At 42.8% G+C, this 62,943-nt stretch overlaps 2 protein-coding genes across 2 annotated transcripts; both read left to right on the top strand.

The window, feature by feature from the left end:
- The first annotated feature begins 15,600 nt into the window (after window positions 1-15,600).
- LOC117449956 (dysbindin-like) lies at window positions 15,601-28,268 on the top strand. Its single transcript, XM_034087896.2, has 4 exons — window positions 15,601-15,644; window positions 25,617-25,766; window positions 26,099-26,242; window positions 27,350-28,268. Exons 1-4 carry the CDS (start codon window positions 15,602-15,604, stop codon window positions 27,652-27,654), a joined length of 642 nt encoding a protein of 213 aa, XP_033943787.1. The 5' UTR covers window position 15,601; the 3' UTR covers window positions 27,655-28,268.
- A 4,463-nt stretch (window positions 28,269-32,731) lies between these two features.
- Window positions 32,732-44,657, top strand: cdh26.1 (cadherin 26, tandem duplicate 1). The gene is made up of 19 exons (XM_034088049.2): window positions 32,732-32,754; window positions 33,490-33,549; window positions 33,661-33,753; window positions 33,865-34,020; window positions 34,120-34,267; window positions 34,487-34,653; window positions 34,770-34,898; window positions 34,986-35,171; window positions 35,294-35,568; window positions 36,128-36,273; window positions 36,383-36,613; window positions 36,709-36,930; window positions 37,097-37,212; window positions 37,311-37,385; window positions 38,029-38,094; window positions 38,345-38,410; window positions 39,095-39,133; window positions 39,309-39,380; window positions 41,188-44,657. Exons 2-19 carry the CDS (start codon window positions 33,535-33,537, stop codon window positions 41,422-41,424), a joined length of 2,439 nt encoding a protein of 812 aa, XP_033943940.1. The 5' UTR covers window positions 32,732-32,754; window positions 33,490-33,534; the 3' UTR covers window positions 41,425-44,657.
- Window positions 44,658-62,943: the final 18,286 nt, after the last annotated feature.

Below are 62,943 nucleotides of genomic sequence, written 5' to 3'. Positions count from 1 at the left end.
ATATTTGCCGTATATATCTACATGTCATCCGAACCATTTAACTGTGCGGTTAAATTGTTGAAAATTATCTGACAATGACTAATATCCAGAAGAAAAATGAAGTTCACTGCTGTATATCGGTGGCACGGCTCAGCATGACGAGTTAAACCGATACTCTCAGTCACCAAGTCCAAGCAGCCTGTTTTCTCCACATGAGTCAGACACTGAAAACACTGCACACATGCAAAACTGACATCACAAACTATCATGGTAACTCAAAACTGATGTTTCCAAGTGCACACTTTCACAGCTCGTCCACAGAGACGCAGAACACACAATTACATATCAAAAGAGCTGTGCCTATTTCAAATGTCAGACCTTTTTCAAATAACTACATAATCAGAGAGAGTAGAGAGACGACAAACAACTGAGACACGACATTATTATATTGAGCTGGGTGCTATCAGAACATTTTAATAACATAACAGGTAGATACAACTGTAGTATTGACTGCAGTAGTTGTATTGATGATATGTCTGCTTTCAAAGAAGTTGTCACATTTGAAGTAGCCTTCTTTACAAAGTCTGCATGAAAAAGCTCTGTTTCACACAATAGGTTGTGCATCTTGCAGCAGAAGCAAGCACAATCCTAACAACTTTCTGTGTCACAATGGCTAATCAACACCTTGACAGAGCTGTGTGCTCCGTTCCCTGAGAACAAAGGCATTGCTCCTGCCGTCTCTCCGTCCTACCACATTTAGCACTTTGATAATGTCTAACAGAGAGGCTGAGAGGCACAAGTTGGAGCACTGGCAGGCAGGTGCGCATATTCCTGCATTTGGCACTCGGATGTCTGTTGCCATGGTGACCCCCAGAATATCCCCGTGCAGCACAATGAGATATTTTTAATAAAGTTTGAGCGCTTTGATTTCACTGTCTGGTTCGTCTGTGAAGATGTGAAGCGGATAACTTTTTTTGTCTGTCTGTCACTGAGGCTTTGTTTCGATCACCAGAGAAAATCCTACATCTTATCAGTTTATGTTTCCAACTAAAGTGTAACATGGAGGAAAAGGGAATACTTACTAGTGACAGTGTGTGCGTGTGGATGTTAATACATGTGTCAGTGAGTCTGTCCTCATGTGTGTGTGCATGCGCAAATGTGTATATTTACCACAGTATGACTCACAAGCCACATCAGAGGCTGTGCTGCAGAAAATTGAGACAACACAGTTTCAAAGAGGAAGCCAGCACTGATAGAGCTGAAAGAGCAACAGGCACCACACACACACACACACACACACACACACACACACACACACACACACACACACACACACACACACACACACACACACACACACACACACACACACACACACACACACACACACACACACACACACACACACACACACACACACACACACACACACACACACACACACACACACACACACACACACACACATGCAAACACACGCAAACACACGCGTGCATTCACACTTATGTACAAGCACACAATAACACTGTGTAACTGTCGCTGGAAATCCCCTTTTTGTTTAGCTGAATGAATTAAACTTGGGAGTGTCAGAAACCTGAAATCCAAAAGTTTCATTTATCCAAGAAACATTTAATCAACTAGCATACTTCATCTGTAACATTTCTGAAAAATACTTGATCTTACAGATATTGACACCAAGTATTAACATAATACTCAATAATGGAGGTGTAAAGTCCTTTTTGTTTTGCTGAGTGTTTTGTCGATGGACTCATGTCCTCATTGCACACAGTAAGTGTGAGCTAAAGTGTAATTCACAATCTTCCCCAGCAGATGTCACTGTTGAGTCACCAATGAGTTTAGGATAAGAAACCTTGCTGGAATGCACGTAACAAAGACCAATGAGTTCGTAGATTACCCACAGAATGGAAACGGAACAAGGCATTAATCATTTAATTTTATATTTCACTGTCTCCTTGTAGACCCATAGAGTCTGCAATGAGTTTTCAACAATATTAGTGGCCAGACGTGTGATGTAACTTATAGTTAGAAACATTTTATTAGGTAAGGGGGAGTCAGGACCTGCAAGAATCCAAGCTGCTAAGTGCCAATTAACCCCCAATGTGTGACAGTTACAGTATGAGTCTGCGTTTTTGTCGGAACATGTGCATGCTTAATGGTGTGTTTGTTTATAAATGTCTTCAGGCTTGTGCTTGGGTGTGAGGTTGATTACATGTTACATGTAGTAATAGTCAGATCGCTACTCCAGCTGATTTTAAAGCTAGGTCTGGGTTGGGTTTCATCCACTTGAATGTGCACAGTCTGTTAGGTAAACTAGATTTTGTCCGTATCTGGGCAAAATCGACTGACGCTGACGTCATTGTCTGATCAGAAACATGGCTAAATAAGTCTATTTTGGCCTCTGACATTGCCTTAAATGGTTTTAATGTGTATCGTACCGACCGGCCTAATAAAGGTGGTGGCGTTGCAATTTATGTTAAGAATAAGTTCAGTGTAACCACATTAGTTTCCAAATCGATCAGTAAGCAATTTGAATTTTTAGCCTTAAATATAGAAGTGGCAAAGGGTCAACAGGTCATGGTAGTGAGTTGTTACAGACCCCCCTCAGCTGTCAAAGACTCCTTGTCTTCACTAGCAAATCTTTTATCACAACTAGACTACAAGGAAATAGTGCTACTTGGATATTTTAACTGGGACTGGTTAACTGCAGTGTCAGAGGATTTTAAAAACCTTTGTATCTCATTGAATGTCACTCAGATTGTGGACAGTCCTACTCGCCCAAATATTAAGTCCCCTAATAAATCCTCCCTAATTGATCTCATTTTAACTAATGTTCCCCATAAATATTCATCTGTGGGAGTATTTGCAAATGATCTGAGCGATCACTGTGTTGTAGCCACAATTAGGGACACTAAGGTCCAAAAGGTTAAACCTCGCATTATCATCAAGAGAGACATATAACATTTTGTGGAGCAGGGTTTTGTGCATGATCTGTTTGATTTTGATTGGGGTAAAATCGATCTGTGTGCTGATGTGGAAACCGCATGGTCTTATTTTTATCTTGGTTTTATGGAGATCATTGATAGACATGCACCCCTGCGTACATTTAGAGTAAAGGGACGAGACAATCCTTGGTTTTCTGCTGAGCTGTCCAGTCTCCTTCATGAGAGAAACAAGGCCTGGGCAAAGGCTAGGAAATCAGGCTCAGAGATAGAGTGGCTGCGTTTTAGGCAGCTAAGGAATAGCTTCACTTCAAATGTCAAAAGTGCAAAGTCGAAGTACTATTTGTCAGTTACCACAGAAAACCTAAATAATCCTAGGAAACTTTGGAAAGCAATAAAATCGATATCAACCGGTGAGATCCGTAATGAGCTACCTCCGTGCCTTACCACAGCATCTGGCACTATATCGGACAGGGCTACTATGCTAAATTGCTTTAATGAGCATTTTGTGTCCTGCGGTTCTATGTTTAATTCTGTGACTAACCCTTTCAGTTTTACCCCTTTTACTGTTGATGTTGTTCATGAAGCCTTATCTAAGCTAGATAGGAATCCGGCTGGCCCGGACAACTTAGAACCTTTCTTTTTAAAGATAGCTGCAGACTTTATTGCTCCACCTCTTACTTCTCTTTTTAACCTCTCCCTCAGCACAAATACAATTCCAAAAGTATGGAAGTCTGCTTATGTCTTGCCTTTACTGAAAGGAGGGGATGCAACTATTTTAAATAACTATAGGCCAATCTCTAAATTGTCAGTTCTGGCTAAGGTTCTTGAACGCCTAGTGAGTGAACAGGTAAAGGAGTTTTTATGTACAAATGACATCCTGTCTAAACATCAGTCAGGATTCAGAAAGAAACACAGCACCATCACTGCCACAATGAAAGTGGTGAATGACATTACTAGTATTTTAGATAATAAGCAGAGTTGTGCAGCTCTGTTTATTGACCTTTCCAAAGCGTTTGACACCGTTGATCATCGCATTTTAAAGCAGAGGCTACTCAGTATTGGCCTATCCAGCAATGCAGTGGGGTGGTTTGTGAACTACCTCTCTGAAAGGTCCCAATGTGTTCATTTTGATGGACTGTCTTCTGAGTGGTTAAACATTTCTAATGGTGTACCACAAGGTTCTGTTTTAGGACCACTTTTATTCTCCATATATATTAACAGCGTAGGTGATAATGTGGATGAAGCTACTTTACATTTTTATGCGGATGATACTGTGATGTATTGTCCCACCATTAAGGAGGCTGTTGTTAAATTACAGGCTGTTTTTAACACTATTCAGACTCAGCTCTCTGAATTAAAGCTTCTTTTAAATGTGGATAAAACCAAGGTAATGCTCTTTTCAAAAGCAAAAAAGACACCAGAGCCTGTTTTAGATATTGTAACTACGCAAGGAACAAAACTTGAAGTTGTTGCCTGTTACAAATACCTTGGTATCTGGCTTGATGATTGTCTCTCTTTTAAACTTCATGTCAATAACCTGCTAAAAAAACTGAGGGTTAGGCTAGGGTTCTTTTTCAGAAACAAGTCCTGTTTCTCGCTTGAGGCCAGGAAAAGGCTAGTCACTGTGACCTTTTTACCTGTGCTGGACTATGGGGATCTGGTCTATATGAATGCACCTGCCAATTGCCTGGTCAAGTTAGATGCTGCGTATCACAGTGCTCTGAGATTTGTGACAAACTGTAAAGCATTAACCCATCACTGTACCCTGTATGCAAGGGCTGGTTTGCTTTCACTAACTGTACGGAGGCTCAGTCACTGGTACATTTTTATATACAAAGCCATGCTAGGGAAACTTCCATCCTACATCTGCTCCCTGATCTCACGGAGAATTGTAAGTGGCTACTGCCTGAGATCGAATGCTGTGGTTTTATTAAATGTGCCAACTGCTAGGACTGTCTTAGGGAAGACAGCTTTTAGATGCGCAGCTCCTCTGTCTTGGAAGAGTCTGCAAATTAAATGGAAACTGAACAATCTGGTGCCACTAAATGTTTTTAAAGCTCGGTTGGATGCTAGTCAATCGGAAGCTATTGGTACCTGTTTATGTGGATAATTTTGTAAATGATGCTGTATGATGTCCTTTTGTTGTTCTATTTATGTTTTTATGTTTCATGTGGAACTACTTGAGCAGGTCTCCTCATGCTTAAGTGTGCTGTTGCAGAAACATCTTAACAAAACAAAGAGGAGATTGATTTCAAAGGAAAGGAACATCATTTTGGGAGACATTCTGCTGTTTTAATACTATTTTGAATACACCATTAAGGACATACAGTACTTTCTAAATGTAATTGTTTACAAGTTGAAGGGAGGCTGCGCTGCTATTTTCCAGAAGATTAGTGAACACACTGTCCATAAGGCTGCTAGATTAAAAAGACACATAAATGCCAGAGAATTTACACAAGAAAATGGATTTCCAACAACCTGATCTCACCAGAATGCGTGACTCCACCACGACTCCTTAACACCACAATGTGTGGTCACGCACTTTGTTACATTTACGTGTCTGCACCACGCAAACAACCCCAATGTAAAGTGAATGAGGCTCCTTTGTCGTGGTGCACACACGCATTTCTACAACGTCCCGCAGTGAGATTTTATTCTATAACACGTTTTTAAAATTTACTTTATAGCTTGTAGTAACTCACAGGAGGCTTCTTTTATTTTATTTGTATTCATAATAATTTTTATTTTTCGTCAGAATGTAAAAATGACATTAGTTACGAATTTGTATTCTCAAAAAACAGTGCATTGTGTGTAATGCAACTGTGATTTTTATTAAATTAGTTAGTTTTTAAGGAAGGCCAGAGCTTCAGCTGTGTCAAATAGATTGTTCCCTTTAGTTAACGTTATTTAAAAGATAATGATCATGTCCCCTGTAATGTATTACGAGCGTCCATTCCCATTGGATAACGGAGAATTGTACACCCGGAAGTAAGTATTCTCCTTACTGTCGATTGATTTTACAGTGATATCTGCACTACTCATCGACTAAATAACACCAGATTATCCTTGTTAATGACACAACATCGATTGGTTTGAATTGTGTGCAATGCTTTTGTATTTTCCCCCTTCGATTCGGAGAAACAAATGTTTTTTCGGAGTTTTAGTATGGCCGAAGACACTACACTACCCAGAATCCTCAGCTATCGTTTGGGACTACACCATGTGCTTAGCTTGACAAACCCATGATCAAAGTTTACACAGAGCATCAAAAAGGACTTTGAAATGGAATGAAACCCATCGATGGCACACTATTCAAAACAGGAATCGAACGTGTCCTACCCCCCCCCCCTTAGGTCACAGGCTCCTCCAACAGTGCTACGCAATAAAACAGATAGGCCTACACAGAAAAAATAGTGAAATAGTGCAATAAGAGTCTACAAGTGATTGGAATATGATATATTAGATAAATAATTTCTAAGTAGCAGCCAGATGAATGTTATGGATGTTGTTTCTAAGTTCAGGTGTTTAATAATCGTATAGCCTGTGGGATGAAGCTGTCTCTGTGTCTGGTAGTTTTAGTCCGGATGCTGCGGTACCGCCTGCCAGATGGCAGCAGACAGAACAGTTTGTGGCTGGGGTGATGGGGATCTTTTATAATCCTGAGGGCTTTCTTTAAGGTTAACCTGGTATTTTTACTCCACTACATTTATTTGAGTTACTTTACAGATTTGGATTAATAATGTGAAATATAAACAACCCTTAAATCAGACTTTAGTTACACCTGAGTGAAATTCAGTGAAGGTGATTGTCAAGTGCCAACAATCAGGCGAGATATTTGATAGTTGGTGCTTGAGAAGACCAAATATTTATCTGCAGATCCGTTTAAAGCATATTCATTACTCGTTATTCTCTAACAGTTAATTAAAGACTGTATATAATTGCTATTTTGCACATCCCTTTCAAGATTTTCTAAGGTTTATTGACATATCATATACACAATAGTGTAGTTATGCAATGAATGAAAAACTTGGGTCACATGTTCCTCAACAGTGCATTACAAGACATCTATCAATATGTGTACTTCCACCATTACACTGTCGTATTCTGCACATTTCTTATACTATCTACATACATAAGATTATAATTAATGTGTATAATATAAGTTAAAATAAGTGCTTCAACATAGTTAACATTGCAGGAAAGTTGATTGTCAAGTTCCAAAACAAACCATGCAATTTAGACTTTGTCAGGCTTAATATTTATCTGTAGATAGATACCCCCAAAGCTTTTTTCCTATTTAAAAGAAGACCTTAACCTAAAGTATTCTTTAATGTTTAAATAAAGCCTTATTAGTTTGTCTGTTTTGCACATCCTCCTATCAGGCACTAAACTGTTTTATTCTAGATATCATTTGAGTATCTTCTTGATATTTTCTATTCTATATTTATATCATTGACCTTCTACTTTCCCACTATTTTGTATGTACTCTTAATATTTAAATGTTTTCATAAAATATAACACATTCAAAAGTGCTTTACAAAAATGAAAGACATTAAGAAAAAGGCATTTTAAACAGTCGTTAAAAGCAACACAATCTTCCTGCATTGCAATTACTCTAAACGTGCAATAACGTGCTTTAACCAGTAGGAGGTGCGGGTTAAAAAGCTGTCAAGTTTACAGTGTTAACAAAATAAAATATACTGCTGTTTCTGGTTTAGTTTACGACGGATATATTTTGTTATTGTTTAGATATTTGTAACACAAAAGCGATGGAAAAACCCCACAGCAACACAGAAAAGATGGTCTTAATATGACCCAGTGGTCTAGTAGTTAATAAAAAACAATAATATCAAAACAAAATATGACTACTAACTTTATTGTGAAATTAAAACAGAACGGTAAAAGAATAGTTTCCGGTCTATTCTGAGGCCGATCTCTGTAGATAAATAAAGAACTACGACAGATGTGTAATATTTAATGCAGCCAAACCATTTATTACAATGCATTCATGTGATGACTTTCAAAGAGTAAAGCAAGCACTGCTGAATAAAGTATGAGTTTCTCTTTTACGAAACCTTTTTTAATATGGAATGCAGTTGGAGGTCAACCAATCAAAGAACTTGAGGACTGATCACGGGGTTTGTCAAGCTAAGCACATGGTGTAGTCCAAAACGATAGCTGAGGATTCTGGGTAGTGTAGTGTCTTCTGCCATCCAAAAACTCCGAAAAAATCTTTGTTTCTCCGTATTGAAGGGGGAAAATACAAAAGCATTGTACTCAATTCAAACCAATCAATGTTGTGTAATTAACAAGGATAATCTGGTGTTTTTTAGTCGATGAGTAGTGCAGATATCACTGTAAAATCAATCGACAGTAAGGAGAATACTTACTTCCGGGTGTAAAATTCTCCGTTATCCAATGGGAATGAACGCTCGTAATACAATAGAGAGGCGAAGTCCCTCCCTTTCCGGGAGCCTCCATGGGACCCCGGAAGCGTAAAATTATACATTGAAGTCAATGGAGAGAGAACGGTTATCTTTTGATCCCGTTTGAATTGTGCCACGAATGACACATATGATGTTTGTCAATTTAAAAGAATATTTTGCAAGTAAAAAAAATGTGTCGTAAAACTGTGAAGTTACACATTTTTTTTGTGTGAAACCGCTGAGTGAACTACAGGTCTCTGGTCTCGCACAATACGCGTCACCATCACAAAGACGGCCGTCACGTTAGCACATTTCACCCATTTCTTTCAGAATGAGAATAAAAGTATAAAATGAGGTGAACATCACTACAAGTCTGGACACGTTGAGAGCTGTACATACACGAAAGGGGAGTTAGTCGGTTCTGTAAGAGCAGCGGGACCGCCTTTACAAGATGTTGGTGAGTAATATGAGTGCAATGTGTAACGTTAATGTCAGCTAGCTAATATTAGCTAACAAGGTACACTAACGTGTTTTGTTTCAGGAACTAGTTTTCTCCTTAAGAACTTCGTGGTCTCTGTGTATGCTGTGGATAACATTAGTGTTCACAAGAACAAGGTACACTCCCGTGTTTTGTTTTAGTTGCTCTTCAGATTGAAGCGGCCAGTTTTATATCGACTATACAGTATAGTCTATACTGTATGTGTGATCTCCTTTTACATCTCGTTGTGTCATTTGAGTTTATTTGCTGTGTGTAGATTCAAGGATTGTGGTGACATGAACATGACCATCGCGGAGGCAGTCCAGTTACCATCCTTCTGTCTCCGTGAGGAGGGTGGGTCATATTCTCAAGGAGAATCACCCATACTGGCACCAGTCCAAGGGCAGCTGCACATCACAGACCGGAGTCTCTGCTACTTTGTTGTATGGACCAGAAGGAGGCAATCATCATCCTCATCCCCAAAGACCCTGCATGGCATGGAAATCTCCTCCTCCTGGAGAACTTCTACAGCCAGCATATGCTCCCTGTGTTGGTCAGTAGAGAGGAGGACATTTAAATAAACATACTCTTAACACCCTGGGACTCTGCGTTGTGTTCCGTATGTGTGATGGGTGTTATGCAGAGGCAGTGGCGACTGGTCATTAGGGGCAGGTGGGGCACAGCCCCACCTAGTGTCAGCAGAAAGTATTAAAATAATGATTACAACAAAATGCAAAAAATAAATTAAAAAATATATAAAATATATTTTAAGATCATGTTTAATCATCTGATTCGTCTGTACATTGCTGTTTTAGTATGTGTTCTTCTAATTAGTGTCTACAGTGTGTGCCTATTGAGCTGTTTAGAGCCATGTGGGACAATACCTGATCCTGCCCCTCCCTCTGACTGTCTAAGTGAACGGTGACTGCAAAAACTACACTGCGCATGCAGTATTTTCCTATTTAATGTGTGTGGCAAAAAATAATGACCATAGGGGCATAGTGCTGCCATCCCCACCATAGTCATCTCACATAATTCAGAGCTGATTGGCTGTAAGTACGTGTGCCGCGAAAAGTGTGGTGTGTGAAGAGGAGGAGAGAGAGCTGCAGTGAGGCGTCCTAAAACCAGGAAGTAAGCTGCGCATGGCTTCCCTCCACAAAAAAGCAATGAGATTTCTCCATAGGATTTTAGAAAATAGCTCAAAATAAGATCTGTAACGTAGCTGTTAGATAAATGTACGTTTTGTTCAGCCGGATAATATCCACATGTCTACCCTACTTTTATCATTTTCGAATCAAAAATCTATTGATTAGATTAGATTTATGATAGACTTTTGAAACTACAAGAACACAAGGAGGACTTTTACAAAAAAGTAATAGAGATTTTTGTCCAGAAGGATAGGCAAATGGACTTCATCTTCAAGTCAAGGTAAGACTGCAATTTGATTGAAAATGGGATCTTACTAAGAGAGAACAATTCAATATTTAAATGATACAATTACATTTTTTTGGGTATCCTTCTGTTGAACTGTCTGTTTAACAGTAATTGAAGCATCAGACAAAAAAAGCTTTTGAAAATAATATTATATTTTGATTTAATATATTTGTAAATCTGAAGAGTCAGTGCCAGTGCCTCACCAGCCATGAACCTCTCTGCAGAAGCTTATATATAGACATCCGAGTTTTTTGTGCCCCACCACTTTTGTACATATAGAAACGCCACTGCGCAGAGGGGAGGAAAACAGGAGACAGCAGATTGGGATTGTGGTGGAGATGCTGAGCAGTTATTTCATTGTTGCATGTAATTATTATTATACTGCGTGCTTCTTAGTTATTCCATCTTTTGCTGTAACATGGATCTGTATGTAACTCTATATTTACTTGTTATACCACACCATATCTGTAAATTGTATAATTTAATTTTTTCGTATTTGGGATTGTTGGAAACGTCTTTTTGATCTCTGTCTATAAACACAAACTGAGTAAGATTGACAATAAAGTTGACTTTGAAAAATATATATATTCTTTATGAAAATAGTTGACTGTTGGCGAAATGAATCCAAATTAAATGTTGGACTGAACTACAACTACGCCTTTAAATCTCTACGGACTGTTTTTCAGTGGGATGGCAAGTTCCTATCTTTAAACATTTATTAGTTTTTTCTCAGAACAGATTTGATTTTCTGAAGTTAATTTAACTTTGGCGACCATGTAAGGTCATTATTAAAAGGTACAATCAATTTGTTTAGGGTTGACTAAAATAATGAAAAACATTTCATTTGGATAATTTACTGACAGAATAAGAAACTCAATAATGCTCTACTCACCTGTTCCCTTTTTATAAAGTGAAACAGTTGAAACGATAGATTTTAGTAAACTTAAAAACAACCTTCTCCAAAAGCTATCAAGGAATATACCGAATACTTATTTTAGAACTTTATTACATATTATTTGTATATAGTTTGAATGATCCATAATTGACAGAAGCTTGTGTTTACACTGACCTGTTACTCATATATTAATGTCTTTGTAACTTCAGTAAACCACTACCTCACTAATTTCTTTCATTCATCACGGTTCAGTGAACTAAGTGATACATGAACCAGTTTAATAATTATGATAACGTAGGATTGCAACTCTTTGAAACTGTAGGTGGCTCTTAAAAGAGCCGTTGTGTTTGGGTGTGCTGGTCTCAGGTCAGTCTAAGCCCTCTCTCCGCGGATGCGGCGGGCCAGCTGGATGTCCTTAGGCATGATGGTGACCCTCTTTGCTTGGTTCATCTTACTGGGGGGCAGCTACATGGATGTCGGTGCAGTCCACAATCATTGTGCAGTTGAAGGCAGAATGAATTCATTATTGACTCCGAATGAAGCACAACTTCATGTCATACAATACATTGACTTTATTTGTAATTGTGTAAAAAAATAAAGCATTGATTAGCAAGCAGGACCTGCAGGAACAGAGCACGGTGATGGATGGAGCTGGGAAGAGAGAAGAATAAAGAAAACAGTTCAACTTTATTATCGGACATTAAAAATTCAATTTCAAAACAAGTTGCCGCTCCTACAGTTTTCTAGTGTGTAAAGATGATTTCACTTGACCTATGCAAAATATCACACTCAATACATGTGTGTATCTGGGGGGTGTATTGTGCCTTTGATGTATATAAATAATATACCATAACCAAATACTATTACGTACAGTGGAAATAAGGTTGCCAGAGCAGGTCAGTGTGCATGTTCCTCAGGGTCTCAGCAGTTACAGGTGAGGGAAAGAAAATAAAAGAGAAAAAGGTCAGTAACAACACTTTAAAGTAACACAACAGTAACACTTTGAATAATTATCCCTTCTAATAATTTTCTCTCAGTAATCACTCAACTACTGTCTTTCCAACAAACAGATTGACTCACCCTTACTGTCATCACAATGAAACACGTCCAGAAGAATCTGTCATGCAAAGCTCCCTGCCTGCCTTCGACTCTCCCTGACTGCTTCCATAGCACCCGGTGGATGGCGCAGTAGGCTACTCTTCAAATGTTTCACGAAATACTTACCATCTACTCTTACTCTTACTTCATGTAATAAAATAATAACTTCATGGTAAGGCTACTAAAAATGACAAGGCTAAGTAATGTAATGCTAACTAACGTGCTCGCTACTCATCGCTACTAGCTAGGTAGCTAACTTGACTATATATGTTCCATGCACAACATGTGTATTACCTGATATGTCTGATCCAGCGACTCCTGGTCCTTTCATCAGACGGGAATCGATAGAACGAGCAAGTGGTATGATCACTTATGTGATTACAACCTGGTACAAAGCACACAGGCATCTTGTAAAAGTGAATTTATTTTTAGCAATCTCTTATTTATTGGAGGGAAAACATCAGTTATGAGATCTTCTTCTTCTTCTTCGCTTTAATTACGAGTCGCAACCACTTGGAGCATTATCGCCTGTGACATCACTTACGCGACCCAGAATGGGATTTGGGATTTGTAGTCTTTGTAGTCGCGTATTTTTTATAGTCTTATATTTCAACAGTTTTACGACAAAATGTGACTTTTTTGACATGGAACTTATTGTTTAAGATTGACAAACATCATATATGTAGTTCGTGGCACAATTCAAACGGGATCAAAAGATACGTTTTCTCTCTCCATTGAATTCAATGTACATTTTTCGCTTCCGGGGTCCCATGGGCCGGAAGTAGATGGGCGTGACTTCGCATCTCTATACAGGGGACATGATCATTATCTTTTAAATAACGTTAAAGGTGGGGTAGGTAAGTTTGAGAAACCGGCTCGAGATTGCTAGAATTTGAAAATACACAACCGGAGAAAATCTGCCACTTCCTTATAGAGCCCCTCCTCCAACACACACAAACCCGCACATGACCAATGAGGGCACGAGATAAGTTTGTGCCCCGATGGAAGGCTGACAGGCAGGTAGGCCAACCAATCCGATTGGTTGTACTTTTTACAGTATTACGGCTTCTACAGATGACATTTTTGTATGGATTTTTTGTCAAAGCACTTAAGATATTCATTGCTATCGGGATGTTAAGAGCATTCCATGGAATATAACAAAAAGTGTATCTCGAGCCGGTTTCTGAAACTTACCTGCCCCACCTTTAACTAAAGGGAACAATCTATTTGACACAGCTGAAGCTCTGGCCTTCCTTAAAAACTAACTAATTTAATAAAAATCACAGTTGTATTACACACAATGCACTGTTTTTTGAGAACACAAATTCGTAACTAATGTAATTTTTACATTCTGACGAAAAATAAAAATAATTATGAATACAAATAAAATAAAAGAAGCCTCCCGTGAGTTACTACAAGCTATAAAGTAGATTTTAAAAAACGTGTTATAGAATAAAAGCTCACTGCGGGACGTTGTAGAAATGCGTGTGTGCACCACGACAAAGGAGCCTCATTCACTTTACATTGGGGTTGTTTGCGTGGTGCCGACACGTAAATGTAACAAAGTTCGTGACTCCACCACGCATTGTGGTGTTAAGAAGTCGTGGTGGAGTCACGCATTCTGGTGAGATCAGGTTGACCTGATGATATCTCAGAGTTTATTGATGGTTTTCTAATAATCCATTAATTAACAATAAGTGACTTTAAACAGTTAAAGGGAACCCCATCATTGAGAGCACTAGTCAGCCTTTGAAAATAGTTTATCATATATGTTGTGGCTTTGGAGAAGTTTAATTGTTGTATAATTAAGCATTTAAGCGATAGTTTGTCTCTGGTTGGCAATGTTGGTCAGTCTGTCCACCACTTCTTTCTCAACTGAAATGTCTTTATAACTATTTGATTGTATTGATTAAAAGCTATTGAGCCAATTTCTGTTTTTATCTAAGGTCCATTGAGCATTCAATCTTAAAACTTCCACCACTTTCAGTTTGTTGCCATCACCAGGCCACAATTGTTACATTTCCCAATACTTTAATTCATGACCAAATATGTGCATAACAAATCAAATCTCATCAGCCTCAACTGCACTTTTTGTTAAGTCATACATAAGAAAATGTAGAATGCTAATGGTCTGAACTAAGATGGTAAAAAAAAGCTACATTCTGTACCTGAATTTGCATGTTATCTTTGCCACTGTAAGCCTGGTGGTGTTAGCATTTAACTCAAGTCACCGCTGTGCCAATAACTGCAGTTACTACAGAGCCATATTGCTTTCAAATCTTTCAGGAGTTCCCCAACTGAATGTGCAATAATACATTCCTGCAATACTTTTTTTTACAGTAAAAATGCCATTATTTAAATCGTACTATTATAAAATGTCATTGTTAAAGAGAACATTTGAAGAATTAAGAGAATGAACGCCTTCAAAAATAAAGCCTAAATTATATTACATTTCATATAATGTATAGTGTAGCATGGTGAAAATAAGTCAAATCAATTTATGGTTTTCCTTTACATCTATGCTTAGACAGACTGTGATGATTTATTTATATGCTGCAACTCTTCTCCTATCAAACTAAAGCTTTCATCCCACAACAAAGTGAATAAATAAATACATACAAATGTATAAAGCAAAGATGATGGTTGAGACGTGAGGGTTAAATCCTGATATATTCCTTCACATTATGTAAAAAGCCTATACACTTCCTGATCCTGTTGACCCCCTTGTTGTAACCACTTGGTACAGGCCACAATGCCTAGCCCACTTTCACTCTCCCCCCGTCCCTAAGTTGCACAGCTCTCTACAACCCTCTCAGCCTGTCTGACAGAGAGAGCAAGAAAGCGTGTGTATGTGTGTGTGTGTATTTGTGTGTGTGAGAGACACAGAGAGGCAGCCGAGATGAGAGTGTGAAGCAGTGAGAGGGAAAACCTAGAAAGAAACAGTGAAGGCGATCAGAAAGAGGGGAGGGAGACAGTGAAGACAGCCAAAAGGCAGACCAGAGAAGAAGAAAGAGAGAAAAGGGGAGGGAGAAGAAAGTGTAATGTGGATGTACTATGTCTGGTAGTCCTGGGACCAAAGTCAAGAGATGCAATGACTAGATGACCAGCCACTTCACACATCAGCATCCTGTCCTGGGCACGCACACGCACACGCACACACGCACACACACGCACGCACGCACGCACGCACGCACGCACGCACGCACGCACGCACGCACGCACACACACACACACACACACACACACACACACACACACACACACACACACACACACGCACACGCACACACAAGTAAATCTCTGCAAGCACTCCCAGATCCACTGGACCATGTCTTCTACCGGGTCAACCATCCACAACAAGCGTCTGGCATGTAAGTAACCACCAGTGTTAATAGACATGTAACTGAAGAGAAAGTGATACCAAGCAGACTTACAGTACTGTTGAGGAATTGACTCTGCATTGTTGCTCTAATCAACACGTAATGTGTTTTTCTATGGGGCAGGTATTTAGTTCATTCAATTCCCACAGTTCTGACCCTTTAAACATTTTTGCATTTGGTAAGGCAAGGCAAGTTTATTTATGTGGCACCTTTCAACACAAGGCAATTCAAAGTGCTTTACAAAAATGAAAGACATTAAGAGCATTACGAAATAGTGCAGCAGAAACATATTATAAAATGGCATTTTAAAACACTCAAGCAATGAAAAGTTAATATATAATTATTATGCAAAGGGTATTCATTCGCTACTTATGTGTTTAGCAATACATAAATCACCACCATTCACAACAAAACAGTTAAAGTTAACTGTTTATGATAGTTCAGCATAAGTAAGCTCCCTAATAGGATATCAGCTCATTATTAGCTGTACATTGTTATACACACTGTAGGTAATGCATGGCTGTTACATCTTTTAATTATAATTTTCTATGGGTCCTGATTTTGAAAACTTCCCCCCGATGTTCCATTATATTATTACTCACTCAAAAAACACATGTTCAATGAATCCATGAACTTCTCGTTCAGCTTTTAACCAAGCCTTACTAGCAAATGAAATAGTCCGTAATAATAATCACAGCTATTGGACTTTTCTTTTTAACATCATTTGACAGCCTTGATGTTGATGTTACAGTGTTGATGCAGATGCGGTGTAATCACAGTGAAGGGATAACAACTCCTTGATCTTAGAGTCTGACTAAGCTAAAGGTCTTTTTATAGAGACAGGAAAGACAGGCTAACTGCTACCTGCTTGCCAGAGAAACACTGTCTTGCTTTCTAATTGAGCACATTATTTCACAAGACTTTCTCTGTGTGAAGAATCCTTTGATATGTTGCCATACTACTTGCTGCTTTAATGAATATGTGTCTCTAGATGTGAGTGTTTGTCAATGTGTGCAGAGAAGAGGTAGAGCCCTACACATGATCTCTGTGGAGACTGCTGAAAGCCCTGTTATGGCTGACCTACATCGGGAGCAGTGGGAATTTCTGGAGGTCATCTTTGCATTTAGCTGCGAGTGAAGTGCCTTAATGGCTTTGGGAATGGGAATGGGAAATGCCCTGGGAATATTCAATCAGATCAGACATTGCGGAGTGTGTGTTCAGACAAGGTTCAAGATGATAACAGCACCGGGATCACACTGTAGAAACCTGAACATGAGAGTAACGTAAGAACGCAGACTTCATTTGAATGAAGTATTTGAATGAATAACTTCCTGCAGTGTGACATAGTATGTAAATGATGAAGGCCGGCCTTGTGAGAATAGATGGCATCATCAAGGAGCTGCCTGGATTTTCTGTCTACTACACAGCTGTGTGTTTATGGATACATGGGAGTGGGGAAGCATGGCGGGGGAGGTGGCTGTTGTGGTGCAGTGATCTCACTCATAAATGATTTATGCTTGACGGTCTGCTGTGGCCAGCGCGGGAGTGATTGGCTCTGTAAATAATATCAGGAACACCTAAAAATGATGCTTCTGTATACTGCTGAGAGCCGGGTGACACCATCATCGGCCCCTTCCTTACTGTAGGAGAGGAGGGGAGGAGTCTGAGATAGATTGGCTGTCAAATGGGACTGGCCATGCAGTGCAAATGCCTGCCTAGCTCTTCCTCACTCTCACACACACAAACACCCAGTCTTTCTGTTCTCTTAAAACAGAGAGATGATCATGGGATTTCTTTCCATTTGCCACAGGGGGACTGAACGCTTCACCATGTGACTCTTTGGTTCAATAGGAACATTTGTTCCCTGCTTCCTTTGCAGTTCCCAGAACTCTTGATGTATTATTTCCTCATTAGAATGACACAGAGCAGCTAATGATGCATGAATTCAGAGTGAGATGTTTTCATTAGAGAAAAGTTGCTGATAAGGTAGAAAGGCAGAAGACAACGTAGAGAAACACATGCACACTGCATGATGGGGTAACAATAAAACATGACAGAAACTGGTGTGTAATTCAGCACATTTTATAAAATAAATATAAGACTAGCCGTGTGGATTATTGGGAGCAGACTAGTGGAACTAGCTAACGGATCAGACTGTGGAAGAATAATCAGAAGTATAAAAACATCATGTGCTTCAGCTCAACTGTCACCTCTGGCCCTGCCCCCCCTCCCACCTCTACATCTTGTATTAGATTCCTAGACATAAAGAAATGCTGATGGTCTGATCAACAGCAAGCAAAGTAGAAATGCCTGAAAGAGTAGGAATTAGGAAATGTGCAAACAAAGAGAATAAAGACACAAAGGTTTCTTACAGCTCTTCAATGAAAGCCAATGAAATTCCTTCTATTCAGTGCACTTTTGCCCTGACTCACAACAAATGCACATAATGCATGGCTTCTCTGCAGCCTTGTTTGTGTCAGTATGAGACTTAGCTGAGGTAATTAGACTCTCACAGCTCTTTGCCTAAAATCACTGACACTACAGCTACTTTCTGGCGGAATGATGCACAGCGGGATCAGGTTGCATAACACCACATTCTCATTTCTCCTCAACTCCTTTCTTCCTTCCTTTCCTACAAACTCAACCAACACAATCATCCGACATGCATGTTCACAACAACAAGGGGTTTGGTTTCATAATCGTGCACTACAGTACAGTAATTATAGGGTGTGCAGTTGAAGGATTCCAACATTATTATGTAACAATAGGCCCTAGGTAATTATGGTTCAGTGTAGGCTGAGATGAAGCAGGGGTTTCTGGGTAGGGGGCTAAGGTCCTGTGACAGATCATAAGTGTTATGGAATTTCAGAGAGCAGCTCTAAATCTCGTCTTTCTTTGTCTTTTGTGAGATGAGAAAAACAGAAGCCTCTACAATGAAAGATCTTCTTCATCGTTGGAATGAGAAACAGGTCCACAAGTTGAAGCATGTTTATCCTCAATTGCTACTCCAAATTACTTACAATTATGTCACATGGAATTTTGCCATATTGAGTTTTTTCCATTTGGCAAACGTGTATTAACTTCTTGGATACATATAATTTAATATCTAACTTGATTCATGCAAAAACAGTTTTTCCCATTAATGACCTGGACTGCGCCCCACCATGGTCTGTCACAGTTTCATATATTGGGCTATATGAATAAACTTTGATTGCCGTTTGGCCGATTGATAAGGAACCCAACATGTTTTATTATTTCTTGATGGTTAGCTGTCTTGCCCTTTCCAAACACATTCTTCTCTGAGACTCTTAGGAAAACAAAACTGCTACAGTGCTTCAGGGTAATCATCAGCAGAGTTTGAGATAAAATACTGCCAGGCCACTTTTTGCACTAAGCCGTCATAAAAAACTATTAATTCTATGGTTTTATTTTCAAATGATGTGTTTTATTGCAGTGTCAGCAGTCATTCACATACAATGTAGAGCCATCCAAGGAGCCTAGTCCCTTACCTTATCTCACCGCTCTATATTATTTAATTGAGTTATGTAAGGCTGATAGGCTCTCCCTATCACCCTGAGGCCAACACTTCAACAACAAATAAAAAATACATGATCAAAGCCAATTTCAGCTCTTTGACACACCTGTAGTTTGGCACTCCTTCATGTGAATTGAGCAACCGAAAAAATGAAGTTCCCCTTTTACATAACACATTTTCCGTTTGTCTTTGTGCGCACAAACCAGTGAACAAATTACTAGCTGGCAATCCCTGTTTATACTGCATTTTATTAATAAGCAAATTATATCTGTTTTTTCCAGCAGTCATAAAGATTGTTGGCAGTTAATAACCCCTGTCAAAATGAAGGGATTCCCCCTTGGAGGCTAGGAACGCCATCTGGGTCTCACACAGAGTATGGTAGTAATGCAAACCTAGCCAATTTGCATGGAGACCTACATGTCTCCCACAGCAGGGTTTTAGAAAAACCTAGAGGTTATATATGGATGAGTCAGCTTTTAACATACATGTTTTTCATCCACGCTGTGACGGACAGGTGGAGACATGTTGCTGAGCTTGTGCGTGGGTTAAGCATGTCCACTGGCAATTTAAGTAGCACAATTAGATTTGTAGAGAGAGAGAGAGAGAGAGAGAGAGAGAGAGAGAGAGAGAGAGAGAGAGAGAGAACCCCATAAGGCCAGCAGGCAAAGCTGAAGTTTAAGTAAGCAGTACGGTTCATCAGGAGCCTGTTAGGATTATGTTTTAAACAGGACCCAGGCGCAGGCAAGGACTGAAGATGTTTAAATAATTTATTGCTTCGGAGACTCAGGCAGGTTTGGTGATATGGAGGTCCGGAGTGGAGGTAGGCAGTGAGAGGCTGGACTGATTTACAAGGCAGGCAGGTATGATGCAGGAAGAAACAGGCAGGTTGGCTGGAAGCTCTGGTGGGCGATGGCCGAGGGATTGCACTGGAAACACAAGAGAAACTAGTTACAAAAGGTACGGAATTACACGCAGACAGGATAACTCAATGGGCAGCCAGGAGGATGTACTACCACTGATGTAGAAAACAATCTGGCGGTGAGTTGCTGGGAGACTGGAGTAGATAAGCTGTGTCCTGATTAGATGATGAGGGACAGCTGCAAAGGGCTGGACAACACTGGTTTCAACTGGGACACATGAAAGGTTGGGTGAATTCTCATGGAGGGAGGCAGCTTGAGTCTAACAGCAGATGGATTGATTATGCGCTCGATCACATAGGGGCCAATGAAGCGTGGTTTCAACTTCTTAGACTCAGCTTGTACAGAAATATTTTTTGAAGAAAGCCAAACTTTCTGACCTGGTTGGAACTGGGGAGCTGCGGTCCGGTGGCGGTTTGCAATATGTCGATTGCGTTCATCGGAGCGGAGAAGGGCAGAGCGGGCATCCTTCCAAATCCTCCGACAACGACGGAGATGGGCTTGGACAGACGGAACTGCGATCTCGTCCTCTTGGGCTGGGAACAAAGGGGGTTGATATCCAAGAGAACATTCAAATGGGGACATACCGGTGGCAGCACTAGACAGTGAGTTATGAGCGTATACAATCCAGGGCAGATGTAAGCTCCAGGAGGTGGGATTCCGGAAGGTGACACAGCGAAGTGCAGCTCCAAGGTCCTGATTGGCTCTTTCGGCCTGCCCGTTAGTCTGAGGATGATAGCCTGAGGAGAGACTGACAGATGCTCCAAGTGCTCGACAGAATGCTTTCCATACCTGAGATATGAACTGTGGCCCTCGGTCGGAAACAATGTCTGTCGGAATGCCATGAAGCCGGACCACATGATTGACTAAGAGGTCAGCAGTTCCAGAGGCTGTGGGGAGTTTAGGAAGAGGCACAAAATGAACCGCTTTGGAAAAGCGATCAACAATAGTGAGAATAGTCGTGTTATCCTGTGAAACCGGGAGGCCGGTAACAAAATCTAGGCCGATGTGACTCCAGGGACGACTAGGGACTGGGAGAGGCTGGAGTAGACCGATAGGAGCCTGGCGTGAAGACTTGCTACGGGCGCAAACAGTGCAGGCCAGCACAAAGGCTCGAGAGTCCGCTTCCATAGAAGGCCACCAGAAGTGTCGTCTCAGGAGGGATAGGGTCCGACTCACACCCGGGTGGCAGGCAAAGCGGGAAGCATGGTTCCATAGGAGAACCTGTGAGCGGACAGAGTCAGGTACAAACAAACGGTTATCTGGACCATCTCCTGGATCTGGATGGTCTCTCTGTGCCTTCCTCACTGAATTCTCAATCTCCCATGTTACAGCGCCCACCACTCTGGTAGCGGGGATTATGGTGTCAGGAGCTATGGGATCCTGATCCACTGCAAACTGCCGGGACAATGCGTCAGGTTTAAGGTTTTTAGAACCAGGTCGGTAGGTAAGGGTGAAGTTGAACCTCCCAAAAAACAATGCCCAGCGTGCCTGACGGGAGTTTAGTCGTTTGGCAGTTTGTATGTAGACCAGGTTCCTGTGGTCTGTCCACACAATGAATGGATGTTCAGAGCCTTCCAGCCAGTGCCTCCATTCTTCCAGCGCAAGCTTTACAGCAAGCAGCTCCCTGTTGCCAACATCATAGTTGCGCTCAGGGGTTGTCAGTCGTCGGGAAAAAAAAGCACAAGGGTGAAGCTTTTGGTCGGAGACTGAGCGTTGTGATAGAACAGCCCCCACACCGGTGTTGGATGCATCAACCTCAACAATGAACTGAAGAGATGGGTCAGGGTTCGTAAGAATAGGGGCCGAGGTGAAACGTCTCTTCAGCTCAGAGAAGGCAGCCTCAGCCTGAGTAGTCCACGAGAAGGGGATTGCTGGGGAGGTGAGTTGGTTGAGAGGACCGGCAACACGACTGTAGTCTCTGATGAACCGGCGATAGAAATTTGCAAAGCCCAAAAAACGTTGGATCTGCTTCCTGGTGGAAGGTTTGGGCCATTGGGCCACTGCTTTTACCTTCTCTGGGTCTGTTCTCAGCTGACCTTGCTCAATGATGTAGCCTAGGAAATCCACTGAATCCACATGAAATTTGCATTTATCTACTTTGACAAACAGCTTGTTCTCGAGGAGCCTTTGTAGAACCTGCTGCACATGTTGGGTGTGTTCCTCCATGGTCTGTGAGAATATCAGGATATCATCAAGATACACAAATACTGAACGGTTCAGGAAGTCACGGAGGACATCGTTCACAAGAGCCTGGAAGACAGCTGGGGCATTGGTGAGTCCAAAGGGCATCACTAGATACTCGAAATGGCCTAGTGGGGTGTTGAACGCCGTCTTCCACTCGTCTCCTTGACGTATGCGGACCAGGTGGTAAGCATTCCTGAGGTCGAGTTTCGAGAAAATGGTGGCCTTCTGTAGGGGTTCGAAGGCTGAATTGATGAGGGGCAGTGGATACTTGTTCTTGATGGTGATGTTGTTAAGGCCTCGGTAGTCAATGCAGGGGCGTAGGGAGCGGTCCTTCTTGGATACAAAGAAGAAGCCTGCTCCGACCGGGGAAGAAGAGGGTCTTATGCCAGCAGCCAGTGAGTCTTTGATGTATGTCTCCATGGCCTCACGCTCAGTTCGGGACAAGTTAAACAGGCGACTGGATGGGAGAGATGCCCCAGGAAGAAGATCTATTGTGCAGTCGTAAGGGCGATGAGGGGGCAGAGAAAGAGCTCGCTGTTTGCTGAAAACCTCTCTCAGGCTATGATAAACCGGAGGGACAGCGGACAAGTTGAGTGGCTCCTGCTGCACTGGGGGAATACCGACCTCTGCTGGGGGAATTGCAGACCGCAGGCATGAAGAGTGACAGAGTGCTGTAATGGCCTGAAGTTAATGGTGTATTTGTCTCAAGCTGCCCAGTGTTAATGCCTGCTGAATGATCATAGACACACGGCCGGTGGCATTGAGATAGGATGACAGGGGATTCTGGGATGTAGGCATGTTGAGGTTAAGGGTCTCCCTCAAGAGTATGTCTATTAAATATGATTACTACCTTGATCTGTTATGTCAAGAACAATGCACATAATAGTCACGGGTTGCTCAGTCAAGCTGTTCTGCTAGATTAACAGGACAGGTTGGGCCAGTGGACTTATGTAATGGACTTTTGCAGTGGTGTGTCTAGGGGTGAGTGCTACTGGTTTTTTAGTAATGGATCTATTGCTCATTAATACTTTTCCCACTTCTCCAGTATGAGAGTTGGTTATAAAATCAAATCTAAAATCTAAATAAATAGATCAAAATGAAATAAATGCTTTAGAAACCAACTGGCTTATCAATGAACCAAGAAAAACATCAGATAGATTACGAGCCGCCCCCATAATTATAGACGGACAGAAGGGTGACCAATTATAGGGAAATACATCAGATGTCTTGTTTACAATCAAAAAGTCAAGCATCCATGACTACACAGAAAATAGCTGGATATACCATATACAGTTTATATTAAAATGAGAATAGAATATAAATTAATAAAACAATACATGAGAAAAAAAAATCTATTTTACCAAAGCTGGATTTGTTGCTTTACTCCACAATTGCAACTCAAAGCAGGGTTGCAAATGCAGCTGAAGGTTTGGTGAACTTATGCCATGAATACCAGTACCAACAGCAATTACATGTCCCAGCATGTTCAGATATATAATTTCATCTAGTTTGATCAGTGGCAATCAGAGTAGTTACTTTCATGTCTGAACACTGTACAGCTGAAATATTAGCCAGAGGGACTGTGCCTGTCCCTGCCTTCACAGACAGCTTGAATCATGAAGTAAAAGGCTGTATGTGAGCGCATGATAGTGAACACAAACCCCTCCACGGCTGTGGAAGCGTGACTGACAGACTTGTTGGGTCTCCAGAGATCGACCTTAACTATATAAAGAGAAAATCTGGGTCAAACTGTTTGTTTTCGTGAATGTTGTTACTGTACCATCTGCTGGCATCACATGTAATAAACATGTTATCAATGCTAACTGGATACACGTTTCACACAAAATGAGCATTAACTAAATGCATGCCTTCGCAAAAGCATGAACAGTCTGATACGGTTTGAGTGAACATGCTCGCACTATATTCATACACGCCGTCACACACACACACACACACACACACACACACACACACACACACACACACACACACACACACACACACACACACACACACACACACACACACACACACACACACACACACACACACACACACACACACACACACACACACACACACACACACACACACACACACACACACACACACACACACACACACACACACACACACACACACACACACATTAAACACTGGTGACATGAGTCAAAGTGTCAGCTCGTGAAGCCCAGTGGGAGAAGGTACAGTGTGTTCTGAGGAGGATGTAGCACGGTTACACAACCATAGCTGGTCAGAATGACAGAGGTCGATGCTGGAGGTAGATCTGAGATCTTGTTTTTCACAGCATGCATTGTCACGCATTAAAATAAATCCTAGTAATGTCACACAATGGAAGCTTGGGGATCTTCAGAGATTTACAGGGTTTGCGACAGCTGACTCTTTCTTAATGATGGGAAATGTCAGGACTCGAACAGAGCATTTACAGTACTTTCAGAGAATTATATTACCTTGTTTGTTTAGAAACCAAACCGGTTGACAGCGTTTGGCACACAGTACTAGGCAAACATGTTTAAAACCTTCCTAGAGTCTAGATTTATTTTATTACAGCTTTTGTTTTGCATTGTATGATTTAATTGATAGTACTAAGTGTTCGGGATATTATTATTACTCAGTGTGCCCAACTGGTTAAACAATCTTATCAAAATATGTTGATTACTCTCTGTGAAACCAGTTAAATGGGCGAACAAGAGAGAGGCGCTGCAGAATTGACGTGGCAACTCTCCCGTGCAGTCAGACCGTGGCTGCTGTGACTTGTGATGTGAATCCTCCGGCCGTAACTCCAAATAAACCTCCAGTGTTTGACATCAAAGCTCCTGCTCTACCGTGTCTCCTTCCTGAGTCGGTGACTCCCACTACATTGCTACACAGAAGTTTCCACTACACCAAGTATAATTAAGAGGGAGGGGGAATAACGTTTACTGTGAAGTGCACAATAGAATGATGACCAAGGCAAAAGGGAGGGGGAATATGCCGTTCATGATGGCTGCCTTTTAACAGACACTTTAGGTGAAAGTTCCCTAATGAAATGTAAAATATACAGATGTATATATTTTTTGTTTTTTTGCATTAGGAAAAAAGACCTTAAAAGCACAGTCATCACAGTCATGTGAGACAGGAAACCGGCTGTGCAACTTTGCTTTATGGACTTTCTGGGAATAACACAAGTAAAGGAACAGAAATTAAATGAAGCTAATTTCAGTGAAATGCAGACAAATACATAAAACAACGGAAATCTGTAAAAAGAGAATAAACTGAAATTATTTTAATGTTTTTTTCTTTGTGTCTGTTTTGGGTGGTCAGCGGAGACCGACAACTCTCAGCGGGTGTTGGACAACGATTCTGCTCAGAACTTGAAGCGAAAAGAGAGACAGCACTTTTTTGAAGACTTATACCAGCATGACGTGGACAACAACTTGCCCTCTGCTCACCTGCAGGTCAGCTTTAGGAAACGTGAGTAACTGTCCAGTCTTGGGGGCATAAATACTGTTTTTGTTGATAGAAATAGAAAAAAATTGTGAAATGTGTGTTGAGTCAAAACTAATGGAGAACTGTGTTAAACATTGAAAGTTTAAATTTGGCAAACTACTTTCAGGTTTCAAATACATTAACAGCCATTGTTAGCAGTGTTTACTTAATTAAAAACAACAAGAAAGACCTGAACATTTGCAAAACTGTGGTCTGTGGGCCAGCAACGAAAAAATGGTGATATGTATTTCTTTTGACTTAATACCAAAGTGTGTATTCATGTTATATACTGTAAGCTGTTCTGTCTGTAAACGCAGCCCCTATGGGAAGTATCTCTTCTATGGAGGTTAATGTGGACGTCTTGGAGCAGATGGACCTGATGGACTTCTCTGATCAGGAGGCCCTGGACGTCTTTCTAAACTCAGGAGCAGACGAGGGAGCGCTGGCATCTCCACTACCAGGTGATCAGATGGCCTCTGAGCCGCAGTCACATACTGCTACTGTACTTTTCTTAAGCCTACTGTACTTTCTTGCACTATGTACATCTTCTTTTTTATATATATATATATATATATATATATATATCCTGGCTTACTTGAAGTAAACGGTTATTTTGTGTTTTTTTTGTAAATTATAGTCTTCTTGCATTTCAATGTGTGAGTTTTTTTATACCTCGGGACTGTGAGAAACAGTATCTCAATCTTTCTGTGTGTGAAAACATATTTTGAGATTGACAATAAAGTTGACTTTGATTTAATGTAATGAAGTTTCACATGAAGGTATTACAGAAGCAGGCAAATAAACAAAACACAGAGACTTCCATGAGTTTGGATCTAGTTTTGTACGATATTTAGGGTGCAATAGTACAAAACAGTCTGAAATCTCTCTTTTCTCTAGAGAGAAACCTGACCGGCATGACCTGGCTGTGATTTGCTGCACTCTTTAAAATCGTCTGTTGAAACTCTAAACTAGTTTGGGGCGGTGGTGGCGAAGTCGATAGGGACTTGGCTTGGCAACTGGAAGGTCACCAGTTCAAGTCCAGGTGTCCCTGAGCAAGGCACCGTTCCCTACACTGCTCCCAGGGCGCCATTTAAAATGGCAGCACACTGTTCCTAACACTAGGATGGGTCAAATGCAGAGAAACAATTTCCCCACGGGGATTAATAAAGTATATCAAATCAAAAATCAAATCAAATAGTTTGCGTATTTGGCTATTCGATACAAACAGTATTTTCTTAAGGTATAGAATGAATTTGTGGATTGTCAAAACTGGAGTCAGCTGCTAAACAGCTTTGCAGCATTTTATTTGGGAAGTATACATTTCCTAATACACATATTTGTGCACCCTTTCAGCAGATTGAATACCTTAATTCCTTGCATCAGTAATCCAAGTGAATCTTTAATATGGGAAACAATAAATCAATGACACAACAGGTCAGCAGGTCTCCCTTGAAAAGGGGTTCAATGATCTCAATGGGATTCACCTAGTTAAATAAAGGTTTGAAATGAAATGAAACAACACACTGACAGAACCGGTGCAGTCATGTCCTAACCGCTTCTGTTTACAGACTTGGAGGATGAAGAGGAAGATGAGGAAGATGAGGAGGATGACGATGCAGAGGTTGTGTACAGGGAGCGAGCACCTTTGAAGCCACAAGATGAAGTTCAGCACGGATCAAAGTTTCGCATGTCCTCCACATCATCTGGTTCGAGTGACACCAGCGGGGGTGGAGCCGACACACCTGTGATCCAGTCGGACGATGAAGAAGTCCATGCCGACACTCTGCTGCTAACCTCTGTTCCCCACACGAGGGATGAAGAAACAGAGGAGGAAGACGAGGAGGAAAAATGCCTTGCCACTAAATCTCCATAAAGACTGAGTTTTACTCTCTGTAGAGATACTTGAGTTAAAACATTTTTTAAATGCCATCCTTATTTGTGGGGAGAACCCTAGCATGGTTGTCCTCGTTGTTATTTGCATTTACATTCTCTTGAATCTTTCCCTGATTATATTGGAGTTTTCTTTACAACTTAAAATCAATTTTCCTAGTAAGTGTTAAACACTGTATTTAATTACTGTAATTAATGTTTAAACTGTTGAAGTAATGATCTTTCTTAATGTGATCAAAATGAATCATGTCAGCAACAGTGAACGTAACCCCCCGAAACTTGAATTTCGTTTTTGTTTCATGTGCATGAGCAAACTATTTACAGTATCATAAATGGAACTGTTTGTAAATGCATGCCATTTCGTTCTCGTTAGTGACTACATTACATATTTTCAATTGTCTGTAACTGTAGAGTGTTGCATTACTGTGCTCAGTCGGAAGTCTCTCCTCCACAGCAGCTGTTCTCTGGGATTTGGATACAATAGACCAGTGGTTCCCAACCTGGGGGGCTCGCCAAAGATCGCAGGGGGGGCGCCAGGCCTCAGATGATTTGAGGCCAAATATCATATTTAGACTTTTTTTTTTTTTTATACATATAATTGTAAAAGGCCTTGTCTCTACATTACAATAAAATATAAAAAATAATTGATTGATTCATTTGAATATAAATTCAAGTTAGTAACTATTAAAGGCATACAAAGACAGAAATGTATAATTGTTTCTTTAATAGAAATGTTTCTTTAATAGAAATGTTTCTTCCGCCCGTAAAGTGTCCAAACCAGGCTTTTCTGGATAAGCGCATTTTTAAAACATAGTCATTGTCTATGCCGGTTTCAGTTGGATTATTTGTCACAGTTGCTCCGATCAGATCGGTCTCCTCCATTTTGTAGATTATTTACGACTTTTGAATCCACATAAACACAACGGTAAAATGCGGTTTACTTTGAGCATGTGTTTTAAACAGTTTAATCCCTGTGTGAATTGTTTCCACTTCCACGCCTTCCTTTAATTTTTTCATTCAGCGGGAATCCAAATGAATTAATCCTGAGTCCAATAACCATCAAAGTCACTTCAATAGTGCTCATTAATTACGCTTTCATCCTCCTTTAACAAAATACTTCACATTCACCCAGTTTGTGAGAGTAGTTGTAGCATTTTTGAGACTTTCAAACTTTAATTACCGCTGTTGCTCGCGCCCGTCCCCCCCTAGTGTGTGTGTGTGTGTGGGGGGGGGGGGGGGGGGGCGCAACTTCCAACAGGAGTCATTTGGGGGGGCCCTTGGGAAAAAAGGTTGGGAACCCCTGCAATAGACGATGGGCTGAGTGAGTGATTCAAATTAAATCATTTATGTGTGTGTGCGTGTGTGTGTGTGTGTGTGCGCGTGTGTGCGTGCGTGCGCGTGTGTGTGTGTGTGTGTGTGTTTTAGGATGTGGTAAATTACACAGGATTATACAACAGGATTGCCTTGGTGAACCTACGCTATTTTCAAAACATCCTTTTCACAGTTGTGGTCATGATGTGAGTCTTTCTCCCTCTTGTACATCTTGCTATGCACTTAATACAAATTAAACAGAGTTTAAAAAAATCTGAATTGACTTATTATAGATACTGTATTGTTTTGCCTTTGCTGTCTCTCTTTATTTTGGACTCTCTTTTTGGAGCCCTTCTTCCAAAGATATGTTGAATAATGCTTATGAGGTCATTATACTATATTGCTTGCTTTCTCCAAAAATGTTCTTCAACACTTGCCCTCGCTAACATCTCTGTTAATGAGCTAGTAGATTATTTAATTTAATTTGTTTTAATGTTATAGATGCCATTGCTCCCACTAAGGTAAATGAAGTGTCTTGGTGTCTTCACAGGTCTCACTAAAAAATCTATTAGAAAGCTGCAGCTGATTCAGAACGCCGCTGCTCGAGTCCTCACTAACACTAAGAAAGTGGATCACATCACTCCTGTTCTGAAGTCTTTACACTGGCTTCCTGTGTGTCAAAGAATAGATTTCAAAATATTGCTGCTGGTTTATAAAGCACTGAATGGTTTAGGCCCAAAATACATTTCTGACCTCCTGCTAAACTATGAACCATCCAGATCTCTCAGGTCTTCAGGGACTGGTCAGCTTTCTGTCCCCAGAGTCAGAACTAAACATGGAGAAGCAGCGTTCAGTTATTATGCTCCAAATATCTGGAACAAACTCCCAGAAACCTGCAGGTCCGCTGCAACTCTTACTACTTTTAAATCCAGGCTGAAGACTTTTCTTTTTGTCGCTGCTTTTAATTGAACTATTCATATCTTAAACTGCACTGTAACTTTTATCCATGTACTTTTTCTTGTAATGTTTAATTGAACTATTCATATTTTAGACTGCACTGTAACTTTTATCCATGTATTTTTCCTTAATGTTTATTTTATTAGCTTTTCTTTTTTAATGCTTAATGTCTTTCATTTTTTTTTTTTTGTAAAGCACTTTGAATTACCCTGCGTCGAAAAGTGCTATATAAATAAACTTGCCTTGCCTTGCCTTGCCTTGCCTTGCCTTGCAAGAAAATATCTCCATGGAGAAACGCCTTGACTGTGAGAACAGAAAAAAGAGTGTAGAAAAGCTGAACACAGGTGGCGAAAAACAAATCTCCATGTTCATTTTGAAATCTATAAAGAGAGACTTGGCTTTTGTAATTTGGAATTGAAAAATGCATGACAGTGTTTCTTCTCTGAGATCATTGCCAAAAACAACGCACGTGCCTTGTTTGCTACCGTCGACCGACAAACAAACCCCCCAGTGTCAGTATAGCCTCTGAACTTCTATCCACCAGGGCCTGCAATGAATTTGCCTCCTTCTTCACTGACAACATTCAGAAAATCAGACAAGCAGGTGTCCACTTAAAATTATTTCAAACACCATGACACAATTCCATCTCATTAAAGAGCTAGAAGACATTATTCAACATCTGAAATCCTCCTCCTGCTTTGATATTATACCAACAAACGTTTTTTCAAAAATGTTTTACATTGCATGGCCTCAGATCTCCTTCATATAGTAAACAAGTCTCTTCACTCAGGTGTTTGCCTTGTTCGCCTTGCCTTGTGTTGAAAGGCGCTATATACATAAACCTGACTTGCCTTGCCTTCTATACAAAAAGTGAACCATATTTTGGTTGCTGTCATCATTCCTCTTGTTCATATTGGATATTAAAAGAGAATTTCCCATTAATTACATAGACACAGTTTGTGGAACAAAACAAGGATTTTATGGCCAAATCACTTTGGGAACGAACCCCTTGAGTGCTAGTATGAACAGGAGGGAAACATACAGCAACTAATGCCTGTTTCAATTCTGGGAACATGGACTATTGTTTTATTTTATGAGTTTTATTGTGACTAAGATGAACCTAACCTTAAAAACTGACATGCACCAAATTATAATTCTTGCAAAGTTTTTTTCACCTGCATGAGAGAATCTATTTCCCACAGGAAAAATGTCACAACCATAAAAAGTACTGACTCGCACTGTCAGGTCTTCCTCTCCGTTCTTTTTATTATGCTTTCTGATTCTTCTTGTTTTGGAAGTTGCCTGTACTTTCTCTTAATGACCTTAATAGTTCACTTGTTATCTCTGACTACATTTGCTAGTAGGCCTACCGTTCAGATCTTTACCTGGTTATCATTTTGCAGAGACAACCAAACGTTTTTGTACTGAACATAGATTTGATTATCGTACAGTATGTTATGATTGTGTTTTTAATTTAAAGGTCATAATACAATTGTTTGTTTATGTATAAATGCCTTATATCAATGTAAAGAGGTAGACTGTATTGAGAATACAAATACTTGTTTTTCACTTCTCCAGATGCCGTGTTTCTGAAACCCCTCCTCTAAAACTGTTGAACATGCCGCAGGGAAAACAGGTTGTTTGCTAATCATACAGTAGCGAATAAGATTGGGAATGTGTTGCTCCCATTTCTAACTGGAGACTGACTGCTTACCACACCCAGTGGTAAGGGCATAAAGCTGAGTCTGTCAATATGTCAAACCCCTCACTGCCTAAATGGAACCAGCCCCTCTGTGACACCCTTTGGGAAATAGATAAATGACACGTGGTGCATTTTATCTTGGTGAAATAAAACAGAATACAAATATTATGTGATAACTGAAGAACACATGAAAGCAACGTACAGCACTTCAATTCAAATGAATCTTCCTTTAGATAGTTAAAACAGCAACAGACCAGCCACTGAGCCATGTCTGAGTCTTTACATTTACAATTGCCTTATCATTTAATATATATAGTTAATGGGATTAAGTGGGCAACAGATAACTGTAAAACAAAACAGTTTATTTATACATAAGGAATCCACAATTATTTTCTGAAATCATATTATTTAACTGTGTGTGTTATTCATTTATCACTCACTACAACTCCTTTTCAATTAAGGTTCAGGCTTTTCATGTTCAAAATTCGCCTATGTATTGTTTAAGTATGTAACTGGATGTGAGCATGCCCTCAGTATGTGTTTGTGAGACCTATCTAGACCCAAAGTATGCCTACATGCAATATGTATGGGAATATGCATGTATAAAAGGACAAAGTGTACTGTGTAAGTTTTAAGAGCTATATGATTACTGCCCAGGTAGGTTTTAAATGTCATGTCAGTCTCTCTATCTGAAGCTGACCGGACCTATGGAATTCAGTTTTGTTTGTTGCCAGGCATAAATGAGACATGGTAACCTGAGCTATAGCTGTAGGGGTGTACACCTGAGACATACCTGTTCCTCAGCACAGCCAGAGAGTACTCGTGTTAACTTAAAAACTCTCTCACAAAATATATTTAGCTACAGAGCAAATATACAGGGAAGCTAAAATATCATTGTTGTCCTGCACTCAAATGTAATTTGACTGATCACATAGCAGATAACTTTGCGCACAAACAGAGTGCCCTTTGTTGTCGGCAGTCAGCCAACCTGCCTGCAGTTATTGTGGGCTGTCTTCTGTGCACTCTTTTTCAAACTGGCTTTGCCTCTTTTGGAGTAATCCCACAGAGCAAGCAGTGTGGACCAAGATGAGGACCTGTTCTCTGCTTCTGTTGGTAGGCATACATTCTGAATTATATTTTACCTTATAAAAGGCATCATAATGTTTAAGAAGCAATCATGTTGTGTTATTTCTCTTATGAATGTTTTACGAGAGTTGTAGTTTAGTGTAGATTACTTTTAACAAGGGAATAACAGCAGGTGTATATTACGCACAATAAAAGAGTCTGCCGGTAGTTAAAGATGGATGAAGTCAGAGAGCAATACCGGTTTAATGCATCCATTATGGAAACACATTTGGTCAACATGGTAACATGACCTCCTTCATTGGCTAAGCAAAAGCACACATTTTAAACAGATCACTTCCCCTGCAGTCATATATTTTGCTTTTATTCTACAGGATAAAAATAATAGGAACAACTTTCTTTTTAAAACGCATATCTTAGTTCACTGGGACATTACTGATGTCATATTTTGCTCCCAGTGCCAAAATAAACTAACCATGTCAATTTAGGTGTACAGGTGTCCTTACCTAACCTAGCGGTAAAATTGGTTTCCATTTACACTCACCAAATTTTTTGTTGAAACAAAGCTATTGTAGTAAAACACTGGCTTGCAGATACACATCATAGTGAAAAGGTTCAAGCAATGTTAAGACGATTTAACTCGTTTAACTTTAATTGATTATATGATTCTGAACATCTGCAATTATCTTCAACAGTTTTATTCACTGTATATCTTAGAATAAATCATCCGTCTCCTCTATATTTACAATGTATCTTTTATTTTAGGTTGCATTTATAGCCCTGGCCGAGTCTTTCCATGGAAGACACCACATGCGTGACAAGCGGGTAACTGCGTCATGTTTGGAAATGCAAACCCCTGCCAAAATATTTTCACTTTTAATCAAACATTTTAATTATTGTATTTCATTCAATTGATCTTTATTATGTTTTTGACAGGAGCTTTTGCTGCGTGCCAAGAGAAGGTGGGTTTTGTCTACAATTGAAATACAAGAGGAAGATCCCGGGCCATTCCCGAAAGAAATTTCGAAGGTGAGGATATCATTTTGAAAATTAAATGACCAATCACTGAGGCAGTTCAATATGTTGGCTGGGCTTTACATTAAAACAAAAACAGCTAAACAGTTTTTGTATCCACCCTAGATGTTTAATGACCAGACGCTTGAAGAGGAGCACTACTACCAAATCACTGGAGCGGGTGTGACGGAGGAGCCGCAGGGGGTGTTCAAAATCGATGCAACGACCGGAAGTGTCTTTGCCCTTAAATCTATCGACAGAGAAACACGTTCATCCTTTCATGTGAGCTCATAATGGATAACCAATCCCTCACGATATATACATTCTGTGTATATGTTTAACCCTTCTAAATCATGTTAACTTGTGTGCCTTTACCCACAGATCAAATTTGATGTATTGAGCACACGGACTGGCCAACCAATAGACGAGCAACTAGCTTTTAATATAGACGTAAAGGACATCAATGACAACGCCCCGACTTTCCTCCCCCCTACAATGGATGTCAAGGTGAACGAAAACCTAGAAGAGGGTGAGTATGCAGTATGCATGGCTCAGAGAGTATGCATATTTTCTACTAATACACAACAAAGAATGGAAAAGTTGTCATGAAGTCTAGAGGGTTAACCAGCATTTCAAACCTAAGCTCCACTTTTTATCATGTTTTTCTATAATCAAAATGTGTTCCTTTTCTCCCAATCCTACATTTCTAACACATTCAATCTGCGTTGCTTTCTTTGTCTTCATGAAGGAGGCGCGATAGTGAATTTGAAAGCCGAGGACAACGATCAGATGAATACAGATAACTCAAAATTCACCTTCAGCTTGGTCTCACAGATCCCAAATGAGCCCAAGATTGAGTTGAAGCAGATGGATAAAGTGGGCTTTCTCACATTGAAAGGATGTTTCGATTACGATGTGAGATATTACCTACATCACCTGGCAGCTGCATTTAATATACTGTTCATACTGATTTATGAACACATATAAAACGTTTTCAATCTTCTTACTTCATACTTTTATATATGTTTCAGAAAGTAAAGAAGTATGACGTTATTGTTCAAGCCAAAGACCATGGAGAACCATCCCAATCATCCCAGGCTGTCATTACTCTCAACATTATTGACACCAACAATCATGCACCGACCTTCAGGCAGAAGAAGGCACAACTTTTTTTTGGTATACTTTAGTTACTTTTTAAAAGTGATTTATGGTACGATGTTAAACATGAAACTGTTCTTTCATTCCAGTATCAAGGTGAGGTGTTAGAAATGATCACCAAGAACGACATTTTGAGAATCGCAGTAGACGATAAAGACACTCCTAATACTGCTGGCTGGCGTGCCAAATACATCTTCATGAAAGGGAATGAAGAAAGAAACTACCAAATTGATACTGATCCCGTAACCAATGAGGGCATTTTAAGCGTTATTAAGGTAACCATGCTTTTCTCAGGCTAATAACAATTGTAATTATTTTCCAATGTGCCAAGTTCAATGCATTATTTTTACAGCTACAGCTGTCACAGTACTGATCTAAACGTGTGTGTTTCTTCCAGGGCAAGGATTTCGAGAGGAGAAACATAATTTATCTCCTGGTTGAAGTAGAGAATGAGGAACCCTTAACTCTTTGTAAAGACAATAAACTTGTCGGCGCAAGCGAACATCCACCTCGAGATAGAGTCAACATCACTATTAAAGTGATTGATGTCAATGACGCACCTGTCTATGAGAAAGACACATTTCACGTGTACCAGAAGGAAGAGGAACCGCCAGGAAAGGAGCTTTTCACTCCAACGATTAAAGATCTCGACTCTGACTTATCCAAAGTCAGGTTAGTGTTTAAATACAGTAATTTGTGCTTGATGTGTTCATTGCAACATATATATATATATATATATATATATACAGAGTTTAAAACAAATCTTAAAACTACTAACAATTATTTCGGATAACGGTGGTTGTCAAAGGAATGAGGGGAAACATTTTATTGTTAACAACTGACTTTATTTATTCTTAGTACTTGTATATGTTTTGTATGTACCTTTGCTGTGTTAGGAAAAGCAAAAAACAAGAGGTGGACAATAAAGTTAATATAATCTAATGTCATCTAATTAAATCCAAACTAATCTTATATATTTTGCAGTTTTTGCTGTGAGTTAAGTGGCCAGCAGATGTCCATAACCTGATATACATAAAGATATATCTGCATTGCAATAACCTCACTACGATACATTAGTCATTAGAAATGACCTGTTGAATTACAAGGCTTACTGTATACAAAAAGACTTACTTCAAGTTATGCGGGAGTGTTTTGATTGCAGCACAGCAAAACCATGCATTTGACTTCCAGCAGCTGCAATTCAGTGTTTTGATTCTCCTCATGTTATTAGGCATGTGCTGTTAGAAGATCAAGGGAAATGGATGACCATTGATGCGAAAACAGGAACAATCACATCAGCTAAAATGATGGACAGAGAGTCAGAATTTGTTGATGAAAACGACGTTTACAAAATCGTCATTGGTGCCATAGATGATGGTATGAAAGAGGCTTACTTTATATTCTAAGCAAACACATAATGTTGCCATCTTGTTAACTAATGCCTGGATCATTAAAGGTTTTTTTTTTCTTTTCTGTGGTTACACAGATGAGCCTCCAGCCACAGGTTCTTGCACAGTCCTGATCCACCTCAAGGATATCAATGACAACAAACCTATGCTGGCCACCAATGGTGCCATTTTGTGTGGAAACAAGGATAAAAAGGTCATGGTGACAGCAATGGACGACGATGCCCCTCCTTTCGGTGGGCCCTTTGCTTTCTCCCTTGTGGATGATGACAAAACGGTGACGCAGCGATGGAAACTAGACCCTTCCTATGGTTAGTACATATCTGTAAATCCTCCTTACTAGAAAAAATATATAATGTTGGAAATTGACCAGCCACAACTCAGCTCTCTTCAAACCCTTCACCAGGTGACCAAGCTGGGCTTATTAGCCGGACACCACTCCCATATGATAACTACTCAGTGCCACTGTTGATTCAAGACCAACAAGGTGAGATTACAAGTGAAACTATGGCAGTGATGGTGTGTGACTGCGGAGAGGGCGTTGTTTGCAAACCCAAAGATCCAGTCACATCCAGCCTTGGGAAAGCAGGCATTGGGCTACTCTTTCTAGGACTCTTATTATTTTTGTGTGAGTATGGCAAACAATTTCAACATAAGTACAACCATACATTTCAGGCCCAATAAACAATAGCTCATAATGAGATCATTTAGGTAATTTAACTAAAAGTGGGTTGTTAATCCTCAGGATTTATTATTCAAGCACAATGTTGCGTTATTTTACCGTGTGTCTGCAGTGCTGCTCTTCCTTTTGGCGTGTCAGTGTAAAGCGAAGGAAATGGTCATGGTGCAGGATGAGGGCAACCAGACCCTCATCAAGTACAACCAGGAAGGCGGGGGCTCTGCTGACCAGGTGAGTGTTTGTGCAAATTAGAGGGAGTAAGAGACTGAGAGTACGTAACCCCCCCCCCCCCCCTCTAATATTTTATTTTACTCTCTCTTTCCTGCCAGGCTGAGCCCACTCTGCTCCTGACACCTACACGCATGGTGGCTGTGAACAATGGCCATAAAACAAACACTATTAAGGTAATCCTCCCCTCCCATCTTAGTCTCATTTTACTTTTTCAACATTGATTTGAAAGTGTGCGTGCAACTTGTAGAAAAATGACTTCAGAAACTGTGTGTTTTAGAAAATGCAGCTCATAATGTCGATGTATTGACAGTGGATTACTGCTTTAGTTCAGTTGTTTTCCTTTTCTTTGTCTACTTAACTTGCGTGTGACTGATTGAAGGGTGTGTTGTATAAGAATGTGGTGGTGTAAACACATTAATAGAATTAATTACAGGGTGTGCACAACTTGTGTAACAAGTTTCTCAAATGGTTGACCTTAACAGAATAACTATGGCAATACAAAGAAGACATCTTGGATTGCCTAAAATACTTGCAAGAAGAAACTACTTGATCTGTTTACTGATCACATTTACTGCATAGCACTATTGTAACCTTTGAAAGTGGGATGAAAGTTGGTGCAGATAAATAAGGTTCAGATGAATAAGATTGCTTTTTTTAATTCATGGACCTACACATTTTCTAAGAGTTGATCTTGTGGCTGTTTTTCCCTTTTCAATCACTTGTTTTGCGAAGCGTTGTTAAATGTCAAAGATATAATGCAATTTGTACGCCCCCATACTAGCAAGGTTGCTTTATTAATTTGCTTTGCTCAACCAGACTTCTGAGATATCTAATGGCGTGGTCAAGGACACAGACTTCTACAACAGTCGAGTGGTAGACATGGTGAGTAAGGGGCCTTTAAATATTGTCATTTGTGTATTTGTAAACCTAAAAGATGAACGATTACACCGGTTTAGAGTCATTTTTACAGGTGTGTAGATAAATGATGATTGCAAACAATTAATTATCTTATAGTGTTCAGCCCTGAGTGCAGATGATTACTACACATCTGTAATTGGCATAAGACAGAGCCAATAGCTGTCCTGTATTTCTATCTTCCACCCTGAATAACCTCACTGTGTAACCCCTACAGATCAACGTTACCTCACTGAACTCGCAACCACAAAGAAACACTTTCACGAGCAGCGGGCCGGCCAGGGTAAGTGACTGCAGCTGTGATATCAATAGCAGCCTTTTTTGAATGTGTTATCTCTTTGCATCTCGTTTCTCTGATAAATAGGTGTGTTTTATGAGGATGCACACAACTTTCTTAAATCCACAAGGGGGAGTCACTATCTTTGTTATAATGCTACATGACCAATGCCTATTTTTTTACAGCCTGACACATACAGTAGGAGGTTTGAACAAGAGGATATATATTTTTTGGTCTAATTTATTTCCATGTTAGTCATTTTTGTTTCTATCCTTTGAAGAAAAACCTTTTTTTGTTCTATGAACTGTATCTATTTGTAAAGGTTAAATACTGTACAATATATTTGTGTATATCTATACTGTATGTGTATTTAGATGTTATTATGTTATTTTCTTGCTCATTAGATTTAGCAGCACTGTTAAAACAGCAGTTTGATATACAGTAGTTTAATATACAGTAACATATCCACACACTTTGCAGTTAAACTTGTGTTACACTGACATGGGTTTCTAATAATCACCCACCCTTATTGATTCAAATGGGATGAATACTTATACTGGTTGAATCATGTAAGAAATGTTTATCCTACTCTCTATAAGTGCTGTCGATTTAGTTTTTTTTTAATCAAATATAGGCATTGTGAGATTGAATTAAGTATTAAGACTTAATCTGTTTATTTCCTTACTTCAGTCCAATACATGGAATGTAAACAGGACTAACACCGGCCAGGTAAATATACTCTTCATTAAAAATGAATTTTTCAATAAGTAAGTCAGTCATAAAGTTCTTTGACTGCAATATACACTTTCATGCATGTGTAGTATGTTAACTAGACAGTGGGAAGCCCACTTATGCACATCATATTCAGCCCATCAGAGCTCACGACACTCCTCTCTCTGAACAGGGACGCTCATCAATGTACCAGCGCTCCGTCAGCATGTGCTCAAACCAACACATTGCAGATCACATCGACAGGGTAAGAAAGTTTGTCTTAAAGCCACACATTGAGGTGCCCCCGGACATTAACCCAAAATGTTTCCCAATGGTCAATTCTCTGTTTGTGTGAATGAGAGAGAGTAATTATTAATGCTTTAAAACATACCATGCATAAAAACAAAATCCCTAAAAGGAGATTTCTAACTGCTTTCATCAATTAAATAAGTAGTATAGTGAATATGAAATAGGGCCATGCATATACATTTATACTTTCGGATGTCTGTATGTACCTATGTTGTACCTACTTTGGACTTGAAAACAGACATTGACACTATATTTATATATAATAATCATTACTATTCATATCTCTACATATTAGGGGTGTAACGGTTCACAAACATTTCGGTTCGGTATGTACCTCGGTTTTTAGGTCACGGTTCGGTTCGGTACGTTTTCGGTACAGCAGAAAAAATTATCACAAAACAAAACATATTTTTTTAAAATTATTATTAAACTGTGAATAATGTATTCACTCAAATAAATACAAAATATAATAAAATAAACATTAAGGTGCAGCATTTCGATAAACTGAAATAATCTGTATTTGAACTTTACTGTACTAGTACTCACAAAACATAAACTATTAGTTTAGGGTTTTTAATTATTATTAAACTATGAATATTCACTCAAATAAATATAAAATATAATCAAATGAACATTAAGGTGCAGCTTTTCGATGAACTGAAATTATCTGTATTTGAACTGTACTGTACTAGTACCTAAGCAGCCAGTTTGACATTATGACTTGCTGGTCATTGTATTTTCATGTTTTTTTAAAGAAAGATGAACTTGTCCACATTGCTTGCCGAAAGGGCAGATCTGCTGGCACTAGCAATGTCTCCTGCCGTGGAGAACACCCTCTCGCTAGGGACAGAGGTAGCAGATACAGCCAGGTAGCGCTTTGCTAACATGGCAACATAAGGATATTTGCCGTTTGTAATAGCTTTGGCTCGGTCTGAAGTTTTTGCGAGTGGTGGAGGCTAAATGCTAGCGGGAGTTGGGTTTGCACTTCAGTCTTTTGGTACCGGTGATATTCACGTTCGGGTGATGCCTTTTCAAATGAGTGTGCAAGTTTGATGTATTGCCAGCCGCGTAACCAATGTTAGTTGAACAATGCCGACAAACAGCTTTGGTTCGGTCCACCTGTCTTTGTCCGTCATCCTTGTACGTAACTGCGAAACCAAAATGTTCCAAAACCGGAGACTTCAATGATGCTGGAGGATTTTCGAGCTCAACTTTATCTGCGTTCGCCATTTCGACAGTTCCTCAAATTACTGATTACATATGAACGCATCCCTCTGACCAGCTCGTCCAATGAAATGACTTGCTCGCTCTATGACGCGTTGATCACAATGGGTGCAAATTACTCTGAATGCTGCGACGCAGCACCTGAGATTACTTCCAAAAAGTTGTTCACGTTCTCAATTTTTTACGTTTAAAGTTATATGCGTTCGGTACACTTCGGTACACACGTGTACCGAACCGAAGGGCCCGTACCGAATAATTTCGGTACGGGTACGTGTACCGTTACACCCCTACTACATATATATACAACAAAAAGAAAGTTTCTACTAATTCTGTTGTTGTTATTTTATTATATAATACTTACATTCTTGTGTGAACTCCTGTGTTATCCTGGTTTTCCATTGTATCCCTGATGCTGCTTTTTCAATTTCCCAATTGTAATCTTATATTTTATTACTCTTATCTTATATATGCTTTTTTAAAGTATCTGTTATTGACAAAAAATTGTGCATTAATCCTTTGATGACTCCCCAATCCCACAGAGACTGTACATGATGTATGGAAACCTGTTGGACCAGGCGGGGTACCCGCCCAAAGAGTATGCCTATGAGGGACTGGGCAGCAAAGGCCCATCACTGGATAAGCTGTCACTAAGCGACCAGGGAGAAAATATGATTTTCCTGGATGATTTGGGGCCAAAGTTCAAGACCTTGGCAGGTATCTGTCAACACACAATACAAGAAAAGAACAAAGCTTTAAAAAAGGCAGCGCTGGACTGATTTTTTTTATATCGTTATGTTTCTCTTCATTTCAAGTTTGAGATTGTTGCGATGGACTGATCTGATTGGATGTTTTGAGAAGGGAAGCACCACAATGGTTTGATTTTGTATATGTGCATTGTGGACTTAAAGAGCCTGTGACAGCCTCCCAACAAATGAAAGCTTTAGCGCAAGTTCAATAAGGAAGACCTAACAATGAGTCACTTACAGGTCACTCTATTGCTCTCTCCCCCCTCATTAAATGCGTGGGCGCCCCTCAGCAGCCAATTGCTGCACACATTAAATTCCTTAAATGCCTGCTCTTCCTTCCTGTCAGTTGTCATTTCAGGTGACCACATGCAACCTTCCTCCACCCCTCTCGCCTCCCGTCTCCTCCAGGACAAAGCTAAAACCTTCCTCCTTCAGACCGGTCCCACCTATCACCACCACCAATGTCTCGACCCCGGGGATTTCATCGGAGCGGTTCTTTCCCTCCTGAATGATTATCCTGCAAACCGGGGCCTAATCACCAAACACCATTCCATTCTCTTGTTGTATTATCATGGCAATCATTTCATTCATATGACGTGTAACAATAAATTATTTCACACACACATACGGGTTTTGGGCCGAGGGCGACACTGTACTTCCGGTATCTGCCATTTCACGCGAGGTGCAAGCAGAATATCATAGTCTATTGCCTTAATCAATATAGTCAACTCTAAAATACCACATATATGCATTGGCATGATAATATTATTGTGACAAGTGGCGTATTCACCTGGTGTTTCCAGAAGATAGATGTAGATGCTGCCAAAATCGACCGAAGGCCACTTTCGAGAGTCGTTTTTCCATACATCTGCAGGCAGTCTGTAAGGGCAATCGGACAACCCACACAGCTCTAGTTTACGCTGGTAACGACCTAGAGCACACCCCTCAAGTCCAGAGATGTAATCCGAAGACATGCAGCGATTTCTTCGGTCGTTAATTCAGAAAAAAAACCTAGTGCGCTCTGCCTGGCTACGTTAGCTAGCTGTTTATATTAGCACCTCCAGGATATTAGCACCTCCAGGAAAATGGCGTATTTATATATATATATGGCGCGCGTTGCATTGTGGGTAGCTCGTGACGTCACTGTGTGTGAAAGAATATGTATTCCATACATCACGTCTCTCCGGGTTGAACTGTTGTGCAATGAAATATTGGGCTACTAGTCATCTCGAACCGTTAGTTTAAAAAAGTTGCGATAATGTTCCGATAAATATCAATAATTTCAAACATCGCAGGGAAATTCCTCCGACTCATTTTGAAGTTTTGGGGGAAGCCGGAAGTGACGTCAATGCGGGAACGCTTCACTGTGTGGCGAGAGAGCCAAACACGGACAAAGTGTGTTGTTATGCGTAGAAATGGTGAATTACTGAGTTTTGGCACGTTAATAACGTTTTAATGAAGTTGACTACAGTATATTCATATTTGTCAGTGCTTTCATGTAAATTCAAGGAACATAAACATAAATGATCGTGGTGAAGATGATGATTACATTAGGATTAAAAATCGGTAGTGAAAGCTGCTGAATTTCCTCCCGTCGGATGTGATATAAAAACAAATCGATTATTTTTGTAAAACTACCTTTATTAGTGCTTTCATGTCAATTCGGCGAACATATGATACATTAAATGATGAGGTGAGGATGATGATTTAAAAATCGTTTGTTTGAGCCGGTCTGCATTTCCTGATGAGAAAACAAACCGATGCTTTTTGTAGTTGTAGTACACCAACATGGATTAAACGTGCGTTTTTTTTACCACAATGTTGGGGAAATTAATGGATAAAATGCACGGATTATTATTATTATTATTATTCCCACTCCGATCGGGACACTAGGTCCACCGTTTCCCTGCAGCGAGGCTCCCCCTGTTGACAGTTTACGTGGGCTGGGCTGGGTGCAGTGGTGGACTGGCCATCGGGACGAATCCCGATGGGCTGGTACCGAAGTGGGCCGGTCGGATAAGTCACTAGCACATCCCCCACTCCCCGCGTTGACAATTTACTAGCGATACCGAAGTGGGCCGGTCGAGAGTCCCGGGATGATTTTTAGTCCCAGTCCACCACTGGCTCCATGACCGTATGATTGCACATATTGACTTACCTAATTCCTAAACTTCTAACAGATACAACATAAACCGATCCTTCAGCCTCATATGAGCTCTCAGACACGTTCAAAATTAAACTGTCATCGCTGTCTGAGCTGTGTGCACCATCATGCGTTTACATGCAGATGCTGGGATCCTGAACGGTGCAGCTGGAGCGCTGTGCCCGCAATGACGTCACACATAATTTGGCGGGACTTGAAGAATCCCCGAGAAGATCCAGAAAATGGTCAACATTGAAGGGCAGATTAATGGTTATCAAAGTACAAATATCCAAAATCAGTTCAGTAACGTTTTTCAAGGGGACAATATTTACTCAAATTGATGGGTTTGGATGATGGGGGAAACTCGTGTCACAGGCTCTTTAATAATTAGATACATTTAGAGCCATATGTTATATATTGGCATCAATCCGAGAAACAGGGATAATGTAGGCGAGGCTGTCTTTTTTTGTGTTCATGCATTGCAATAACTTTCATGCTCTGGTGATTCTTTAAGTTTATATTTTTACAGTGACTGGGAGTGTTTGCTTGTTTTTTTAACTTTGTTACTTTAGGAGAGTTGGGTTCCAGAAAATCTATTTTAGTTATTGACGTTATGTCAGGGAAGTTTACTTTTTTATGCTTTAAAATTGCTTATAAATCTGTGGAAACTATTATGTCATAGGATGTTTGATTTTTGTCATCCACTCAATAGACCATGTAGCCTATGCTTCACAGGTTTCATTTTGAAGAACTATAATTACCTGTGTTGATTTATCTTGTATACTTGCCCACTTCATGTAGAGGGGGTCAGCTAGTGGGTGTTGGCATCAGAAATGTTATGCAGCTTGTCCGAAGGTATTTGAGTTGAGTCTTGTTGACGGTTTCATGTAATCAAATGTGTCGCTGCCAAAAACATTGTTATGTCTTGTTGGATTTCATGTGATGCAAGTTACAATGGGTTCCCTTCAGTCTGTCAGAAGAAGAAGAGGCAGAACTTGTTGTATTAATGTTTGCACTAATTTGGCACGGAAGATGCCGTTAGGTGTGGCAGTTTTACTCTCACTGCCATGCCTTCAAGCACCTGTGGATTTGTACTACAAAATAAAGTGACAAAAAAGTATTCAAAGTTCTTGTATCCTGCTTTAGCGTACAGGTGTAAATATAATAAAGTAATTTAAATGTGACTTTTTTTTCCTTCCTACTACGTAGCGAGACAAGGGACAGTTGTAACATGGGACAGTTGTAACGCCTTCAATCACAAACAAGCTAGAGTGATGACACTCACTCTGCCCATGCTCAGTTAGATCGAAAGATCGCTGTGATAAAAAGGAGCCATGTTTAAATCTCTCGCGAAAGATATCAGCAAAAGTGTTTCTGAGGTAAAAAAATAAATAAAAAATGATATGATGTATTTTTTGGATACTGTCTTGAGGTCAAATGTCCAGGAATCCAAACTAGTATTATTAGAATGTTTGTAAGCTAGTACAAATATAACTAGCTAAATATGGGTCAAGCTAGTGTGGCTGGCGCTGCTGTTCTCATTCATAACACTCCGTTCGATGTCTCACTATGGGATGCGCCTCAACGCGTATGCAAACAGAAGCATCAATCTCATTACGCCAATCCTGATAGGCTGGTGATCTTGACGTCAACATCAAGGAATCCACCCACCCTTTAAGTAGCTTGTGCTACGACGCAGCGTCATTCAAACACCTCTTCTCGCTTCAGAGCACATCTCGTTTTATCAGTAACCGGGCTAGCTTAACGGTCCACAGACTGAACCCAAGCTAACATTCGGTCCAAGGGGCGCTTGCCGGTTACTTTTTTGCTTTGCAAGAAGATTGAGCAATATTAACACACCAGTTAATATTGGAATCTGCCTCGCCGTTCTTTCTGTCGAAATAACGGTAAGGTTAGATTTTTATCTTCAAGCTAGTAACATACCTGTTGCTAGTTTGTTCTTCCCTCCACACCGACACCACGGTAAAGAGGACGTTCTCTTTTCTCTCTCACACCAGAGGAGACAGAGATAAAAAAAAGGTATTAACACACCAGTTAATATTCTTTAAAGAATAAAATTTACACCGTCGCATTTTTTCCTTTCGGACTAACGGCAAGGTTAGATTTTTTCTCAGTAACGTACCTGTTACTAGCGTGTCCACTCCACGCCAACACCCCGGCGATCGAAGATGGACCCTTCTCTCCCTCACACCAGAGGAGTCAGGGACTCGGAGGCTCGGCTATGCGGCTGCGGGTTTAAAATGTCAGGCACAGACTCACACCAGGTCTGCTCGTCCTGCCTCGGGCTGGAACACGCCCGGGAGGCTATCGATAACCCCCGGCTCGTGCGGGCATTGTACCCGCTTCACCATGAAGAGCCTCCGCCGATGGTTAGCACGCCAAGCTAGCTTGTCGGGACAGGACCCCCTCATGTCAGCTGATTCGCCGTCCGGCAATCAAGACATGGTGGCGTCCGCCGCAGAGATTGAGCACCGCGCTGTGTCAGACTGGGGCTCAACAACAGCGACAGCCGCTGAACCAGAGCCCCACGCCGTTTCAATCTGGGACCCGGTGGCGGCAAGAGCCGCGAGAGCGGAGCCCCGCACTGTGTCAAGCTGGGGCTCCCAATTGGACCTCACCATGGTTCCACCCACGGAGGATGTCCTGGAGTTGGACTACATGGAGGACGAAGAGGATACCTCTGAGTTCCTCCTGTCTGACTCAGATGGGGATGACATCTTCGTTTCATCGGCTCAGGCTGCTAAGCCGGGAGTGATGTCCGCTCCCCCGGGCGAGAGCACACCAGCTTCGCCCATCCTAAGCATGGACTTGCAGGCCGTGTGTCACCGCGCTGCATCCAGGCTGGACATCCCATGGCCTGAAGCGGCCAAGGAGACCTCCAGATCTCGCTACGAGGGGAAGAACTTGCCCCAAGCAGCGAGGACGAAGAGGCAGCTCCTTCCAGTCTTTCCGGCGATGCTGGACGAGGTGTCGGCCTCATGGAGAGACCGTCCCTTCAGCAACAAGGCCCCAATCCAGGGTGCCTCCTCCCTGGACTGTGACGGTATGGAGAGGCTCGGCCTGCTCCGCATGCCGCCCATGGAACCGCTGGTGGCAGCCCACCTCCAACCGAGGCTGGCTTCGACACCAAGCAGGAACCCCATGCTACCGACAAAGGCAGACCGGTTCCAGTCAGCGATGACCGAACGGGCCTATAAAGCCGCAGCTTTGTCCGCCAGGGCTCTCAACGTCTCCTCGCTGCTGACCGCCTACCAGGCGGAGCTTTGCGAGGACATGTCGAGCAGACCTGAGCCTGCCGTGTGGGACGAGATCGCAGCGATCACGGACATTTGCCTCCGTGTGCAGCGCTGTGCAGTCCAAGCCACGGGCAAAGCACTGGGAATGATGGTGGTACAGGAGAGAGCCAGGTGGCTCAACCTGACCAACCTTCCAGACCGGGAAAAAGAGGATGTTCTGGACATGCCTATTGTTCCCGAGGGCATATTTGGCTCCGCTCTAGCTTCAATGCAGCTGAGGTGCGAGTCAAAAAGGAAGGGAGACGAGGCTCTCCAGCTCTGTCTCCCCCGAAAGGTCCAGCCGCCACCTCCAATGGTCCCGCGGCAGGCCTTCACCCAAGCTGTCTCACGTCCTGCCCGGTTCAAAATACCGAAGCAGCAGAGACCGCAGCCCGTCCCGGGTCCCCAGCCCAGGCACGAGGTAAGAGGGAGCTGGCCAAGAAAATCTCCGGTCCCGGCAGCGGCCGCTCAGGCGCAGCCGACCCAGGTTTTCAGCCACCAGGCGAGGAAGAAGAAGCGGGCGGCCTGACAGCCTCCTCTCCTCTCCTCGATGAAGGAGCTGGAAGTTCCCTGTTCCCCAGCTCCAGAGCACGTTGCAGTGTTGGATGCTCATGTGTTTTCGGGGTGCCGCCATGCCCCCATCTTCCCGCCGCCTCGAGTGATGCCAAAACGTCATCCTCACGTTCGCGCCATCAGGGAAATGGACTTAACATCAAAGACAGCAAGTTCAGCTGCCTGTTTAAGTCACACAAACACATGTCATCATTGTTGTTTCAAAATAAATCATTTTCCACTGTCGTTTCCAGGCTTGAAGCCAAGGGCACAGTCAATAAAAATGAAAAGAAAAACAATAAAAACAATAAACAGTCTGTCGTCTCCCCCTCTTTTGAGAGCGGCTACGGCCTCTCTCAAAAGGCGGACAATAGACGGGATTGTGAAGGCACCACCGCCACGCGCATGCGCAGTGTCGGCCGGGGTTGTCAACCTGGGGTACCACCGTGTTCAGACACTAGAGGGCCCCATAACACAACAAATAGAGACACTGAGGGCAGACGACAGAGCTGTGACATCTCCGCTCGCTTTGAGAAGCGACAAGTGGAGGATGCTCACAGATTCTGCTTGGGTTTTCAAGACAGTGACACGGGGCTACAGGCTCCAATTCGCTGTCACCCCCCCTCACTTCTCGGGCATTCTGTATTCACAGGCCTGGGGAGAGTCGGCCCATATTCTAGAGCAAGAGATTTTCTCGCTGCTAGAAAAGAAGGCTATATCGATAATACCCGCCGAACAGAGTCAGAGCGGCTTTTATTCCAAGTATTTCCTCGTTCCCAAACGGGGAGGGAAAGGAATTTGGCCTATACTAGATTTGAGAGCTCTGAACAAATATCTCAAAAGATACAAATTCAGAATGCTCACTCACACATCTCTGTTGCGTCTCGTGCGCCAAAACGATTGGTTCACATCAGTCGTCCTGAAAGACGCGTATTTCCACATCCCAGTATATTACCCACACAGGAAATATCTGAGGTTCGCCTTTCAGGGTCTGTTACGATTACAGAATACTTCCCTTCGGTCTGTCTCTCAGCCCGCGAGTGTTTGTACGGTGTACAGAAGCCGCGATAGCCCCGTTGAGACAACAGGGTATTCGCCTGGCAACTTATCTGGACGATTGGCTCCTTCTCGCACAGTCGGAGCAAGAGGCTATTACGCAGACAAATTACCTTGTAAAACACCTGCTCGACCTGGGTTTTGTAATAAACACAGAAAAGAGCATGTTGTCTCCAGCCCAGACTGTACTCTTCCTGGGCCTACACCTGAATTCGCCCTTTACAGCCCGCTTGTCAGCAGAGAGAGTGAAAGCCTTCAGGGCTTGCCTCGCTCATTTCCAGCCATGCAAATATGTTCTCTTCAGATCATGTCTGCGGTTGCTGGGGCTCATGGCGTCAGCCATTCTGGTGGTACGACTGGGACGCTTACACATGAGGGAGATTCAGTGCTGGGTAGCTGCCCTCAGATTGGACCCCGCGTCATGGCGCGCGGAGAGTGATGGTCACTATGAAATGCGTAATGGCTCTGCGCCGCTGGCTACACCCGACTTTTCTAGTACGGGGCGTGCCTATGGGTGCTGTCCTATCGCAGAAGGTGGTCACCACAGACGCATGTCTGACGGGCTGGGGGGGTATATACGAAGGTCGACCTGTGAGGGGTCTCTGGAGCAGAGACCTCCAACGGTCACACATAAATTATCTGGAGCTTTTAGCGGTGTTCCTCACCCTGAAACGCATCTGCCTTTTCTCAGAGGACATCATGTCCTCGTGAGGACAGACAACACGACCACAATATCGTATATAAACCGCCAAGGGGGTTTGCGTTCTCTCCAGTTACACATGCTGGCACGCAAAGTGATCTTATGGAGCTGCGGACGTCTCCTCTCTCTGAGAGCGACGCATGTACCAGGAGTGATGAACCTCGGGCGGATCTGCTGTCCAGAGGTGCACCACTTTATGCAGACTGGACTCCTCATCCAATGATTGTGAGTCAGCTGTGGGTGCGTTACGGCCGAGCCGCGGTAGATCTGTTTGCATCAAAAGAAAATGCGCAATGTCAGCTGTTCTTTTCAATGCGCGATTTAAACGCACCGTTAGGCGTGGACGCGCACGTTTGGCCTCCGGTCCTTCTGTACGCGTTCCCACCCCTGGCTCTGATACCCCCAACTCTGGCCAGAGTGAGAGAACAACGCCACACACTTATCCTGATAGCTCCACACTGGCCTGCAATGTACTGGCTGGCGGAGATATATCAGCTGCTGTGCGGGCAGCCGTGGCAGCTCCCACTACGCAGGGACATACTGTCTCAGACGGGGGCGATCTTTCACCCACACCCAGAGCGCTTGGCACTATGGGCCTGGCCCGTGAGTGGTACAATCTGAATACAGTGGGACTCCCTCAGAAGGTGATAAACACTATTCAGAGTGCGAGAGCTTCCTCCACCAGGTCTCTTTACGACTGTAAGTGGAGGGTGTTTGAGGAGTGGTGCCTTAAAGAAGGGCACATCTCTTTTCAATGTCCTGTCGGGGTGATTTTATCATTTCTACAGGACTTAATTGATAAACACAGAGCTTTTGTTTGTAGATGTATGTGCATTAATGAATAAGGCAACTCAGGCTGTGTCTCAATGCCGTGTATTCACATTAAGCAGGCAATCTGTCAGGAGGTCTAATCAGCCGTCCGCTCCGGGAGATGGCCCGGCCCTGTAACTCACGGCATGGTGTATCCCCAGTCTGCGGGGAAGAGCGCGACGACCCCGGGGGTGATGGCCTTGGAGACTCCTCGGGGACGCCAACGACCTCTCTGGCGCTCCCCCCACTCGCAGGCTGCTCCGGGGCCGATTCTGGGAGAACTGACGGCTGGAGAAGGGCCGCCTCTGCTGGTCGAAGATCAACCCTGTTGCGCCGATACGTGGTCCCCTCCACACCGACCAGATAGGACCGGAGTCCCAACTGCTGAAGGCACACACCTCTCCTCCATCTGCCCGTCCTGTCTCCTGGGAGTGGCTTCATCCGTATGGGCTGGCCGACGTTCAGCTCCGGCAGATCCTTGGCTGATCTGTCATATGTCAGCTTTGCTGCTTGATGTTTCATTTTCAGCTTGTCAGGAACACCCATGACGACCTGAGGCACCAGTAGCTGGTCGGCCACAGGGAGAAGGGTTCTCAGTCTCCGCGACATAAGCCGCTGTGCTGGGCTGCAATGCATACCCTCTGTGTGCGTATTTCTCCAATGCAATATGGCCCTCCAGGGGTCCTCTTTGGCACGGTCTGCCCTTCTGCACAGGCTCTTTACAATTTTCACTGCTGACTCCGCTTTTCCGTTAGCTTTTGGGTGCCTGGGTGAGGACATGACATGCTCAAAACCCCACTCTCTCGCAAACGCCCGGAACTCTCCACCGGCAAACTGGCCTCCACCATCAGAAATGGCCCTGTCTGGGACACCATAGCGTGCAAACTGTGCCTTGCATCTACGGATCGTGGTGTCCGCTGATAGGTCAGGGAGGAGGTCGATCTCCCAAAAGTCAGAATAATGGTCCACCACGAGTAAGAAGTTCTGTGCTGCGTAGCTGTACAGATCCATGCTTACTAGCTGCCAGGGACGTGTGGGGAGCGGGTGTGACATCATAGTCTCTTTCTGTTGTTCGTGTGCATACTCATTGCACACAGAGCACTTTTGCACATAATCCTTGACTTCCCCTTGCATACCGGGCCAGTAAAGTGTATCACGGGCCTGCCTGTAGCACGCCTCGCCCCCCACGTGGTTGTAGTGGATCCGTCTCAGCATTTCCGGGCGCATAGCTTTTGGAATGATGACGCGCTGACTCCTGAAGAGCACGCCATCCTGGGCACTTATCTCATCTCTGATGGCCCAGTAGTCCCTGACGGCTACAGGGGTCTCCTCTTTGTGTCCTGGCCATCCCTCCAGCACGACAGACTTAAGTGTTTGAAGACACACATCCTCCTGAGTGTGTGTCCGAATCTGTGTCAGGCGTTGGCTGCTGACATTTAAATAATCTGCCTGCTGAATGGCCGCCGTGTCACCCTGCTCCTGCTGCATGCTGCAGACCATTTCACATTGGTACAGTGTGTCTGTTCTCTGTGGCGGGGTGGTGGCTCTGCTGAGCGTGTCACTTATGTACATCTCAGGGCCTGGCTTGTATACCACCGCAAGGCAGTAGTTCTGAAGTGTGAGGAGCATGCTCTGAAGGCGCTTTGGCGCACTGAGGAGGGGCTTGGTGAAGATGGACACCAGCGGGCGGTGGTCGGTCTCTGCAGTCACATCACTCCTCCCATATAGATAGTAGTGGAAGCGTTGGCAGGCGAATACAATACTCAGGCACTCCTTTTCAATCTGTGCGTAATTTTGCTCTGTTTGGGTCAATGCCCGGGAGGCGAATGCGACAGGCTGTCCCCCTTGAAGCAAGCAGCAGCCCAGACCCGCCTGACTGGAGTCGCTCTGTATGGTGACTGGCTTGTGGACGTCATAGTACCTTAGGACTGGCACCGCCGTGACCAGTGCCTTGATTTCCTTCATGGCGGCATCATGTTTGGGCAGCCAGTGCCACATCACATCCTTGTCCAGCAGTCTCCTCAGCGGCTCACATACCGCTGACAAGCGTGGCATGAATCTGGACAGATAGTTCACAAATCCGACACACCGCTGGACCCCTTTTGCATCTGTGGGGTTTGGCATGTCCAGAACCGCCCTGACTTTTTCAGGGTCAGCCTTGAGGCCCTCCGCGGACAGTATGTGGCCGTGGAAGCGGACCTCCTTCACTCGGAACTGCAGCTTTTTCAGGCCCAGTCTCAGTTTTACTTCCCTGCATCTGTCCATCAGAGCGATGAGGTTTGTGTCATGGTCGCGATTGGCCTCATCCTCTGTGTCCCCACAGCCGACTATAAGGATGTCATCGGCTATGGGCTCAATCCCTGTCAAGCCGGCCAGCAGCTCATGCTGCTTCCTTTGATACAGCTCCGGGGCAACTGACACACCGAAAGGGAGTTTCAGCCAGCGTTTCCAACCCCACGGTGTCCAGAATGTTGTCATCAGGCTGCTTTCTTCATCCAAGCGGCACTGCAGGAATGCATCACGTGCATCCACCAGGGTGAATATACGTGCCTTTGGCAGCTTATACAACACGTCATCTAAAGTGGGCATAAGGTAGTGGGACCGTTTCAGAGCACGGTTGAGAGCCTTCGGGTCAATGCATAGTCTCAATTTGTCTGGCTTTTTCACTATGACTAGATTGCTAATCCAGTCCGTGGGTTGAGTGACTGTGGTCAAGTGTCCCTCCTCTTCATATCGATCAAGCTGAGCCTTAACAGCTGCCTTGAGGGCCACTGGAACATTCCTGGGAGCACACTGCACCGGTGCCACAGTGCTGTCCAGCTCAAAGTGAATATCACCGGGCAGAGACTCAACAGGGCTGGTGAACACGTCGTGGTAGGTGCTGACCAGACACTCCTTGGTCAGGTCTCCCTTCCTGCAGTGCTCCACCTTATTCAGCTCCTCAGGAATGGTGAAGCGTATCAGACCAAGTCTCTCACATGTCTCACCCGAAAGCAAGGGCCTCTGGCCAGTATGCACAATCTTAAAGTCCAGTCTGTGCGTCTTACCCCTAATGACGCATTGTATGCTGTACACACCTAATGAGCTCATCCACTCACTGTTGTATAGTTTTAATCTGGTGAGACTCTTCAGAAGAGGGGTTCTAGGCGCCACTGTCGTCTTGTCCTTGATGCTCATCACATTGCAAGTGGCTCCAGAGTCGAGCTGGCACCTCTGAACCCCACTTTGCAGTGGCAGGTTGACAAACCACTTTTTACCTCGAGTGTTCACAGCCCCCACGCTCTCCGCTGTGTACACGTCTCTCTCATCGCTGTCCTCCAGTTCCCCTGGCAATGGGTCATCCACAGCATTCAACTGACGTGCCTGCTGGCCTCTTTTCATGGATACTTTTGCAAAATGGTTAGCAGTGCCACACGAGCGGCACGATTTACCAAAAGCAGGGCACAGGTCCCGCCCACGCTTGTGCCGTGTGCCACAGTACTTGCATTCGCCAGCGTCTCTCATGCTCTGTGGTTGTGCAGATGTGTTGGTGGACTCGGATGGCCTGCTGCCAGACCACCGTCCATATCGCTGTCCTTGTGTGGCATTAATGCTGTCCCCAGGTCCAGAGCTGCCCAGTGACATGGTTTTTAACTTGCTGTCCATGACCTCGGCTGCACGGCAAATTTTAATGGCCTCGTCCAATTTAAGGTCCTTTTCCCTTAGTAAGCGACGTCTAGCACCCTCGTCAGTTATCCCGAGAACAAGCCTGTCCCTTATGAGTTCATCTTTTATAGTTCCATATTCACAAGAGGCAGCCTTTTCCCTCAGCCTGGTAGCAAACGCATCCAAGAGCTCTCCATCCTCTTGTTTAAGGTTGCCAAAAACGTACCTCTCAAAGATTACGTTCTTTGCGGGTGTGAAGTATTGCTCCAGTGCCACCAGTATAGCACCCGCATCTTTTTGTTGGTCCGCGGTGAGTCCCAGGTTGTGTTTGTAAACATGTCGGCAGTCGTTCCCCATTAGCCTCCTGAGCGCAGCTGCTTGTACCGGCTTTACTTTCTCGCTGAGCCCGGTCGCAAGCAGATAATCCTCAAATTCTGCTCGAAAGCTCACCCAGTTGCCGTGGATGTCCCCCGCCATCTTCATAGGCTCCGGAGGTGGGATGCTAATGCTAACAGGCTAACTGAAACTGCTAAACCTCACCAAAACAAATAAACGCACTCTGTCTCAGCGACGGACAGAAGCATGCAATCCACAGCTGGGTCCTATTTGAGCTTCTGACACCATGTTTGTAGATGTATGTGCATTAATGAATAAGGCAACTCAGGCTGTGTCTCAACGCCGTGTATTCACATTAAGCAGGCAATCATACAACTGAGGTATATTCACGTGAGGCAGATATATCTATAACACAGGCACAATACGTCCACAGGGTGGAGCTGCAACCTAGCCTAAACCACCCTGTAACAGCTTTCTCTACGATCAAAGTGTACCTGGCTGCTATTGCTGCATGCCATGTGGGCTTTGAGGGAAACACGGCAAGCCAACATCCTTTGGTCTGCCGTTTTATGAAAGGGGCTCGCAGGCTCCTCCCTGTCTCCAGGTCACTGGTGCCCTTAAGGCAGAGGTGCCCAGTACGTCGACCGCGGGGGCAATGCTGGTAGACCGCGAGTCATTCATTAAAATAGAAAAAAATCAAGCTCCGTTAAAATAGACTGTTGTAAGGTCATATCATTGCATGTTAGTTCACCAGTCCACGAGGTGGCACTGTGACCATGAAGTTGTTGCCGTTCCATAAGCATAAAAGAGGAACTGGGAGCTATGTTGTTATGCTAAGTATGTGATGAACCGGAGTTGCAGCTCGGCGCTACCAGGAATAAATAAACTCCACTATGCTCACCAGAAGCCTCCTGTGAGTTACTACATAATGGCGACGAGGATAAAAGTACAGCAGATGCCTGGTGGAAATACACACAAATGAGCGAGACTGTGGAGTGGCTACGTTAACGGCACCAAACACCGGACAGTGGTGTGAGCTAGAAGATGGCAGCGGCAATGGTAGGAAACACCGCTCCTTTTGATAGTCAATCCCAGACGTGGGAGGAATATTGTGAGGTTCTCCAATATTTCTTTGAAGCTAATGAGATCGAAGATGCAGGTCGGCAGAAAGCTATTTTGCTCAGTTCAGTTGGCAGTCAGACTTACAGCCTTATGAGGGATCTTATCAGCCCGGCCAGGCCAGGAGAGAAGACGTTTGATGAGCTTGTTCAGCTGCTGAAAGACCATTTCAACCCCAAACCCAGTGAAATTGTACAGCGCTACAAATTTAACTCAAGAAGTAAGAAGCTGGGGGAAACAGTCATGGAGTAGGCTATGTTGCTGTGCTAAGGAAATTAGCACAAGATTGTAACTATGGAGAAAAGTTAACAGAAATGCTGCGTGACAGGCTGGTCTGTGGGATTGGGGAGGATCGCATACAACGGCGATTGTTGTCAGAGCCGGATTTGACCTTCGACAGGGCACTGAAGCTGGCCCAGGCTATTGAGACAGCCAGCAAGAATGTGAGAGACTTGCAGTCACTGGAGTCAGCACCCTCGCACATGAGAGCACCTGAGGCAGTGCACAAGATGACGGCAAGGCAGAGCCCCAGTGAGCAGCAGCACCAGCATAAGGCTTGTTACAGGTGTGGCAGTGAGCAGCACATAGCTGGGGACTGTAGGTTTATTAAAGAAACCTGTCACAAGTGTGGGAAGATAGGCCATATTCAGAAAGTGTGTAGGTCAAAAGGCTCAGTTAGTGCTTCCCAAGCAAAAGGGGGTGGAGTATATCAGAGATATAAGCATGTGAAAACTCAGGGAGCAAACTATGTCAGCCAGGGGGAGGGCGAAAAAGATGACATAGACACAGATGAGGTCATGTTCACTTTGTACAAAGTGGAGGAAATGGACATACCGGCAGAGGAGCCATTTCTAGAAACACTGACTATTAACGAAACTGAAACACAGTTTGAAGTAGACTCAGGATGTGGGGTAACAGTGGTGAACCACTCAGTGTACACAACCTTATGGAGGGGAGAGGTACCAGCCCTACAACCCTGCAGAGTGAGACTCAGAACATACACAGGACATAGGGTAAATGTTTTGGGAGCAGCTATGGTAAAAGTGCAGCACAAACAGTCAGTAAAAAACCTACCGGTGGTAGTTGTGCCAGGAACGGGCCCTAGTCTAGCAGTGTGAGAAAAAGTTTTTAGAGAGTACTTGTCCATGGACAAGTGAGTTTGGCAATTTACTTGTCCGAATACATTCTTCACTTGTCCAGAATGGACAAAAATTGGGGCCACTGGAATCTTCTTCTTCGTCATCGTATTTTACACTTTCCCACGGTTTTTACAACACCGCTAACGTAAGTGAGCGGTAAGATGTTACTGCATCACACATAGGGATGGGTATCGTTTGGATTTTAACGATTCCGGTTCTGCTTTTCGATTCCGGTTATTTTCGGTTCTCGATTCCGGTTCTTTGAGAGGGTAAATAAGTCCCATGACAAACTGGGAGAAAAATATATTTATGAAAACATTAAGTCAAATCTGTATTCCTATTTACAAATCACTTCATACTGTTGAATTTCTTACGGTTATTGAATACAATTATATAAAAATAATCTCTGCATTATTTAGTTAGTTCTAAGTGGTGCAGTTTAAGAATGTACAATTGGCCCAGTCTCCTCTGATGTTACACTGCAACCTGCCTGTGAGACAGAGTCCAACCACACATCTCCAACACATAGGCCTAATAATAATAATAATAATAAATTATTATTATCTCAAAAAGAGAGATGCTAACAAATAATCTAGGAAGTTTAACCACTTGGATTAAACCGGAGGTGACAAGTCTCGGTGTCATCCTGGACTCAGATTTGAACTTTAACGCCCATTTAAACAAAGTGACCAAAATAGCTTTCTTTCATCTCAGAAACATAGCGAAGTTAAGACCATTCATAAATCACAATGATGCAGAGAAGATAATTCATGCTTTTATATCTAGCCGACTGCAATGCACTATTCACTGGTCTCCCCAAGAAAGCTAGACTCCAGCTCATTCAAAACTCTGCAGCTAGGCTACTGACGAATACCAAAAGGAGGGAACACGTTAGTCCTGTCTCAGCTACTCTACACTGGCTTCCTGTAACTTTCAGAACTGATTTGAAGGTGCTTCTCCTTACATACAAAGCTCTAAATGGACAAGGACCCAGCTACATTGCTGACTCTCTAATAAACTACACACCCGCCAGAACACTGCGATCATCAGATGCAGGTCTATTAGAGGTCACCAGAAAGAGTCATAAGAAGATCGGTGATGCAGCCTTTGTAAACCACGTTACCCAACAATATTAGGGAAGCCAATACATTAGGCATTTTTAAAAGGCAGCTTAAAACCTATCTCTTTACCAAAGCATTTTTACACTATTATACTGCACTATTCCCTGTGATTGACATTGCACTATTTCTCTATGTTTTATTCCCCATGTTTTTATTTTTAATTATTTTATCCCACTTTTTGCTCTTGCTGCTTGTTTTACACTGATTTGATGTCTTGTTTTTTACTGATGTAAAGCACTTTGAACTGCAATCCCCTGCATGAAAGGTGCTATAGAAATAAAGTTATTATTATTATTATTATATTTATAGCCTATAGGCCTAGCGCTTTTCTACAACTCAAAGCGCATACACATGTCCTGCAATACACATGCTGCAGCTGCCCAGCTAATCACTGTTTGTAAAAGTAAATAAATAGTATTTTCATTTCAATAATGTACTTTCTATACCCTGCTTCATAAACAATACTAACATGACATCCCTGTGCTCCTCCGAGTCTGGGGGTCCGGGGATGTGAGGACAGCGCGAGGACAGACAGGGAGGCTGCTTCACTTCATAAAGGAAATGGCGGTCAATATTAACGACACAGGAGCTAAAACGCTTAATAACCTTCATTACGTGTTAGAAAGAACATAAGAAAGTTTGACAACGATGAGGCTGTTAAACGGACAGCGGATCCGCTGTGTGTAGAAAGAGAGAGATAGAGAGACGCTGAGCTGCAACGTGCAGCGATCAGCTGATACGGAGCATAGAAAGAGAGAGCTGCGGTCCGCGGGGCTCCGCCTCCTGTCCTCACAACTCTTATTAATCCCGGTACCGGACAATTGTTATTTGTTCCTACTCGAAACCGAATTTTGCTTCCCAACCCTGCCACTGTGCTACACTTCCCACCCCGCTCCGCCCCGCCCCCGTCTAACTGTACAGAAAACGGCGAGATGCATTTCCTTATGAATCGACAAGCAGAACCGAAACTAACATTTCTAAACGAACAATGGCGGACACAGACAATTTGCGAATGAGTTCTGCCTTTTGTAAACTGAATTTATCAATAATTTGTCAATAAATCGGGGCGAAAAACGTCACTTGTCCACCGGACAAGTCAATTAAAAGATCTACTTGTCCGATATTGTAAATAACACGTCCCGGACGGTGGGACGTGTACTTTTTCGCACACTGTCTAGTTGGCAGGAACTGGATTAAGAAGCTAGGTTTGCAGTGGAGACCGGAAAGCCGGATTCACCATGTCAGGGAAGAGACATTGGAGGAGGTACTTGGGGAATATGAGGAGGTTTTCAAAGAGGAACTAGGGAAATTTAAAGGGCCCCCAGCTAAACTATATGTGGACAAGGAAGCAACCCCCAGGTTTTTTAAAGCTAGACCGGTCCCGTATGCGATGAGAGGAAGGGTTGAGGCTGAACTGGACCGTCTCCTAGCCCAGGAGATAATTGAACCGGTAAAATATGCCGAGTGGGCAGCGCCTGTGGTACCGGTGTTAAAACCAGATGACTCAGTAAGGTTGTGCGGTGATTACAAACTGACTGTAAATCGAGTATCAAAACTGGAGCAGTATCCCATTCCCAGAATTGAGGATTTGTTTGCCAACCTGTCAGGTGGACAGAAGTTCACAAAGCTAGATCTCAGTCATGCATATCACCAAATCCCTTTGGATGAAGAAGCAAAAACATATGTAACCATAAATACACACAAGGGCTTGTTCACGTATAAAGTGTTACCTTTCGGAGTATCATCTAGCCCAGCTATTTTTCAACCATGGAGGGACTGCTACAGGGCATCCCTAGAGTGGCAATATTCTTGGATGACATCCTGCTGACAGGGAAAGACGACAAAGAGCATCTGCAGATTCTTGTCCTTGTGTTGAAACGGCTACAGGAGGCCGGTCTCAGGCTCAAAAGAACCAAGTGTTCGTTCATGAGTGAGGAAGTGATGTTTCTAGGTCATAAGGTGGATGCTACAGGACTGAACCCTGTGCATGAGAAGGTGGAAGCCATCAAGGATGCACCCACACCTTCAAATGTGACAGAGCTCAAAGCATATCTAGGACTGTTAAACTATTATAACAAGTTCCTGCCCAGTCTGTCAACCATCCTTGCTCCAGTGCACAAACTGCTAAAAAAAAGACACAAAGTGGCAGTGGGAAGATGCACAACAGAGAGTGTTTGAAAAGTCAAAAGACATGATGCAGTCAGCTGAAGTGTTGGTGCATTATGACCCAGAGAAGGACATTGTGCTATCATGTGACGCATCACCATATGGATTAGGTGTTGTGCTCTCACATCGCATGGCAGATGGAACTGAAAGACCCATTGGATTTACATCACGGACATTAAATGCTGCAGAGAAAAACTACTCACAACTTGACAAGGAAGGACTGGCCGTGATTTTTGGAATAAAACGCTTCCACAAGTACATCTATGGACGGAAGTTTACTATAGTGACGGATCACAAGCCCCTGTTGTCACTTTTCAGTGAGATGCGAGCAGTACCCCAAATGGCATCACCGAGGATCCAACGTTGGGCCGTGAGCTTGAGAGCCTATGAATACACCATAGTGTACAAAGAAGGGAAGTACCACAACAATGCAGACGCACTGAGCCGCCTGCCCCTACCAGAGAAACCTGACCTGGGGAGGCCAGAAGAGAGGGTTCTCATGCTGGAGAGTTCTGACATCACACTTGTGACTGCTGACCAAGTGAAAGTATGGACAGATAAGGATCCAGTACTCTCACGGGTGTGGGAATTGGTCAACAGAGGCTGGTCATCAGAATTAAAAGAGATTGAGTTTGGCCCTTATGCAGTGAGGAAACATGAACTCAGTATCCAAAATGGGTGTGTGTTGTGGGGCGCAAGAGTTATTGTGCCAAAGCCAGGCCAAGAAAGTGTTTTGAGACGGCTTCATCAATGCCATCCAGGAGTGTCCAGGATGAAAGCACTGGCTAGGAGCTATGTATGGTGGCCAAAGCTCGACAAGGATGTAGAGGATACTGTCAAGTCCTGTATAACATGTCAAGAGCACCGAAATGTTCCGGCACCAGCTCCGTTACACCCCTGGGATTGGCCTGATAAGCCCTGGAGTCGTATTCATGTGGATTATGCTGGGCCATTCATGGGGAAGATGTTTTTTGTGCTCATCGATGCACACTCAAAATGGATGGATGTGGTTCCAGTCAATTCTGCCACTTCAGCCACTACAATTGAGTGCCTGCGTACCAGTTTCAGTAACCATGGACTGCCCGAATTGTTGGTGTCTGATAATGGCACCTGTTTCATCAGCACAGAGTTCGAAGATTTCCTGAAAAGAAATGGTATCCGTCATGTGACCTCGGCACCCTATCACGCCTCCAGTAACGGGTTAGCAGAGAGAGGGGTACAGACATTTAAAAGGATGATGAAAAAATGTCCAGAAGGCACACTGACAGCCAAGGTAGCCAGAGTGTTATTTAGTTATCGTGTGACTCCTCAGACTACAACAGGTCTGTCACCAGCAGAGCTGCTTCTCGGGAGGAAGCTACGTTGCTGTTTGGATTCCATTCATCCAGATCTGTGCATGAAGGTGAAAGAAAAACAGGAAAGACAAATAAGAGATCATGACAAAAAGGCACTGGGGCGCTGGTTCAAAACAGGAGACTCAGTGCTGACGAGAAACTTCAGTTTTGGACCCAAGTGGATTCCAGGAATCATAGAGTCAGTGACAGGGCCAGTGTCATATACAGTGATGCTGGGTGATGGGAGAGTAGTCAGGAGACATGTGGACCAGATTCATGCTCACCACCAAAGACCAGAAAAAGACCATGAAAGACAACAGACTGACTCGACTCAGCTAAGTCAGGCAGCCGAAAAAGGAGAGACATGGCAGGACGTTGAGAATGTGGTGCTCAGTGGGGACGAGTTGGAAGAGCCAGTATCTACAGAAGCTGCAGCAGCAGAGAAGGTCCATGGAACTGTGGAAAATACAAGTCCAGGGAAGAGACAGTCAAACAGAGAGCCAGCAGCTACAGAAGCTGCAGCAGCAGAGAAGGTCCATGGAACTGTGGAAAATACAAGTCCAGGGAAGAGACGGTCAAAAAGAGTGACTAAGTTACCCAGTTACCTTAAAGACTTCCAGCTGGGCTAAGAAGGGAATGGATACTACTGTTGTGAGTCACCAGTTAGGTTTAAAAATAATTTGTTACAATATTCCTGTTAGATGTATATAACCTGCTTGAGGGGAAGGGGATGTTGTAAGGTCATATCATTGCATGTTAGTTCACCAGTCCACTAGGTGGCACTGTGACCATGAAGTTGTTGCCGTCCCATAAGCATAAAAGAACTGGGAGCTATGTTGTTATGCTAAGTATGTGATGAACCGGAGTTGCAGCTCGGCGCTACCAGGAATAAATAAACTCCACTATGCTCACCAGAAGCCTCCTGTGAGTTACTACATAGACAAAACAGGTTTTGATCCCTCCTCCCTTGTCCTCCCTGCCACTCAAGCGGCAAACTCTGGGGAAGAGCCGGGAAGCCAATACGGAAGTGCCATACACTGCAGTTCATATATTGGCCGATAGGCGATGGCTGCAGAAAGGAGCAATTTCCATAGACCCCCATGTTAAAATGCCCAACTTTACAGCGGAAAAAAACATGTTTCTCTCCCTGGCTCCATACATTTTATTATCGATATAGTTAGATTCCACCTTCATGATTATGGATCTGTGAGTGAATTGTTTTCTAACGCGACCCTTTTATTTATATTAGGTCTTAAAGTTTGTGCATACATTAGGGCGTGGTCACTTTGATTGACAGATACGTGCCTCACTGTCAGCTAACAGCAACTTGTCCACTCTGCTTGCTAGGCTACAACCATAGAGGCTACAACGTTAGTTAGTCATAGTACTGTACTTGACCCTTTAGCTTTAGCCGTGTTCGTGGTGATATACCAGACAATTAAGATGTCGTGCTGTGCGCTTGAATGTACTAACAGAACTTCCAAGAAGTCTACTCACAGCTTTTTTCGGTGAGTAAAATGATAATATTATACATGTTAACCCCGTTAGCAGGTGTTTGTGTGCTTGTTAGCTTAGCTTGTTATGTAGCTAGCTAAGGACGTAACCCTTTATGCATGTGTATATATATATATACAGTTTAGTTTATGATTCAGCCTTGGGTAAGACTTTTATAGTCTATGGCTATGACGCCCATAATGCTAAATGGGAGCAAATGTTAAAAGGGGACCCAATTATCCCAGTGGTGGCCGCCGGAGTCCGCCGCCGAAGCTAACTGGAGCCGTAGCTAGCCCTTTGCGGCTCCGTTAGCTTCGGCCAGCGGCGGAGCCCGGCGTTATAACTGGAGATCAAGGAATGCAGCGAAACGCGGACTTGGTTCGCCTGCAGCCCGCTATAGTATTAGCTAAAGAAATGATGTTGAACAAGGCTTATTAAGCTGAACATCGCCACAATTGTTCTGCTATGTATCGGTACTTATTTTTATTTTATTAACGTGTGAATGACAAGCATTAAGAATAACAACAAATAGCTATTTATCTTGCATATTATCTCGTTTGATTATGAATGTAACGTTTATATAGTGGAACTACACTGTTTTATCAAAACCAAAGTGCCACGCAGTAACTTGGTAGGCC

The sequence above is a fragment of the Pseudochaenichthys georgianus genome, chromosome 7 (assembly GCF_902827115.2).
Source record: "Pseudochaenichthys georgianus chromosome 7, fPseGeo1.2, whole genome shotgun sequence".
NCBI lineage: Eukaryota > Metazoa > Chordata > Actinopteri > Perciformes > Channichthyidae > Pseudochaenichthys > Pseudochaenichthys georgianus.
The sequence above is the reverse complement of the archived record's forward strand: the minus strand, read 5'-3'. Positions and strand labels throughout refer to the sequence as shown.

Bases quoted from the DNA above. Each gene is read 5' to 3' on its own strand.
- cdh26.1 (XM_034088049.2), top strand. The intron at 34,268-34,486 runs GTGAGTATGCAG...GTCTTCATGAAG, and splicing joins GAACGAAAACCTAGAAGAGG to GAGGCGCGATAGTGAATTTG. The intron at 36,614-36,708 runs GTTAGTACATAT...ACCCTTCACCAG, and splicing joins GAAACTAGACCCTTCCTATG to GTGACCAAGCTGGGCTTATT.
- LOC117449956 (XM_034087896.2), top strand. From the start codon at position 15,602: ATGTCTTCTACCGGGTCAACCATCCACAACAAGCGTCTGGCAT. The intron at 15,645-25,616 runs GTAAGTAACCAC...TTGGGTGGTCAG, and splicing joins CCACAACAAGCGTCTGGCAT to CGGAGACCGACAACTCTCAG. The intron at 26,243-27,349 runs GTGATCAGATGG...TTCTGTTTACAG, and splicing joins GCTGGCATCTCCACTACCAG to ACTTGGAGGATGAAGAGGAA.